Source organism: Solanum stenotomum, chromosome 9 (genome assembly GCF_019186545.1).
Source record: "Solanum stenotomum isolate F172 chromosome 9, ASM1918654v1, whole genome shotgun sequence".
NCBI classification, from domain to species: Eukaryota; Viridiplantae; Streptophyta; class Magnoliopsida; order Solanales; family Solanaceae; genus Solanum; species Solanum stenotomum.
The window spans coordinates 44,315,436-44,387,524 of NC_064290.1; the positions used below are offsets into that span (position 1 = coordinate 44,315,436).

The window sequence follows — 72,089 nt, forward strand, 5'->3', positions numbered from 1 at the left end:
CATATTATGAGCAACTTTTAAACAAGCTAACTTAATGTATCATAATATATAATTTAAATTATAAATGCTAGGTGAGGACATAATAACTATAATATCACAAATCAAAAAAAATATTATTATGTTGTGATTTGAAACATATATTGATTTACTACTTTAGAGATTATGTACATTTCATATATTATGCATGCAACTTTGGGTTTAATTAATCTGTGATTAGTTAGTCAATGTAATGATATTTACATTTTATTCATCAATACAAATGAAATTCTATCAATGTGAAACCAAAAGTAATTACTACAATTTAACTAAATTACTTCATAAATGCAATTTCATATGGTACTGCATATAGTTATATTCAGAAACTAAATTGGATCAAATATGTTAAAGTTTTGTGTGAAAATAAAGCCATTTTTAGCCATATTAAGTAATCTAATGGATTTTTCATAATTTTAAAAAAATGACAAAAATAAGAACAAGTTTATTAGTTGAATATTACCTGAAAAATGAGGGATAATGCTAAGAAAAGCAACTATAAATAGCCAAAATAGAACCCAAAATGTGAGCATATGGTTTTTGGTTTTGCTAAGAGGCTGCCACGTGTCCTTTAAAGTCAAGTTTAATTAACCAAGTTTTAATTTCCAAGCCTTTGTAAAAAGTGAGAAGCATAGCACCAACAATTCCAATTAATGTTCCCAACACTTTTGCTTGTCCTGCCCTTGTCTTCAAATTCAACTTCTCCAACCTAATCAAATAAGTCCAAATCAACTATTTTAGTGAGAATTTGTTTCCATGATACACTTTCCAGTGAGTTAGGTCGATGGTAAATTATGAGTGGAAAAATCATGTTTTTCAAAGTAAAAAAAGCAATTATTTCTATTAGTACCTCCAAAACAACTTGTTATTTCTATTAGTGCATAGCACGTGCATTTTATGCGATTTGGCAAACATTACTAAATTATTATTCAACGAGGGTATAGTTTCATTTAATTACTATGTGTGACTACAGTTTTATAATTTTTGCCATTAATTATGGGACTCACGCTTACCTTGTATACCGAATCAATAAAATTATTCTCGGCATTTCTATATACTTTTATACAAACTCAATTTTATCTCTCCTTTCTCCATTCCTTAATTCTCTCCTAAAATCATTCATGCACTGATGCGCATCCAATTTGAATTTTGAAATTCACTATCCCTCCTAATCGTGATTTCACTTTTGTAGGTAACCGCATAAATCGTGTCTCAACTTTTTTTTCGCTTTTTCATTTGTATATGTCTTATGCTTGTTATTTTTGGGTAATTTTTCTCAAAAATCTCTCATCTTTCCTTTGATTTTTAGTCTTTTTTAAAAAAAAATGGATGATGAAACTCCATCTAAGAGGATTATGAGAGGCATGTCATTGCATTTCCAAGTTGTTGATAATCGACCTTTGTTTTCACTTGAGGAGTCATGTGTCTTGTCCTAACATTCATCTTTGTACTACATATATATATATATATATATATATATATATATATATATATATATATAGTACAAAGGTCGATTATCAACAACTAGATATAAAATGCACGTGCTATGCACGGGCCCAACCTGTATCATTCTGTAAGAACAATTACAACTCTTCTCTTTTATAGTTTGATTATCATAAACAAATATTGTGGATAAACTACAATAATATTGTCAAACTATTTTTATAAATACATAGAAGGTTTTGAAGTATAGATGCCACGATAAATACATCATTACAATTTCTCTCTTATGCTTAATCAATGATGCTCCCTAGTAGAATTTGAGGAATTTGAGATCAAGGAGAGATGAACACTTGCAAGAGAGCGAGCTGCAAATCAAACAGTGATATAAGCTCTATTGTAAAGTCATACTCAACAGTCATAAGATGACATTCATTTTCTGAAATGGCTCATAGATTTCAGTGGTAGTTAGATTTTGTATTAGCTTAGTCCATACTACAAAGGGACATCCTCATAGGAGAGTTTACAAATTCATTGCCAGATGAAAATCAAAATTACTGCTTCAATTTTTCATTTATACTATAATAAAACACATGTACTTTTAAGGCCTATGTGCAGAAGTGTAATAATATTTTGAAAAATAACAGAAAGTTACTGAAAATTTTCAAAATAACTAAAAGTTCAAGAAGCTTTTCAAAATAGAAGTATCTCCATGACCGAAGCAAGAGCTTATGAATGACTTGTTTTCGCGTTAGCTTTTCTAGTTCTTTCTTCCAACTCTTTCCTCTTCAGCTTATAGTCAAAACTATGAATATGTATCATTGTGATACAAGATGCAAGGTATTTCTTTAGCTTAAGCCTCCTCTTATAATTATTTATTATCCTTGCCGCACAAATACATACTCAAGCACAAATTATATATTCAAAGTACACATAAAAAGCTTAACGAAGGTAAAACACTCACCTTGAAGCCTCGTTCGTCTACCTTCTTGTAATTGTAGGCATAATAGAGAAGTTGGCATTTTCTTACCGTCTCCACACTGCAACGACTCTTTGGTAGACAAATCTTCCCAGTTAAGGGAACTTCAATTGGCCAAACAAAATTGTCCTACTCTTCTCCACAGCTAAATGCCTTCACAATCAAATAAAAAGATTTTTAATCAAAATAACGAACACTTCTTGATAACTCAAAATTTTCACTACCATGCATCGCGCTATCACAATTGTTAGTGAGCATTCACTGAATTGTCTTCTTTTTTCAATAAATTTGCCTAAAATTGAAATACCCATAAACAAAAAAACTATACCGGCATTTTAGGTACGACAATCTTAGACCATGAAATAGTAAAAAAAGAAAATTTTAATTAAAATAGCCCTTCCTCTTTAAACTGCTTTGAATTTTTTAATTTTTATTAAGTCGGGGTTCTATCGAAAGCAACCCCTCGACTACAATCTATAGCTTATATTTGGTAGAACTATAGTGCAAGAAAATGGTTGTGATTGTCAAATGTATCAGCAAAAGATGAGGATTACAAAAAAATCATAAGTTCCAAACTATCAAATTATCTTGTATGTCAAATGTTGATCAACGTCATATCTCTTAATTTTTTTAGTTGGCATGATGATAAATTTCACATGAAGTTGGTCCTTCATGCAAGCTGCTACAGAACAAGACATATAAAAGAGTTAGAGATCCAAAGAAGAATTAGAAAAGCTCTGTCAGAGAGTACTTGCAAGTTCCAAATGATGTTTTAAGATAACAAGAAAGAAAATTTATCTCTTGCGGTGGTCACCAATAATGACATGTCCCATGTTCAAACAAACTTTAGATTAAGCTAGCATTTGATAAAAATCTTATCTTCAATTTCATAGGCATAGTTAATAACACAAAACAACATAAAGAGGATGTGTCTACTACGTACCAACTGCTTGCTTGGTACTACCAAGGGATGTATTTACTTCAAGGGATAGCCCCGCTAGTCATTATCAACCTACTTTATTCGTGGTCTTAGACAGGAAATTACTACGTTTGTGAGAATGTATATAAAAAAAATGTCATGTTGAAATAAATAAAAGTATATATAGTTTACCTAGTATTTGATCTATTCAAATAGAAGAAAGTTATTTCAACCACCATATTTCTACCCCCAGATCATAGTCTAAGTATCAGTACTTGGATCTGTACCCCATATCATGAAATTAAGATCATGAAGAATCCGACCTCTAAATACACATCGGTTTTGAACACCCTCACCCAAATCCGAGCAACTTAGGTTGAAAGCAAAAAATTTATGCCCTAATGTATCTTGCAGACTACAGGAAGAACTTTGAATTTCTTTTGAGTTTAAAGTACAGAGTAAACAATACAAAGATGTAAAACATTTGCTATAAAAGCTTTCAAACTTTTTTGAAATCAAAACAGTCCCAGATGACGATATAGGGCTAAACCATTCACCAAAATCATTGAAACTTGAAAGAATATTTTTTCTGAAATAGAAACATAATTCATTTACTACAGATTCTAGGTATTTCCTACAAGTAACAATTCTACACAAGCAACTATAGAAATTAAGAAAAACATATTTTCTTACAAATCTAAAATACTTCAAGTAAATCTCATACATGTGATTATTTTTCCTCGGCAAGGTCAGATGACAAGATCTCAAGCTTCCTTCGACATTAATATGGTCAAAGAGGCAAGTTTTATCCTCTCTGTTAGTATCCTCTTTTTATCTATGTTGCTTGGACTCTTCAAAAATGTCAACGGTATTTTTCAAGTATCCAACACGGGTACGGCAACATTTTTGGAGAGTCCGAGCAACTTAGCTTTTTATCATGTTCTTATATCAGTCAATGATTTTGTGATACATAGATACAATTCTAAGCCAATAGGTAGAACATAGAAATTACAAATAATAGTTTTCAGGTACCTTCCATCTCGACCAACTTACCAAAATAAATAACAAAAAGGATGTGATTCAAGTTGTTAAGAAATTTTTAGGTTTACTCTGGATATGTATCAAGCCATTGACGATAACATGATCCTTTCATTCTCAATTCGCCACGAATAAGGCAGAGATCAAAGATCCACCAGCCAGCCCTAATTCTACTTTAGCCATAACCATATCATTCAAAATATTAATTTTGTAAATGTCTCTAAGTCATGCCAATGAGGGCCTTTGCCCTTCTTCTCTTCAATAAAAAGTGTTTTACTTTGAAAAACATCAAATTCACAAATACATGCCTACTGCTCACAATAAGCTTCTTGTGATTTAGACATCAATGAGACATTACATAGGTTTAATCATTAATGCGTTAGAAATAACATGTAGCAGACTATAACCAAAGGATTAGATTACTTAACTTGTGCAACATGGATATTGGAAGGGCTGCAGTATTGAATCATCCTTGCGAGTTCAATATGACGCTGAAAGAGGTCGTTCCTAAGTATTCTTTGAAAGCTGAAGATGGAGAATTGAAGGGATCCTCTGTTTCGGCTTTGGAGAATTGCCGATGTTTCTAGTTCTATGTTTTTGAAGAAGAAAGGGTGTTTCTAGACAATTTGGAAAAGACAATTCTACCTTTGGTCGTCCTTTTGATGGCATTTCTATACAAGTAGAAAGAAATATATATATATATATATATATATATATAATGTTTGGTTGGCACTTAGCATGAGCCCAATATTTTAAAAGTTGAAATAACGATATAAAATTACCCTTGTTTTAACATTAATAAATTTGCAGGAAGAATGATCAATATATGGTGTATTACACTCGCTGCTACATCAGTGCCATGTCAGAAATTAAAAAAAATTATATTCCTTTTTATTTTTAATTAACTTTTCTTTTCTTAACTATATTTTACACTAATTAATCTCCAATTAATTATTAAAATTCTCTAATAATTATATTTTATTCATAGCAAAATTACAATAAGATGAAAATTTTAACAATGGCCGCCAAGAACACTAATCGAAACATGAAGCTTATTTAAGGAGTGGAAAATTCTCCCGTTTCTCTCAAAAAAGCCCGTCGTAGCTGCAGCGGCTAAGAAACCCCCCAAATTTTATTCCACCAATGACATTAAGAAATCTTTTGTTAACAAACACAAATCAAAACCCACAAAACTTAGATTGATGATAAGTAATTTGCTAAGCAAGCTGAGAAGAAGTCGAATAAGGAAGAAGGAAAAATGTTTGCTTAAAAGAAAGAGGAGAAAAATGTGCTTCCTCAAGAGGGTGGGGTTGAAGAAGAAGGAGAAGTGAGGAGAAGTGAGGAGATGTGAAGAATGGGTGGGGTTTAATTGAATTTTGATTATTTTGTTCTACTTTAATAAATCTGACGTGCCTATTTTAATTTTTTTTAAAAATTATTTTGCCACATCAGTTTTAAGGGGTAATTAAATTCACTTTTAAGTAGTAAAGGTGTGTAATAGGTCGTCATAGTTTAAGCGTGTAACTTACTTTTTGGAACAAGTTTAAGGGGAAATTTATGCCTTTTCCCGACTATAGATAGATAAACAAACAGAAAATAAATATTACCTTTTGGACAAAAAAATGACATATGTCAACAATCCAAATAAGTATTATTATCTAATCGAGCAAAATTCATCGAGCTGAACTAAATCCGAATCAAACAACACGAAAAGTAAGCAAAGTAAATAAAATCAAAAAGGAGAATAATGCTAAGTCTTTAATTAAGGTGCAACAATTATATTAGTTATAATGATAATGTATATAACTAAAACTAAATTCTCGTCATCAAGAAGGTAAGTACTTCTAGACCTTTGAATCAAGATCAATAGATTCCTTGTCCTTTTGAACTTGTTGGCTAGGTAGTTGTTCCATTTCATTCCTAGGATGGAAATTTGGAGCAATTCCAATGACATTGCTAGGAACAATAGGATCTTCTTGGTCATATTCTTCACAGTTTATTGAAGGTGTCAATTTGGAAGTCCTTGTAATTTCTTGTTTCTTCCCCCACAACACCATGTATAATCCACATATTATTATTGCTCCTCCTAACACACTAATATTCCAACGCATATAAACAAAGTTACATTCATTTTTTTAAAAAAAATAAAAATACTATAAATAGTAATGCAAGTAAAAAATATGTAATTTGATGGAAATGGGGCGATTGACGTCAGCTTAGGGAAATATGTCCAAATGAGGGATATTTCTAAATAATTTCATAATAGCAGAGGTATATTTGACCTTAGAGTATAACTAGGCATAAACTTAACTATGAAACGAATGTAGATGAATATCTTTGACCTTTTTCCCTTAATTAAATGATCAAACGTCTGAGCCTCTTAATTTTTCACTCTTTCTACCCATTAGTACCCCTTCCTTACATCCTTTGCTTGCCCTTCTCTCAAATCCTAATCTTTTCATTTTTACTTTAGCTAATAATCATTTTTCAAAAAAATCAAATTCTCTGAAGAATGTGATCATGATTTGCTAATCTGAGCTCAAAAGATGAAATGTGCAGAGAGTGAGAGAGGAGAAAACAAAGGATAAGCGAGAGAGGGAGAGAGAAAGAGACGAAGGAGAAAACAAAGGCTGAGTTAAATAATAACCTATAAGAGGTTATTTGGTATCTAGTAAAGAGACAACTTATGCATATATTAATTTTTGCATAAGTTATACAACATTTGATAGCTAGTTATGAAGTAAGTTATTCATGTATAGAATAAATACGATGCGTATTTGCAATTTATGATACCATTGAATTTGTTTTGAAAGATACTAGTGATATTGATGTCTAATGCAACTAATAATTCAGAGGAAACACCAAGAGTTGGAGTAGATGCATCGATAGCTAGTTATGAAGTAAGTTATTCATGTATAGAATAAATACGACGTGTATTTGCAATTTAAATATGAGTTTTGCTAATGGAGTACCTAAACATTAAACTGTTACCCTACATATAAAAAAATGAAAAAATGAAGATATATACAATATGTAAATAGTGCAAAAAGAATACCTTCCCAAGTGTAATTTCTCATTTAGAAATAAAGAACCGGCAATGGCAACACATACAAGCATCAAAGGGCTGAAAATAGACACGAACAATGGACCTCTCATTCTTACACAAAACATCAAGAAAATGATTGCTAATCCAGAAGTCACTACCCCCTACAAAAAAAGGCATCTTTATAACGTCAAACATTTCTATAACATCATCGTTTGTCTGAATATTATTTGGCCACTATAGCGAAATGTTATTATAGAGAACATATAATATAACATAACATGCAAATGAACAGTTCCAAAGGAATTAGGCGTTAAAGTGAAATGTTATTATAACAAATAAATGTTATAACGTACCGCATAAAGTACTGCAAACAACCTAAGGTTCCATCCTAATTTCCATTGGGTCCAATCTCTTTCAGTAGAAATGGCATAAACTCCAGCTTGAAGTACTCCCATAATGGACATTAAGGCAGTGCTAGAAAAATGACAAGGGTACAACTCACTCATCTTGGCCTAAACATTGAACATTAGCAAAAAAGTGAACAAAATAAGAGGAAATATCAATAGTACTATCAAATGCCCTAGAATGGTCGGGCAATCAATGAAAGAACATGAAACCATTCTGTTTTAATAAAGGTATAAAATTGACTTTAATTTATCTTTAGCGTTAATAAAAGTTGGGCTAAAAATGTCTTATTTCACATAAGACTAATAAGAGTATATTTGGACCTACATACATATATATTAAGGGCATATTTGATCCAACTTAATTTCTAACCATAGTTTTATAATAATTTGTGGAGTTGCACTTGTGAAACAATATAGTTAAAATGTGGTGAATTTTCTCATCAATTTAAGGTGTCATATATGATATAACCACATTATGAGCAACTTTTAAACAAGTTATAATGTATAATTTAAATTATAAATGCTAGGTGAAGACACAATAACTATAATATCATAAATCTAAAAAAAATTATTATATTGTGATTTGAAACATATTTTGGTGTCCTACTTTACATTTCATATTATGTATGCAAATTTGGGTTTAGTTAACCTATGATTAGCTAGTCAATGTAATGTTATTTACATTTTAATCATCAATACATATGAAATTCTATCAATGTGAAATCAAAAGTAATAACTACAATTTAACTAAAATTACTTCATAAATGCAATTTCATATGTTACTGCATAGTTATATTGAAAAACTAAATTGAATCAAATATGCCCTTAATAATTGGTATTCGATTAAATTTTATGTTAAAATAAAGTCATTTTGGCCCAATTGTTTTAATGGTAGGGAAATATTTTTGGCCATATTAGTAATCTAGTGGATTTTGGGTGGCAAAGAGCCGACATCGAAGTGTTAAACCTTTCCATCGATGTGAGCTCATATTTTAAAACAAATAAGGACAAGTAATTAGTTGAATATTACCTGAAAAATGAGAGATAATGCTGAGGAAAAGCAACTACAAATAGCCAAAATAGGACCCAAAATATGAGCATATGGTTTTTGGTTTTGCTGAGAGGCTCCCACGTGTTCTTTAAAATCAAGTTTGATTGACCAAGTTTTAATTTCCATGCCTTTGTAAAAAGTGAGAAGCATAGCCCCACCAATTCCAATTAATGTTCCCAACACTTTTGCTTGTCCTCCCCTTGTCTTCAAATTCAACTTCTCTAACCTAATCAAATAAGTCCAAATCACATAGTGAGATAGTTGTGTCATTTTTTAAATATATATATAATTCAAAGTAGTTGCATTTCATATAGTTAAACTAGAAAATAAATCTTCCATTCTATATATCAGGTAAAAATTTAAAAAGTTAAAAAACGAAAAATATTACTTTTTTTAATTTACTACGGTAAATTTATTAGTGAGATAGTTGTGCATTATCCATTGATTAAGTACTTTTATATATAATAAATTATCCAAAAATTTTAAAAATTAAAATTAAAAATAAAAGATGCATGGGAATCGCACGTGACCCTATCACTTATTCCAATTAATGTTCCCAACACTTTTGTTTGTCCTGCCCTTGTCTTCAAATTCAACTTCTCCAACCTAATCAAATGTGTCCAAAATCACATAATCGGCGCATTCAGAATTTAAATTTTATAGGTTTGATATTTATGTTTGTATGAACTTCAAATTCAACTTCTCCAACCTAACCAAATAAGTCCAAATTACATGGTGAGCACATTCAAAGATAGCGTTTGACCATAAATTTTTAAATATTTTTTGTAAAATTATTTTAGATGTTTGATCAAAAATTTTGAAGAGAAATATTTGACTTTTCAAAAAATATAGTTTTTATACTCATAAATTTTAAAAACTATTAAATATATTCATAAGTTTGTATTATCATTTTATAATAATAGTGTTCCGTGAAAATCCATTATAATGAACATATATAATTAATATGAATTTGAAAAAAGAGAGAAAATAAAAGGAAAATACCATTGATTTGTATATGAAAAACTACAATTACAATTTTATAATTGGAAGTGATCTCGGAGAACAAGCTCAGATAAAAATGGTATAAAATATGCTTATAACAGTATAAATTTTGTATAACGAACTAGGGATGAAATCTAAACTATAAATTATGAGTGTTTTTATAAAATATAAAAACTTGGGATAATTTAAATTTTTAAAAATTCTCATATACTAGAATTTAGCCAAATTCTTGTTTTTTTTAGAACTTGGGATGTTTGCCAAGTATGAAAAATTACATGGCCAAACATTTATCCTCAAATTTTTCCCAAATATATTTGTGGTCAAATGGCTCCAAAATTTAAATTTTATAAGTTCAATATTTATGTTTTTACCGCTAAATTCATAGTACACTTTGAAATTATAGATTCATAGTCTAATATTTATCAACTTCTTACTAATTTTTCACCAAACTTTTATATTCAATATTAAAAAAATGGTGAGTTCAACTAAATCCATTTACATCTACATTTACATGAGAGTTCATAATCACACCCGTCACATAAGTTTTAGGTTTCAAATTCAATTTCGTCCTAGCTAATTATAATTAGTATAATAGTTTACCATATAAAAATCGAATTGGAATAATTGTAACTCTGAAAACTTGATGAGTCAATCCACCTCGACATTAAATTTAATTACCTAAGTTTAGGGATCACAAATTAGTCGTACAACAACACTTATAAGAAGTTTTCTAAGAGAAAAAAAAATATATTTAAAAAGTTATTATTTTCTTAAGAACGTAATGAGTGTTTCGTAAGTGAAACAAGAGATTCTAGAAGAACACCCTAAATTAGTATTTGGAAATTTCTTATTTTTTCAAAACTTCTTCAAGCAAATTTTTTATAAAAAAAAAAAAACGAATAAATAATTTGTTGGGTTTTTAAAAGGTGTGAATGAAAAATGAAGAGTTGTGACTTTTATGAAGAGTTGTGATTTTAATGAAAAGTTACGATTTTTATGAAGAGTTGTGACTTTTAGGAAAGGTTGTGACCTTTCAGAAGGGTTGTAACTTTTCAAAGGGTTGTGACATTTTCGATAAGACACAATAAGCATCTGTTCACACTATCCTTTGTTGTAAATAGAGGGATTTCCTCTCATTTTAAAACAATCAATTTTTTGGACTTCTACTACTACTAAATCTAGTATTCTAAGTGTACTTAATTGTCGTTGTCGTTTAGTGGTTCGCTGACACCTTGGTTTTAGGTACCGATACACCGATCATGTGTAAGATTGTTCTATCCTGGGAGGATATATTTCATTAACCTCAGGTACTTGAGGGAATAATTTCTTTAAGGGGACACTGTGCATTCAGCGGGCTCAATTTTCTTCTTTGAGAAAAATATTTTGTATATTATTTCTAATCTGATTCTATTTCTCTACTGGTTTTAATTTTCTAATTTTGAAAATACTCTTTAAACTTTGTTGTTTCTTATCAAGTTCTTCAAAGTTGGTGTTCTAAGTATGTAAGGAATACAGGATGAACAACATCATTTTCCTCTAGAAATATTTCCGCTTTATCTAGTTCACTTATAAAGTCAAACATAAATTACTATTCTCACTACTAAAAAATCTTTAGTGGCTATTTCGATCGAAACGGTGAGAAAAGAAAAATAATAATAATTTTATGAAAAAATAATAAAATTTTACACTATTTTAGTGAGAATTTGTTTCTATAAAACGTCTTCCAGTGAGTTAGGTCAATGGTAAATTATAAGTGGAAAAATCATGTTTTTCAAAGTAGAAAAAAAACATTTATTTCTATTAGTGCCTCCAAAACAACTTTTCAATATAGCCAAAAGTATACTTTGTGCAAAGGGATGAAATTAATATAGTAAAATTGGAAATATATACCTAAAGAATATGGCTATAATGAAAGTGATGCCAGGTATGAGATTAAGTGTAGCTGTAGCAAAAGTTGTTGAAGTTAGGACTAAACTTGCTGCAAACAAATTTTGTGGCATTGAACCCCTGCATATATAAATATAAATATAAATATATATAATAAATTAAATCAGAAATAAATGCATGGATTAATTAGTTAATGGCAGACATGTACTTAATTGAAAGCACTAGTACCGAAATGAGATTTACAAGAATCTAGTAAATTGCAGAGCTCATAATAAATTACATCCTTTGACAAAAAAAACTTTCAAAATTTAAGAAATTTAAATTCATTTGAAAAAATTAACTTTTAATTTTAATATTTCTAATTTTCTATTATCAAAATCTAATAGAGTATAAAAATAAAACAAATAATTCATTAATCGAATTTTGTTCAGTCGAATAGTGTCACATAAAGTAATATAAAGGACTCCTCCATTTACTATTTTGTTCATTAAGATAAGAGTGTAATAGATATAGATTATGTGTACAAAATAAATATTAGAGGTTGGAAATACTGCTATAAAGATTCTTTTATTTATTCATTTATTTTTACACAAAATAATATTTTTGACTAAGATAAAATATTTTTAACCGTAAAAGCCTGGATCGTTTTGTTAATAATACTCTTAAGATTTTTTTTTTTATGTGTTTGTTTTCTTTCCATAAAAGTGGATTTTTTTTTATTTTAATTTAAAGTTGTGAACTATAAAACCAATTTTGACAATCAGAAAATTTCATACTTTTTATTTATATTAATTTTTATAATAATTTTGAAATATTAACTAAAACATAAATAAAATTAAAGGAATATTTAATACATATAAATACTTTGAATTTAATATTATTTATACAAAAATATCATTTATTAAAGATAATAGACAAATCAGTAATGAATAGGATCCTAACTGGAAAAGTCAAGAATTCTCATAAAAAGATTTAATTTTTTTTGTTTTCATTTAAAAATAGTCAAATTAATATATTTTGTAAATATAGTTTACATAGCACATAGTTAATTGATTGAATGAATGAAGTAAAAATGGAACTTACCCGAAGAGTGCAGAAAGAAACCCAAGCAACATTACCATCCATGTCATTTTTGGCCTACTCTTCCTACATATATTAAACATAACAACCATAAATCGTTCAAATTTTTCACTGAAAAATGTTCAAACGCTATTCAAATATTTTGATTAGATCGGTAAAATATAAAAAAACAATAATGTTTTCACATAGAAAATTTTTCAATATTTATGTGAGAATCTGTTTGTTATCATGTTCACAAAATCTTATTCTATAACACGAATTTACCAGAAGTCTGCGATGGGAAAAACATGTATTTCTAGAAGTGAATTGAAAATTATCAATTATTTGACTCTGAAAAACAGAAACGCGAAAAGTAGATTACCTATCAAAGTAGAGAGCTAAAGGAAGAACGGTAGCGGCAGCAAAGAGGAATCGATAAGCAATTAAAATCCTTAAACTCATTCCATCATTTGATGCTAATTTATACAATAAAGTCATTCCTGCATAACCTATTTGTATAAAAACCATCATTATAATTGGCTTTAAACCATGCACTTTGTCACAAATCTTCCCCATTATTTCAAGATTTGTAGTTTTTTGTTGAAAAAAAACTATTTGTTATATATATATATATATATATATATATATATATATAAGAAATAAGAAGACAAAGAGGTGTGCTTATTAGTTGGATTATTTTGGTTTGGAAAAAAATCATAAATAGGGGAGTTAATTGTTGAAAAGAAAATATGTGCCAGATTACAACAATCCACGTGTGGTCAAGTTGCTAGAGACGTCTAAAAGTATTTTTGCATGTAAATATTAACAAAGAAAAAAGAGATTAAAAGATTTTAATGCATTAATTTTTACTGCACGTCACCGCTTACGCTTTTACTCTAATGACTAAGTTGTCCAGACTCTTCGAAAATGTTATTGTATTCATATCAAATTCCTCAAAAATACACTAGAAGGATCCAACAAGGATCCATCGATATTTTTAAAGAATAAATTCGAGCAACATAGACTATCTACGTAATTTGATTTCTTTGGAACTAATTAAAAACCATTTTCTACATAAATCTCACAACTTCCCTCTTTGGTCCAACACCAAAATTGTATTCTTTGTTACTCAATCATCCAAAAATATCGAATGCATAACGATTTGATGCAAGTAACATGACATTTTGAAAAAAAAAATTAGCAGAATATTACATCAATAGCTTTTTAAATATGCTAATAAATTTTGTTTTATACTTAAGTTATGATGTGTTTTATTTGTAAGCTTCTGAATATATGATTAAATATTTTTATAATACATTGATGAAGTGTACAAAAAACATATTTGAACATATTCAAGTGATCATTACCTAGTCAAGCTTAGGGGAAATATTGGACATGAGTTTTGTTTTTGTTTTGTTATGAGTTTATAACTATTAAAATGGGTAAATTTTATTTATTTATCTTTGCAATAAACTATGAAATATTATCATATCAGACTAAGAATAATTATAAGGAAAAATCACCCAATATATACATTTAAGAGTCAATATTACAGGTTTTAAATCTACTTTTAAAAAATTCTTGCTTATAACAGTTTAATTACGGGTTATAACATATCATTAATTATTTATAAATTAATTAAATTTTACTTTATTAAATAAGTACTTTTTTGTAATTTTATATTATTATTAAATTATTTAAATAAAGAATACCCCATAATTATCTTTTACACAATTATAGAATTTTACATTGATTACACTTCCTTATTTAATGTTATACTCATAACCTCCCATTAGTTAATCCCATCACCCTTCCCCCACACATATTCAACTATACACGCTATTACCCCACTTTCACCTTCTTCTCTCCCATTTTTCTCACCAGCCAACTACACCAACATTCAATCTTTCGTCCAATTTTTTTTCCCAACAAAATATTTTTAAGAAACTCATTGAAACGCCTCAAAAGAGTTTCAGATTGGGTGAAATTGTTGAAAATACGACGAATATTCAAAATCCTGCAACGGATGGTTCATCTAAGTTGAAGGAGCGACAAAGAGAGAAAAAAATGAAGAAAAAAAAAAGGTCACCCCTGCAAATCAAAAGGGGAAGAAGATGAAGGGGAAAATTGTTGAAACCCCTTCTAATTCCGATTTTGATTTTGTTACTGAAATAAAAAAGAAAAAAAAATTTAGAAGTTGGAGCATCTTCAAAACCATTAACAAGAAGAACAACAAAAAGTTATTTTTTTTTTAACTTTTGGACAATTTTTTTGTGTTTAAGTATTTGATGATATATTATATCATATGTTTTCTTTCAGGCAGATATCGTTTACATATGAATTACTGATGGCCTATTATAATTTCAAGATACTATTTTGAAAATATTAGTATGTTTCCAAATTGTACATTTATTGGATGAAATCTATATGAAATCTGATTAATATGTGTATGACTACGCTTAAATGTTTTGATTTTGAAATTTAATGAATTGTGATATAATAATGGTATACAAATGGTATGAATTGCGTTTTAACATTGGTGTGATTGTCTATTAACTGTGTTTATGGTATAAATTATTAAATTGGTATGAAAATGGTATGATTTGTCAAACTACTGATTTTTTCTAAAAAAAATCACATTATGCTTACTTTATATTCTAAACATATTTTTGGATGAAACATGTATGAAATCTGATTAATACGTGTATGCCTATGAGTTTAATATTTTATTGTTGGATATTGTATGAATTGTGATATAATATTGATATACAAATGGTATAAATTGTGTGATTATATGAATTTATCAATTTTTATGCATGTTGTTTGAATAAAACGTGTATGGAATTTTGATTAATATTCATGTAAACTTACATGAAATTAAATACTCAGGATACCATAATTAAATTTTATAATTATCACTAATATTTACACTATCTTATGTATTAAGCTGGAATAAATTTTATTTTTAACATTATGCAATCTGTATGATTAATGAATGAACAATATATAAAGAATAAACGGTATATTAAACACTAAGTTTATAATGCACTTCAAATCAATTATGTTTCATATCAAAACAAAACATTAATCTAAACGACAAAATACAATAAAAATTATATATAGTCTAAACAAATAAACAGTCATTAGTTTTGCACAGGATAATTTGAACATGCTTCATGTTGTGGCCAACTCGATAACATCTACTGCAAGTAACTTTGGACCTTTTGAATTTCACATCAACAACCCTCTTTCATATATAATTCATTTCATTTGAAAATCAACATAATTCTCTGTTTCATTAAAAAAAAAACAATTAGTCTAACATTATACAAATCAATTAGAAGTATGTTAAATAATATTAACTTTTCATTTCAAAGACAATACAAATTTCATCCATAAAAATCATTATAATAACAACAAAATTATACACACTCGTCATTATTTTTTCATACAAATATCATTCAGGCAGTACATTACAAAACATAATATTTCACATTTAGTATTCACTTAATACACATTTCATACAACAATCATCATTCATGCCAAATTTATACATTTTCATACTCATTTAATACACATTTTATACAAAACGATTATTCATTCAAACTATATACATTTCTCGTCCTAAATAATTAATTACTGTCAACCAACTTTATACAGAAATAACAAAACTAATATAAACTCAACAATTTCACATTTAATACCAATTTAAAACACTTGTAATACACTTCGTCAAGAATTCCAAAAAAAATTTACATATTTCTTAACACACTTTTCATACATAATTCATTCGACTTATACTATCAAATTCATTATCAAATAAAATAAATTTTCATAAATTCGTCAACATTATAATTAAATTATTTTTACAGAATAATTAGCACACTTTCCTACAAATTTAATTTCATTTAATTTATTCTATCAAATTTATTCATAAAATCACATTAAATTTATAATTTCACAAAACAATAACCGTATACAAAATAAACAAATAAACAAAAAAAACACTAACTTTTTTACATTTCACAATAGTAAACATTATGATATCAACAGTTAACAAAATATGACTCCACCTTCAATTAATCGACAGTTTGATCATTTTTGTTTCATTTCGCTATCATTCTAAAACAAACGTTAAACAATAATAAATACTAACCCGAAGGATCCCATCTTTCACCACGTTTGATTAAAACTGATACGTAGTTGTCCATCACAACAAAATCAAGAATTTTCAAAGATGAAAAAAACTTCAATTACTCGAATGTGGAATTTTTTTTGGTTGAAAATTGAAGAGAGAAACGTTGAATTTTTTTTGTTGCAAATTGAAGAGAGAGAGAAACGTTGAAAAAAGAAGAAGATAAAATTTGAATTTTTATTTGATTTTAACTGATTTGAGTGAATTAAGGATATTAAATAATCTTAATTAGTTTAAATCCCTTAATTCGTGCTATTTATTAATTATCTACAAAAGTATGATATGATCTGATTTTTTAATTTATCTTAACTGATTTTGAGTGAATTACAGATAAAAAATATTGTTAACTTGTTTGAATCCCTTATTTCATGCTAATCATTAATTATCTACAATAAATTCAAATTAATTGTCTATAATTCCATTTTTTTTTTAATTTTCGTTTTTTTTTTTACTTTTTTTAAATTAATAAAAACATTTCTTTTATTTGTGAATTTGTTATAACCTGAAATTTTTAATGTTATAGCTTGAAAGTCTAAATCTACTGCTATAACCTGAAAATAGTACTATAATATATGTCATATATGAAATTTACACTATAGGGCACAAAAGAAACCCAACCACCTTCCAGGTAGGGTGGTAGTCTCTCATGCCTTCAATACAAAACAATTAGTTATACATCAATACCAATTCCTTTCTTACATCCTACGTATTGTATTAATAAAATTTACATTTATTTGCTTTTTTTGTACAATTTTGATGGTTTATTTTTTGAAAAATTACGTAAGTTGGTAAATATTACTAGTATATTATGTAATAAAGCTATTGTTTCATTTAATTATGAATTACTGTTACAAAATTTAATGAAATTTGCTATTAAAATCAGGTCTTACTAAAATTATTTGCATCCGGAATAAAAATATATCTCTCCTAATTTGTATATCAAAATATACAAATTACAATTTATCTCTTCTCTCTCCATTCACTATTTTGCTCCTAAAATTTCTCAACAATTTCATGTTTCAATCATTTTTTTTATTTTGTGTTTTTATATGTTTATAATTTTTAAATAGATTCATAAAATTTCATCTATTTCATCTTTTATCTTCAATTTATAGTTAATTCAGTAGTTATTCACAAATAATAGATGTTCAAACTCTATCAAGAGAATCGGTCGAGGTATTCAATTACATGGCAAAAATATTGATGATCCTCCATCTTTTTCTTTAGGTCTAACACAAAATTTGGAAGACATTGCAGGGTTAATTGTAAAATCTAGAGTTGTTGATGAGATCAAATCAAATGAAAAAAGTATACCAAGCATAGAAACGACCCAATAAGAATGCAACAAATTATTAATTGGGCAAAGATAAAAGGCATCATAATAGTTGAGAGGGGAAACAAAGCTGATCTAGAAAAAGAGAAACGTAAAGGAAATTACTTCTAATAACAATGAGTCCAAAACAAATGATGATATCGTTTCTTGTTCAATGAAACAAATGAATATGAAGAATCCTAGGTATTTATATAAACCCAATTAGTATGTATTAATTTGCATATCTTTTTGTATAAATTATAAAAATATACTACTTAAGACTTTTATTAACAATATATACACATACTTTTATTTAATTACAAACGTAGTTTATAAATTACCTACATAGAAGATTAATTAATTTTTTATTTTAATTTAATTATTTAATTGCAATTTTCTTCTCTCCTCTTTTTGGGATTATGTGTCTTACTTGTCTCCCCAATTAGAGTTCTTAATATAAACGTTTCTATCGTTTCAAATATTGTTTTATTTTCTTCCTTTTTTATTCAATCAATGTAAAGTAAAAACTTTTTATGTTTCCAATAATTCACTTTTTTCTAAATTTTCATTGAGAGAAATTTCAGTCATTGTTCTTCTCTCTTCTGTTCATATTTATCGGTTAATCACTTGCACCATTTTTTTTATTTCCGCTTAAGTTCATAATTCAAGATTATATTTTCATAGTTCGGTTAAAATTTGAGGAGGAAGCCCAGAAAAAGTTCTAGGCTTAACAAATCAATTATAGTTCTTGGTTGAAGATCCAATGACAATTGTTGATGAATCAATGTAGGTATATTCCATTTAGTATAAATTATAAAAATATACTACTTAAGACTTTTATTAACAATATATACACATACTTTTATTTAATTACAAACATAGTTTATAAATTACCTACATAGAAGATTAATTAATTTTTTATTTTAATTTAATTATTTAATTGCAATTTTCTTCTCTCCTCTTTTTGGGATTATGTGTCTTACTTGTCTCCCCAATTAGAGTTCTTAATATAAATGTTTCTATCGTTTCAAATATTTTTTTATTTTCTTCCTTTTTTATTCAATCAATGTAAAGTAAAAACTTTTTATGTTTCCAATAATTCAATTTTTTCTAAATTTTCATTGAGAGAAATTTCAGTCATTGTTCTTCTCTCTTCTGTTCATATTCATCGGTTAATCACTTGCACCATTTTTTTTATTTCCGCTTAAGTTCATCATTCAAGATTATATTTTCATAGTTCGGTTAAAATTTGAGGAGGAAGCCCAGAAAAAGTTCTAGGCTTAACAAATCAATTATAGTTCTTGGTTGAAGATCCAATGACAATTGTTGATGAATCAATGTAGGTATATTCCATTTAGTATAAATTATAAAAATATACTACTTAAGACTTTTATTAACAATATATACACATACTTTTATTTAATTACAAACGTAGTTTATAAATTACCTACATAGAAGATTAATTAATTTTTTAATTTAATTTAATTATTTAATTGCAATTTTCTTCTCTCATCTTTTTGGGATTATGTGTCTTACGTATCTCCCCAATTAGAGTTCTTAATATAAATGTTTCTATCGTTTCAAATATTGTTTTATTTTCTTCCTTTTTTATTCAATCAATGTAAAGTAAAAACTTTTTATGTTTCCAATAATTCACTTTTTTCTAAATTTTCATTGAGAGAAATTTCAGTCATTGTTCTTCTCTCTTCTGTTCATATTCATCGGTTAATCACTTGCACCATTTTTTTATTTCCGCTTAAGTTCATCATTCAAGATTATATTTTCATAGTTCGGTTAAAATTTGAGGAGGAAGCCCAGAAAAAGTTCTAGGATTAACAAATCAATTATAGTTCTTGGTTGAAGATCCAATGACAATTGTTGATGAATCAATGTAGGTATATTGTATTTATTTAATAGTTTGGTACTATAAAATGTTTGGATTCTAATTATTGCTCTATTTTTTTTTATAATGATTGTGGTTTGAATACTTGTGCTTTCACAGAGTTTATTTGTTGAGGAGATATGAATATTTCAACGTCAATTTTTTATGCTGCAGATTGTCATTGGAGATATGAAGCATTACTTTGGATCTACGAAAAGAGGAAGATTGGCACTGATACTGTTAGTGAAAGTGAATCAACTGAAAGTGGCGGTCAGTTGATTCGGAAAGGGAGGGATTGAAAAGACCATGTTATGTTAAGAAAGAATTTTATAAAATATGGTTATTGAATTGTTGTTCTTTGTAAAATGTTATTATTACACTTTTGGATATCAGCTTAATTACTATTTTCAATCAATTTTGGTGTTTATTTTGTGTTGAATTAACTCACAAATACTTTAATTGGTATTTTCCATCAGCTTTTGGTGCTTTTTTTGTATTTCGATATGTTTTGGTTCTTAGTTGTTTGTGTATATATTGTCAAGTTTAATAGTTCATTGTGTGAGGTTAGTATATTATATCAACAATTCAGCCATTAATATAATAGGCAGAACAATAATGTATTTTCGATCAATTTTGGTACCTATATTGTGTTTAATTAACTAAAAGATACTTTAATTGGCATGTTCAGTCATTCTCTTGATTAGTTTTAGTGTTTTATGTATTTTGATCAGTTTAGATTCTTAATTGTTTGTGTATATGGTTTCAAGATATTCTGTTCATTGTTGTGTCAAACCACCTCTTTTAAGTTAATTAGTTGTATAGATATCATTGTATGAGGTTGGTATATTATACCAACAATTCAGCCATTAATATACTACCGCTTACATTTTACACTAATATTACGAAGAATATTTCAATTTGTTACTTATATTGTGGTTAATTAACTGACAGGTACATACAATTTTGTTTATGTATATATTGTCAAAATGTGTCATTGGGCTGTCAAAATATTTTGTTTAAGCTAATTAGTTGTTTTACATATTCATCATGTGAGGTTGATATATAATAACAACAATTTAGGCATTATATATCACCAATTAATTTAAATATTAGTATATATGTCACCAAGAAAATAACAATGTATTAAACCAATATACTATTACCAATGTTACAATAGTAATTACACCAATATTATGAACTGAGCCTTTGAACTAGCCAATCTATTTTAAATATTACATTAATATTACGTAAATCATACAAATAATAGTTTGCGCAACAACTTTTTCACTAAAAAAAATTTATACAAACAAGTAAACACCAACGATCAATACACCAATAATATGAATTAGCCAATCAACATTAACCAATATTGTTTAAACTGCAATTAACATTCATTAAAAACATCTATATTTCAACAAAAATCCAAAAGATTCAAATGTATACTTGTTTAAACAAAAAAAAACACCAATGTTAATTTTGAATCGCAAATTTGGGGCAAATTTTTTTGTTATACCCTGATGTATCACATTTATTATGAGTGACTTTACACCTTTTGAATTTTCTTTCGTTGAATCTCTTCTTACGATCGTTATTTGATGGTTTGCCTGGTTGTTTTCTTGGAATATTCAAAGTGCTTTTGCAAGGCAATTGTTCAAATAAGATTGCATAAGTATCTTGATAATTCTTATTACTATAATAGGTTGAACAGTAATCTTCACGATGTTGTTTCTAGTAGCAACTGCATGACTACAAGAAATCTCATCATGTTGAAATCTTTCACAACTACACATTCGAGTATTTAGACATACAGTAAATCTTTTTGCACCATTTATAACTCTACGAAGATATTCTGTTGATGCGCATACCTTCATTTGAAACCATGCTAAATTAGTAATTATAAAAATTTAACATTCTATATTAATTACACCAAAAAGTAGATATATATAAACACCATAAAAGTTGATGTTTATGTATTTCAATTAAACAAGAAAATACACTATCTAAGAGACAAATACATGAACTCAAAAACTAACACGTTAGTTGGTGTTTATACAACAAATCACATACACCATATAAAATAACAATAGATGAACCACATAATTAACAAGTTAGTTTGTGTTTACATACATCACTTACACCAGAAAAATACACTATCAATTACACCAAAATTACATCCACTGTCTATTACATCAGAAAAATAAACTATCAACCACATCAAATCACACACTATCTAATATACCAATATATGGACCAAAAAATGAATACATTAGTTGGTGTTTACATACATCAATTACACCAGAAAATACACTATCTAATATATCAATAGATGAACCAAAAGAATAACACGTTATTTGGTTATTATATACGTCATAAAATATATCAATAGATGAACCAAAAAAATAACACGTTATTTGGTTATTATATACGTCATAAAATATATAAATACATCAGATTATAAACCAAAAAATAATAACGAAATGTGGTGTTGATTAACAGTCTATACACACTATCAATTGCATCAAATCAGCTACAACAAATACAATATCAATTACACCTAATCATCTACTAAAAAAGTACTCACGAAATTTTGGCATTAATACACCAATTTCGTCAATACACCAACAACAAATATAATATCAATTTTACCAATTAATACACAAAAATAAAATCACGAATTTCATTTTATAATCAATTAATACCATCACAATACACCAAAACAAATACAAACAGATTATAACAACGTAACTTACAATATCAATACACAATCATATACAATTATAATTTGGGAATTGGGACCCGACTATAATTATTGACAAAGTAACTAAACCTTCTAATCAACCCAAATCTAATCACACAAATTTGTTTTGTTCAGTGACATAAAATACACCATCATATACAATATTAATAGGTTTAGATTGCAGACTAAAATCCATTCATGATTTATTGCAGATACCTGACGCGTCCCATCGTTCGTTGTGTTGAATTAGAATCGAAACATTATTGGTATTCATAATTGTACATTCTTTCAAAATAGGGAGGTAGAGAGTTTTGTTTTGATTTAAAAACATTTTTTTTTTTAATTTGAGAGAATTGTGTAACCAATTTGAGTAAATCATGGAATGTAAAAGATTGGGAGAAAATCAGGGAGGTTGAGAATATCGTGGCTCATTAATACCATGATTTCTGTTTTTTTATTTATTGATTTTTTAATTAATATTATTTCCTATTTTTGAAGAAAAACTATTGCTATGTTGGTGAAAATTAAAACTATTGTTATGTAGTGGTACTTAATGTACTATATTTGTATAGTTCAGTTTTTTGCCCTTTTTGTATTTCGTTTTTATTTTGTATTTATCTATACATATTTGTGTACATACAAAATTTCATTATTGTTGTTTGGTTATATATATATTTTTTTTGTATATTTGTTTCTTGTATATAATTACCACCCACAATACCTTATACGAATTCATGGTATAACTTTCAACATTTATATACAACTGCTTATTTATCCATTGTAATAATTTATATACATATACAAGTAATTGTATATACTAATATGTTTGTTTATTTATAGAAATTTCGAAATTAACAATATATGTTAACGATGTTTGTTTAGAAGTGAAGTTATTTTTGAATATGTTTATTTAGGGTGTTAGATTTCTACTCAAAGAAGCACTATGCAGTTTTATCTCTTAGCCATTTATGAAATATTTTCTTTATTTTTCTCCTTCACCTCCTTCTATATCTGTGATATTACCATTCACCTTCACCATTAAGCTCTGAGTAGCTTTCAATTTATGCCCTTTCAAGACTACTAAAAAAATTGAATTTAGCGACGAACAAATTTTGTAGCTAAACATCAAAATATGTCGCAAATCCTACTTGATGATGAATTAGCAACAAATTTTTGTTAGCTACGAGCAAAATAACGACAGACCCACAACAAAGTTCGTAGCTAATTTCAGTATTTTTTAGTAGCGTGTGATAGATCCTTGTACCCCAAATGGTTGTGGCTAGCTCCTTATAAAACTTCTTCCAACTCCTCCTTTTATACCATCTAAGTGTGTTTGATTACCAAGTTCAGCAGAGGGATACTTGACCACCTTTGTAGGGCCTATTTTATATTATTGATCCAATTATCATATTCCACAAACAGATGTTATAATATCTCCAGTTGATCAGCAACACATAGACCATACTTATCATCCTTAATTAGTAATCATATTCATTCTTTGTAGTGTTGCCTTAGTTAAGAGTCTACCCTTAAAAGCCAGTCACACAAGGAAAATGTCTCTAGCTAGGCATCATGATAAAGTTCCAAACCAAATTTGTCTCCTGAAATCTCAGTTGTCTACCAAGTACAATAAAACCTCACTAAATTAATATAGATGGACCGTGAAATATTATTATTTTATAGAGTATTATTTAATTGATAAATTAATATTTATTAATTTAAAGTGTGTTTTGAAATTTAATGAAAGTTAATTTTGATTACATCAAAATCATTGTATCTTACTAATTTATGTATCATATTTATTGAATTCATATAAAAAATATTATTATACATAAGTACAATGAATACATAAAAATCATACATTTTTAGAGATCCAGAGCTTAGAAGAAATTGTGGATATCATCGAAAAAAACAATGTTGATGATAAAGTTGAAGATGATACAACTCTTTTGGAACTCTTCACAATTTTATGGTGCAGTTCAAAAAAACAACACCAAAACTTTTGGATGTAATAAGAAAAGTTAGAGATATTAAGCTTCAACTAGATTTAAATTTTAACAAAAAAATAAAACACAATAGAATCATATATCACTAAATTATCTTAGATATATTTGTGTTTTTGAAGAATTATTAATTTATAATATTAATGGGACCATATATATTTATATAGGGGCCTTTTAAAAATATATTATCTTATCGAAATTAGTAATTTTTTCCATTGGCCTAAGTTTGAACCGAAGGAAAATATTATCTTAGAGATTATTAATTTATCGAATATTAATTTAGTGAGGTTTTACTGCATAGTAATTTTGTGAAACTAAATAAGCTTTCATTTCTTGTCAACCTATAAACTCCATTGGTGTACCAACTGCAATCCGTTAGTGGCATATGATTTCTACATACTATCTCTCTAAATTGATACAAGAAATAAATAATTATTCACATGTACTAAATTTTGTTTATTCAATAGTTTAATTTAGCTTTTGTTATTATTTCTTTTAATGTTCGATTGACACCAATTTTCATTCAGACACCTCACGTAAGCCTGGTCTATTTTAAGTACTCGTAGTAGGGTCAGGGAAGGAGCTACAGCCCAGTAAGGGTGGTCAGCTGACCACCCTTCGCCGGAAAATCAGACGTAAATAGGCAAAATATTCTTTATTATTTGAATATGTAGATAAATGAACACAGCGAAGGGTGTTGGTCTAGTGGTAATGTCGCTCAGCTGAGTGTTTAATGACCCAAGTTCGATTCTTGCTTAGAACACAATCTTTTTTTTCCAAAAAAGAAAGAAGAAAGGAACAAAAATAGTTGCTCTATCTTTCTATTTCTAGCCTTGAATTAATAGTACTAAAAAATTACATTTAAAGATATACTTAAAGGTCACTTTCCACTTTTATTCTTTTGATTATTTCTAAATTATTTTTAAAAATAGTTAAGAATCTCGATAAAAGAAAAGGTAACTATAGAAAAAAAGGTCTCAACAATTCTCTTGAACTACAAAAAATTCATGAAAAAACTCCTAACAATTCATTTGATATCAACCTAAGGGAGTCTATTCAATTAGAAGCTAAAAATGTTTTTCTTAGTTTTTCTCCGTTAGTTTTGATTTATATCATTGATAGTTTTATAATTTAAGTGTTTGTATGATTTAGTTAAATGATATCTAATTTAATTTAAATTTGGATGCACCCACTCATTAGTAAAACCATATTTTGTGCACCCACTTCCCTAAAAAAAAAATCCACTCTTTTAAAGTTTGAACACTCTTGACGAAATTTCTGACTCCGCCACTGAGTAGGGTCTTATCATTTTGACACTTTTTTCACCTCTATGTTGCCTCTCCCAAGAGATTTTTTTTCCTAGACTTTTTAATACATCTCCCTCAGGTGTCTCATCATCCAATTTGTTTCTTGTAACCTAACAAAGCAAAAGTAGCATTGAGCTTTAACTCTTTACATTGAGAAAAATTAGTCTCTAGTATATTATATGAGGGGAATATAAAGACTTTTAGTTACATACATTTACTATACCAAATTCATCTAGAGAGGAGATTTATTTCCTTTCTTTGAGTATTCAAATATTTGTATTTCTACTATTTTCTACATGTTTAACACTTAGCTACTTAACTCCCTTGATTTTTCATATTGCTTTAATTTGGCAGTAGATATTAGAAGTCATAAACTTTATATTAAGTTATTCTAAAATTGGAAACTTTAATAAATATGGAGAAAGTGAAAATGACTATACCTCTACCAACTTGCAGATATATATACTCAACATACACCAGAACTATCAAAAGACATCATACCATTACTTTCTTGGTGCAATGAGGGCAGAAGCGAGTTTTCCATTGTGTTTTGCTTTTCTTCTAATCAACGATTTAGCTGTGGTAAAGAGACCAAAATTAAGAAATTAAACAAAAAAAATATTGAGAACAGTTTTACACCATAAAAAATCAAGTCACTACACAAAAAAGGATCTTTAGTAGCAATTAATTATTGACAATAATTTAAAGCCGCTAAATATGTATCTTTAGAGACAATTAGCACTCTTAAATGTCCCTAAGCCTATACCAATATTAAATCTAATGACAATTAACTAATGTTGATAAAGACTTTAGCATTCTTTATTATTGTTATGTATTTAATGTCGCTAAAAGCCACTACTAAAAAATGCTTGAAAAACGACGGCCAAAAGCAACGGACAGCATTGTTATTTTGAACGAATTGACAGAAAAGCGATGCAGTCACTTTTGTCACTTTGTGAAAAGCAACGGTCAACATCACTTTGGAACGACAGATTTCATCATTTATTATTTTACTTTTCAAAATCTTTCTTTTTGGTCTAAACGACAAATGGTGTCACTTTTTTTTTAAGAAGCGACGGTCAAAAGGACCATGTCCGGGCGGGCAGTGAAGGCTCATTTAGTAGACAGCGAGCGAGCTGCAAGCACCTACTCCTACGACCTGTAAATAAATTGTTACATATTCATTCCAAACAATAAGCATATGCACACAACATAATAACAAACTTCATCAAACATCCATAAACACTAAAATCATAATATAAAAACATAAAAATCTTTTAAAAAAATTGCTACAAGAAGTATAAAATGATCACAAAAGAGATGCTAAGAGGCGGAGGCTATGTATTCGGCATTATCTTCACTCGAGGGTCCTCTTGAAGAACGAGACATACTACGCCGACGAGCGAGGTTATACACTTATTCATTGATTTTCTCAACGGCTTTGCTCATTCTTTCATTTTCAGCAACTCGTTGAACCTCGGACACTGCCAATGCACAAGTAAGCTACGCAATTTGTTGTGACATAGCAGCTATTTGAACACCATCAAGTATCTCGACTTGGCATGACGATCCAAAACCTTCTACGTAGATTCTGCTCTTATGTGTCCCTCTACCACTTTTTCCTTTCAAAATTGAGAGCCTTAGCTTGTTCAAGCGTGAGCTGGATCAAATCGCCCAGAAATTCTTGAATTTGGTCCATCTCAAGCAAGTGTCGTTCACACACTATGCATATTAAAAACAAAACTCAACATCAAAATATATATACATAATAGATGCACTATTTTTTATCTTAACATTTCATCTTGTCTAGCTGGCTTAAGTGCACCAAACAAGGTAGTACTAACACAGAGCTAATGCATGCGTTAATTTTGCTAATACACTCTACCAAACGCCCCCTTAGTTTAGAAGATACTCATATTAGAGCCACAAACTTTCTTGTCTTGTTTTTTAATTAAAGAAAACTGAAAAAACTTTCTTGTCTTTAATTAGTACAGTAATATAGTTCCTACAGATGATGAAAAAGGTAAAAGTTGGCAAAAAAAAACACCTTCACTTGTTCATGGAGGAATTTTATGCATCTCATATTTACTTCAAGGAGAACAGAAGCTGTATTTGTCTGCAAATACAACATATATCAGGATCATCCATATGGCAAAAAAATATAAGATGAACAAGAATAGAGTGAGAGCTTATTTAATTTTAGCAAGTGCAGGAAAAAAATCTCAAGGATATTCCACCATTTGGTACCTCAAAGACCATGTCCTAAAATAAAAACAAAAAAACTTTGCCACAACTTCTCTATACTCATAAATATTCTTATCCACAAGCTACAAACGACATAAGATAAGAAGTTCATGAAAAATATATCTATATTTATAAACATCTGACCAACAATAACAGCATTGCAGCAAAAAGGAAGTAGGAGAAACCTTGGAGGAAATGGTAACATCGGCCTTTAGACGTTTTGGTGTACGAGATGTGAGGCTAGTGCTATGCTCTAGGCAAATTGGGCTTCTTTTGTGTTGCATCATATTTCCTTCTATTGCTTCAATTTGCAATAGAAACAAACATATTCCTTTTCTATCCAAATTCACCAAACAATACAAGCAGGGACTATTTTCCAGATTTTCCTCTCAGGCATGACCCAACTGAGCCCAAAATCTGAAACGAACATATTCCAAATTTCTATAGCAACTGAGCAGTGTAGTAGAGATGACTGCTGGTTTCTATACATTGTTTGCACAAGTAGCATCTGTTGACAATGTGCATTTTTCTTCTGTTGAGATTATCTTCAGTCAAAACATGCTTCGTATGGTGCTTTCCAACTGAAGCAAATCACCTTTGGTTGTAATTTTGTTTTCCAAATTAGTTTCCACGGCCAGCTTTCCACCATCTCATTCTGTGCACAAAGGGTTGAGTAGCCTGCTTTGACAGAGTATAAGCCATCAGCTTTGTTTCTTGCCAGTAAAGTTGCACGGTCATACTGCCTGGCATGATGAAGATTTTTTCAGTAAGGAAATTAACTATGGCAAAATATGCTACAACACTATACTTGTGATTTATACGGTCTGTAAAAGTAATTGTTTGCAAATGTGACAAGCTTCCATTTCACATTATTGACTACCAAGATTCTTTAGTGGCTGACCAGGAAACATACCATTGTCACTTATAAGTTAAAGAAAGAGTATGGAAGTACACCAAGAATAACGAATGCAACACTAACAGAAAAAAAGTGAAAAAAACTGCGCAAATCACAAGGTTTGAAAACTGCCCGTGAGGAGAGGGAATGGAGGAAGTGGGAGCAGTAGGTTCTAAAGTCTTCTTCTATACTACAAATTTGATACACATTCAAACAAAAACCTGCCGTAAATCAAACTTCAAACTGCCCCATTTTTTCTAATGTCCTATCTTTCCATTAAAGTTAAAATCAAATTTACACTTCTTTTCTGCCACTTGGCTAAACTATTTCACACTGTCTAACCAAACAATGAAAAACATTTCCAAGGAAAATATTTTCAAGAAATCATTTTGAAAAAAAATTATATTCTGGAAATAACCTGTGTCATACCCCACACACCCTCGATCTCTTCTTTTAAAGCATATATTTTTCGAGGTAAAGCTAAGTAGAATGCTAGCAACCTGTATTAATAAACCACGTTTAAGTTGCAACAAGGAGATAACATGGCATGGTATACAGAACAAAGTTAAGTGGAGAACAAATCAAGAAAATTAATGGAAGAAGAAACCATGACTTGAGTACGCAGTAGTAAGTATACTTGTATATTCATTGGAGAATAAGCTGAGAGCCTGAGACTTACCAGTGAGCCATGATGTGAAGCTAACTAACAAATCTTGCTTGAACTCTCAGATTTCTCTGACACGCCTATTCACCGAGAGCTCTCCCTTGCTGAAACTTTCACAATTGGAGATATGCATATATCATCCTTGCTGACTTGTTGAATTTTACTGGTATTGGAGCTTCCCCAACTTCAATGCGGAATCTTTTCAATCTAGTCATCCATGTGTGGTCTCCATTGAGAATTGATGAAGTATCCAATTTAATAAAAAGGCAGTTTGGAGCTTGACGCGGTAGTCTTTAGAAGCTCATTGTTCAAATTCTTCACCAAAGTAGTCTTTCCCACTCCTCCCATAATGATCCCCACCTGAAAGGATTAAAAAGGCCCAAAAAATAATTTATCCACAAGTGAAAATGTAACAATGGCTATATAAAGAAATTTAGCAAAACTAGTGAGAAGGAATTGGAAGCTTTAATCATTCACTCATAATCTCAACTTTTTCAGCTTAGCAAGTACCAAATCCTAATTATTTTAGGATTACTAGTCTTGGTTTAATTCCAATAATACCTCATCATCTTCTAATAGTTGTAGGATTTTGTTGAGATTCCTTGTTGCTGCTGACTGGCCTTCTATTGATGGTCCTGAGATGAACTCAACTTTTTTTCATCGGGTAATATTCTACCATCAAATTGGATTCAAAGCTTTCTCCAATATCTATAAGCTTACAAGTTGATCTCACGGGTTTTGTGCTTGAGTGGAGACTTCCAACTGAAGGCAGCAATTTGGACAGCATTTTTATGCAAGCTTCTTCGTCATTGCAATGCTTTCTTGAATAGACTCCCATTCATTCTCCAGCTTCTGAACATCCTTGAGCTTAAGGACATCCGGTTTTGGTTTATAGCCTTCTCTCTCAACTCCTTCCACCTTCTCCTTGATAGCATCTCCTTAAGACCTTGAGCCACTTCAAAACATCTGGTTTTGGTTTATAGCCTTCTCTCTCAGCTCCATCCACCTTCTCCTTCATAGCATCTCTGAACTTTGTTAGCTTCTCCATGTCCTTCCTATAATTTCAACATTTGACGAGAAACGAACTATATTTTCAATCTTAGGATAGAAGCATTTAAACACAAACTTCCCCACCTCAACAGCAAAGTTAGATACAACAGAAAGAGTATGTTCATTGAATATATTACTCTTGAGGTAAATAAAGAAAAATGTTTTATGAGAATGCTAATGATGCTCTCATAGATGATCAAATGAAGTTAAGCTGATTGTTTTTACTTTGTTTAAGGCACTACTTACAGAAAATAAATTATTCGATTTTAAATTGTTGTTGTGGAGCCTCTTCAATCTAGCTCATATGGGAGAAGAATGATTCCTTTTATTTTAAGAACTAGACAACCGTTCTTTTCTACTATAATCTTAAAAATATTTGTTGATCCATTCACTTCTACCCAGGATATTGGATTCGACTCCTTGAATGGAGAAACTCCTGGAAGAAAACACTATGATATTGGAAAAATTACGCTAAAAAGAAGAATTATTTAACCAGTCATGAAGTTGCAAGATAAATACTTAGCACAATATCTCTATATTTATTTTTTTTTTTTGATTTGCACCGGGTGTCCGAGTCTCTTTGAGCCCCGACTAATCCCGGGGGTGCACAGGCCCTCGGCAAGGAGTTTCCCGCAAGTGCACCACGGTTAATTCAGGTTTTACCCACAATATCTCTATATTTTACTACTACATTTTCCTTCTTCATAAAGTAGAATTCCAGAAAAACCTTTAATAAGTTTTATATAGTTGTTGTGTAGCCTCTTCATTCTTTTGCATAGATGGGAGAAGAATGATTCCTTTTATATTAACAAGTACTTTGGACCTTTCTTTTCCCTACTATTTAACAACAAAGCAAACATATAGGAAAGAAAAGAAAGAAACAAATGTTGCCAGCAAGAGAGTATCAGCTGTTGCATTTCCTTTATTCTTGAGAAAAGAGTGCAGCAGAGGCTTCTCTTATTTTTCTGCTGCGAAAATGCTTGTATTTTTTTCTCTTCTGTTTTGATTATTTCAAACCCTTACTTGACCCATTCTAAACTTTTTGAATAGAATTATGTCATTATGTTTTTCTTCTGTAGAACACAAATTGTACTATCCTATAAGATTGATCTTAGTTTTGGTGCTAAGAATCTTAAAGGTTGAACCCATCAAACTTAAAGATTGAACCCATTTCTGACTTGAATTAATGCAAGGTAGCATAAAGTTATCCACAATAGATCACTCTCTGTTGTCACTGATTAAGTCCTTTTTAGTTTGTCACTGCCTCTAAGTTTATCCCAACTTTTGTTGTCAATTTCAACTCTTTCCGTATGTAAACTATTGATGGAAGAAGGCAGTGTGGTACCAGTTTCACTCAGATTCAGAACTATTAGGGATGGAAATGCAAAAATAAGTTCATGCGGAATTTTCACAAGAGGATAATTGTCTTGCAAAAGTAAAGATGTTGTCTTTGGGCATTCCATGAAGCAATCAGGTAGATTATTAATTCTAAAACCTACAAAAGATATTCTCTTGAGAGAAGCAGACATTTTAATATGTGATATCTCAGCCAACTCAAATCCAACCTGAATAAGAGAATTGTGTGCATACCCAAAGGAATTAGCTATCCATGTACCCAACATCTTGAACAACGTCATGCATCTTCACAGAATCAAACTCATACATTTCAAGCAAGCAGGCATCTTTTAGACTCTCAATCATTGTGATTCCCGTATTGTAGGCTTCATGTGTTACGTTCACCAAGTAACCCATCTGCCCATCGGCATGTGTATGAGATCATCTGTTGGAATAGTCATCGGATATAAGGAGCAATACAAGAAACAACTTTGAATGTCACCTCTCTTTTTGACATATTTGTTATGAGGTTTGGACATTCCAAGTGATTCTAAAGATTCTTTCCACAACTCGACCCTCTTCTTCCCTCACAGATGCTCCAATAACAACAATTGCTAAAGGTAAACCATTGCACTCTCTTGCAATTGCCTTTGCAAATGGTTGAATATGCTCCAAAGAGGCATTATCTTCTGCTTTTTTGACAAACAGTTGCCAAGATTCATCCTCATTCATAGTGAACACCTTTGTTTCGGTGTATGTTTTCATTTGCCTACAAAGATCCAAAAACAAGAAGTTAATAATTACTTTGCTTCTTGCGAGATTTTCAAGTTGGGGTACACCTACATAATCCAAACTTATAGCTTACCAAGCATGATCCAGTATAAGAACTGAGTTCATTTCTTGCGTGAGTCTTTGATGAATTTTATTGGCAACGTCTTGTACTCTTTTGTTGACATCAACCTTTACGTCTATTCTATTGGCAATTTTTGTTTGAACCTTGTTTATGTCTATTGGCGGTTTGGGAACTGTAACCCATACCACAAGACCAAAAGACAGTTTAGACCCTGACGCAATAGTCTTTATGAGTTCATTATTCAAATTCTTCACCAAAGTATTCTTTCCAACTCTTCCCATACCACATACACCAATGATGGAAACCTGAAAGTATTGAAATATCACAAAAAGTAACTTACCCACAAGTAAAAGATACACAATGACTAGGTAAAAAGTTTGAACAAACTAGAAAATGAGCGAGGTATAGGCATTTACTCATATTCTTTTGATCCTAATTCAAGCTTCACTTAACTTCGCTAATAAAAGATATAGTAGCACCCGTATTTATAATAATATTTCTACTTTGACTAAAAACCACTTTGTAAAACTAATTAGACATGAATTGATGAAATTAACAACTATCAAATCAAAAACAAACTAGGATTTTAGTAATCTTGATTTAATTCCAAAGTTAATTTCTCAAAAGGCAAAAGGTCAAATCTACCATTGAACTAGGTAGAATGGTATAAATTTACCCTCCCATTATAGTTGGAGTCAAATGTTCCCTTGTTGTTATCCAACTGAGCTAGATAACCCCTTATTTTTCAAATGTTGGAAGCTTAACACCCAATGATGCCACGTCTACCACAATTAAGTCATATTTTTTTCAACGGAGCACAAATCTACATCTTTCACATAGCTCAAGGGCAAATTTGATCTTTCTCCTTGCTTTTAGTTTTTTTTCTCATTACTCTTTCACTCTCTACTACTATCCCCACCACTAATCACCCTTCCTTCCTGATTCTCTCATTGCCACCACAACCGCCACCACTGTCTTCCCTTCCTCTTCCCCTTCCCCCCTCCTCTATCTCTGTACCCCTACCTCCTCCTCTAACCCTTCATCACCTGATCCACCCTTCCATGCAACTTTTCACCAACACTCTCTCTTTCTTTGTCACACTTACCTCTTCTTATCACACGAGAACAAGCCTTATGGCCATGCCACAAGCTAGAACAACTTTCACAAATGAAATTTGGTATTCTCAGATAATAAGTTTAATTATCAAAAGATGCATTTTGACTGAGAGATCAAAGAGGCTGTCTGTCTCAGAAAGCTTCTCTATTTTGCCAAAATCATTTCTTTATTTTATACAATAAATCATGAAACACACACATCCTAACTCTTTACTAGATGACGAAAAAAAAGAAAAAAAACTATTTTTTGCTACAAAAGAAACACACATATCCTGATCCCTTCTTCTTCCCAAACAAACCCAGCAACCTAGATGGAAAATGCCTAAGCAATCGGTGGAAACTTTAAAAAAAATAATGATGTCAGAAAAGAAAAAACACCAACCGTCAGTTTTAAAATTTCAATTTTCCATGAAAGAAGATCAACATCAACAGCAACCGCAGCAGCCATGATTTCAAGCAAACCAGCAGCTTGCTCACAGAGTCACAGTGTTACAAACTATGGTTAGCGTTCTCTAGGTAAAGCCGTCGTTTGGGCTCATTGGACCGGTTTTTGATACGATTGGGCCACAAATTTTAGAGCTGGAAACTAAGCAAATAAAGTAAAATAATTATAAATACATATTCCTTTATATTCATACTCTATTAAATAATTTCAACTAATTTTGATTAACTAATACTAAATTACTATCCTATATTCAGAGGCGGAGCCAAGATTTCACGTCAGTGGGTTCTAAATTTTTAAAAAGAACAATGATCTTAACCTAAAGTAACAATCATCAAATTAACGAACAAATACAAGTTCACTAAAAACAAATAAGGAAAAAAATGTAAAGGGAGAGACAAGAGTACACATCGGAGGCCAGATATTGGATAACATCAATTAGATCAACAATAAAAGTTAGAACCCTAACTTTTGGAGAAAAAAAATTGAGTTGAACTTTTTGAATGTGAGTAGAAATCAATAGTCATATATTGCAGTTTCAGAGTACGATACAAATACTATTTTCCTGCTTTTTTAAAAAAAAAAAAAATTACGACACAAATACTATTTCATTACCGATATTCTATTTTTTTATTTTTTTATATAAACATGCGTTTAGAAATTAATCCCAAAAAACAATGTGCCTACCGAGATTTGAACCCACATTCCGCAGGGGGTGAACGATCTCATTGGGTGCAGAGTGATCACTGGGTCAAACGCTTCAATGTGCTTATGGGTTCACAAGAAATATATATATGCATTGTACTTCATATTTTAATACAAATATAGGGTCTACGGAAAAGTCAGTGGGTTCAGTCGAACCCCCTTCCGCTACAGTAGCTCTGCCCCTGCCTATATTGTATTGATAATTAAGACTGATAATTTCACTTATATATATACTAATTTAGTATTAATTAAACGAAATTATCAACCTTAATGATATCAATACAATGTATGATATTTATTTAGTATCAATTAAGCGAAAATTATCAGTCTTAATGAATAGAGGTATGGACTGTAAATTATTTCTTTTAGAGAATGGGTATTTCTTGAATTAATTTGGATTGGGGTATGAACATGTAACTATTTTGAGTTTTATGGCCCATTTATGTAGTTTCTTCATTTTAGAATGTGATTTTTAAGTCCGACCTGGATAAATGAGGGTTAAGCGAGGTTGTGCTTATGTTTAGATTGGCTTATTACTTTTGATTTATAAGTCAAAAGTTATAATTTAGCATTTTTAATTTATTTTTATTATTAGTATTTTTAATTTTATATCAACATTTTATAAGTGCTGAAAAATTATTTTAACTTTAAAGCACTTAAAATAAATCAATTCGAAATTTTGTCAGTTCATGGATTAAATTAAAAATAAATAGAAATTATATAAATAAAGTATTAAAAACAATAAGAGTAGTTCAAACTCTAAATTTATTTATAAATGGATAGAGTGATATCAATCCTTTTTTTGTAATTATTGTGAAATTGGGACAAAGCTAAGTTAATATTTTTAATTAATTAATTGTATTGTTACTCATTAACTGTTTAATTTTCTTTAAAATAGTTTTGAATGATGTCAAGTATTAATATGTTAACAATGTCAATAGTTATTCAATTTTTTTAAAAAATTAGGTCCAAAAAAATTATTTTCTTATAGGGTTGTATCCAACATATTTTCATAAAATGATAGAGATTTCAAATTGAATTAAAAACAAACAAATTTGTTTCAAGACCATCAAATCAGTAAAAAGAATCATATACAACTTAAATTATTCTGAAACAACCAAATCAAAATGCAAATTCTCTACGTAATGCCCATTATTAACAAAAAAATTGATAACTAATAATTAATAAATATCATGAGAATTATTTTATTTATGGATCCAAGACTTGGTTATTTAGTAGCAACAACATATAATATAATATTTTTTCCGACAACTAGCTTTTCATAAACCACCAAAATTGTTCTTTAAATTTCATAGCATGCTACATCCCAACACTGCTAAAACAGAATAACACAAAGTTAGTGTTAAAAATGAAACTATGAACTAGCATACGTATTTTAGGAGGAGCTTTCACACAGCTAGCAATTAGCATATATAATCTATCTAGCTATAGCTTTCCAAGATCAACTTTGTTTCTCAAATATCCTCAGATTTCTTTCATTCCATATCCCATTTGTGAGTTCTGCATACATCATCTATTCATCTTATAAATATTTATGCATAGATTAGCTCCTATTTCCACAAATACATCATATGTACCAAATTTCATTTATATTTTATGGCTCGAGTGAGAATAACTTGCCAATTGATAAATCAATTTGTCAATCTCAACCTTGACAAATAAGTCATCCACAAATTTTATGTCGTCGATTTGAGAATGAAGGAAAAAATTTATAGTTACTTCAGATGATGAGGAACCACGAAATATAAATGAAACTCTTACATGCCCAGCAAAAAATGATTTCAAACAATAAAAGAAGAGATTGAGTCAATGAAATTTAACCAAGTATGCAAATTGGTTGATCTACCTATAGACCGAAAAGTTATTAGAAATAAGTGGATTCTTAAAATCAAGCGTAAGACAGATAGTTGTATCGAGAGATTCAAAGCTCGCCTGGTAGCTAAGAGTTACACACAATAGGAAGGAATTGATTATGAATAAACTTTTTCACCAGTTGTACATTTTACTTCAATAAGAGTAATTTTATCTATAGTGGGTAAGTTGGATCTTGATTTGTATCAAATGAATGTGAAAATTGCATTCCTCAATGGAGACTAGAAAAAGAAATCTATATGGAATACCCTATAGGTTTTGTTAATAAAGGCGAAAAAATAAGGTTTATCAACTTCAAAGGTCGATTTGCGGCCTTAAACAATCTTCTAGACGATGGTATTTACTTTTTCATAATGCGATCATATTGTCTGAATTTTTTATGATTCATGAAGATCACTGTGTATACATCAAAAGATTCAAAGATAAGTTTGTGATCTTATCATTATATGTAGACGATATACTAATAGTTGTAAGTGACGTTAATTTTGTAAAAGAAACAAAATAGTGGTTATCATCTACTTTTGAGATGACAAATATGGGTGAAGCAACATACATTCTTGGAGTTAAGATTTTCAGAGATTGTTATTTCTTATACAAGAATCTTACATTATGAAAATTCTTGAACGCTTCAATATTCAAACCCATAAACACTTCAGTATCTAAAAGTGAAGTTTGAATCGAACGATATGCCCTCAGACTTCACATAAGAAGGAACAAATGAGAAAAACTTTTTACGCCAATGTAGTCGTAAGTTTTATGTATGCTATGAAGTGTACTAGATCGGATATTTGTTATGCTTTTGGGTTAGTTAGTATATATCAATTCAATCTAGGACTGCAACACTGAAAAATCAACTATTGAGGTATCTCAAAGGCACAATCAACTATTCTTCATGTTATCAAGGAAATAATCTGCTACTCAAAGGCTATACAAATACTGAGTGGGGAGGAGATCTAAATGAGAGAAAATTCACCTTTGGATATGCATTCTTACTTATGATGGTGCCATATTATGGAATAACAAGAAATAGTCATGTATAGTCTTATCTACAATAAAAGCTGAATTCGTAACACTTTCATCTGCTATGCAAGAAGTTGTTTGACTTAAACATTTTCTAGTTCACTTGGGTGTGAATAACAATGTTGTTGAACCTGTCATAATCAATTGTGATAGTCAGACTGCAATAGCCTATACAAAGGATCCAAAGTACCATGGAAAGGTGAATCATATTGAAATAAAAATATAATTTTGTAAGAGACATGGTAGTACAAAAGGAAGTGAACATGAAATATATATATATATATCTATGTATTAAATGATAGTAGATCCCTTAACAAAATTCATAGCATGTGATGCTTACGAGAGACATGTGAAGTTATTGGATTTACATAGATGCTGATGTATTTATATTTTATTTTTCCAAACATGTTTATGTAAATTCACGTTATTGAAGTTAATGTTGGTTTATGCATATTTCTCCATTCTTGTTGGTTCATATGCATATATCATTTTTTTTTTATGTACTGTACATAAAATTTTGAGATATAAAATATGTCAAACAAACGAAGAAATTGGCTTATTCGCACAGGCAATCGTCTTATTGTCTAAGTGACAAGTGGAGATAAGACAATTATAAACTAACCATTGTCAGAAGTGATGATAATAGAGAGCTGAAAGTTTATAATCAAAATGTCGTTTGTTAGTTTGTGCTCAATCATTTGTGATTAAAATGAGTTAATATGTTTCTAATGCAGATGTGAGTTCTAAAGAATAAAATGATAAGTAGATTTGTGAACTCAAAGTTAGGCATATGCACATTATTTAACTAATAAAAGACATACGCTATTGTGATACATGTTTCATACCATATATGCATATAGTGATCCATATGGGCGATACAAGTTTAGTCTCTACTTGCTATCATGTGAAGCCTTGAAAGTTATATGTAATTTTCATGTTGTACCCTCATGCCTTTATTTAATTTCTTGAGATCCAATTTGGTGTTTGCTATCTTAGAGATTCATTGGATATTATCACATTAATTGTGTTCATTGAAGTCCTTATGTTTGCCTATGAGACAAGTACATAATGATGAACTCAAAAATAAGAAAAAGAGATAATGAGAAATATGAATGTGATAAATGATCTAGGGTACTACATACTATAATCTACTCTAAGTTTCATTGATCGAGATGTTATTCCTAACGGATGTATAGCAACGAAGATTCCGAAGTATAAACTAATTACACGGTCTAGTTGTTAATTAGTATGAAGCTACAAAATAGGAATGAGAGTTGATCCACTATGCGTGAGTGAGAGATGAAGGAAATTGGATCAGGTCATCCATGTGGATCAACCCGAATCCATATTAATAAATAAATAATATATAATTGTTATATATTATATTTATTAATAAAAGGAAAGAGACCCAACTATTTGAAAAATTGTGTCCCTCTAAGATTATAAAAGGTTTCTCTGAGAGAAATAACGTATCTTTCTCAAAATAGGAGAAAGAGAAGACGCGTCCTCCTCCTTCTTCTTCTTCTTCTTCTTCTTCTTCTTTCTTCTCCAATTCCAATAAAGTTTGTGTGAAGATTCCTTGAAGATTTCTTTTCCAAAAAGTGTTGGAACGAACCCATAACAAGGTACGATTTTAGACTGTGGCTATTTCGGTGTAGTTTATGTTTGTGTACATGTGATTGCACTAATTGACTAGTGAAACAATATTCAATCATCCTGTAAATTAAGTGTTTGATTAGATTTTTAAATGTCAATCACATCTCACCTCAATTCGAAGGCGTGATAGATAGGACATCTCTAAAGATCATGTTATCAATATTGTAATCCATTGATGGTAATTCTACTCAACACTTGAAAGTACATTTTTTTTAAGTTCACCAAAGGAATTTAAGTCGAAAAAGGGACCAAGAAGCTAGATATATATATATATATCCCTCTTTGATCGACACGTTGATTTTAGTTAATCATTTGATTTCGAAATAAGGTTGAGGAATCTTCTCTTTGGATTGCGACTATTTGATTAATTTCCATGACAATTATGTGAAATTTCAAGAATAATTATCTTTTAGAGAGACAAATGGAATCTAAATTAAGAGGAATATCTAAGTCACAATTATAGTATAATGACATGATACTTCTAATGATGAATGCATGAGACATAAGCCACATATGAGATTTCACATTCACAAATGTTATAAAGTCGAGCCAAAACATCTAAGAGTGTGATTTAGTGGTCATTTAGTAGGACTTTTTAGTCTTTAGCAGCCGATAATTGTCACCACAAAAAAGTGGCATTTCTTGTAGTGGTAATAAGGTCGAGCCCCCAAGAATAATGGTGTGTCGCTGTCAAAATAAAATAAAATAAATATTGTGCTATTTGGGGTTCGAACCCAAGACTCCTTCATTCAAATGGACATCATCTATTACTGTGCCAAAAACATAACTTTTATCGAGGGTGTCCAACTTTAAATATATATCCTTTAAATTTAGAATTTGATATATATATATATATACAACGTAACTTTCCGACACCCTGGAATTGCTGTGGCTACGCCACTGGTCGAGCCAAACATAAAGAGTACTGTGATTTAGTGATCAATGGATTAGCTTATAACTAGGTTGGGACTCACGAGATCTCATATTCAAATTCCAATAAAGATATAAAAAAAGTATTAGATATTTTTTTCACATCATGTAAATTAATAACAAAAGATTAGCAATGTTAATACATTTCAGTTCGCGTCTATAATTTGCTGTCTTGATTATATTTGTGACTGGTCATCATTTGGCCCTTCCTATCCTAAAAACCAAGAAAATATTACTCCCTCTATTTCAAAAAGAATAATCTATTTTCTGTTTTAGTCTGTTTAAAAAAAATGACATTTTTTCTTTTTTGGTAACATTTTAATTTCAGTTTTCCACGTAACATGTTTAAGACCACAAGATTAAAGGACAGTTTTGTACATTTGACATAACTTTAATTTAGGACCACAAGATTCATAAGTCTTCTGTATTTTCTTAAACTCTGTGTCAAATCAAACTAGGTCACTCTTTGTTAAACGGAGGAAGTAATAGAAACGAAATACAAAATAAGTTTTAATACTTTAATTATCTAATAATTAAGAATACATGTGATATTCATATACATATGCTTCGATAATCTCATCTCACCTTTCGTTGTCATTCTAGAGATCAATTGTACCTTACTTAGGCACATAAAAAGAAAACAATAAAAAAGTATTACTGAAAATTTAATTAGGAATTCTCTCATTTTATCAAAAAGATACATGTAGTGTCAAGCTATGTTGTGTATTTTCTTGAATAATTGAATAATGCTTTCATGATATACAAATAGTTTTAGGGGTACGCGTGGACATCGAAATTTTATAGGATTTTACAAAATGAGTTATGTTTCATGGAGGCTACTTTACCCTAAATCTTAGCTAATGCCTAAATAAAAAGCAATATATTTTCTTGAAAAGACATCTTGTAAATTCCATAAATTCATGGGATTATAAAGAGATCAAGATTTGGCTTCCTAAGTTGGAGAAATACGTCATTAGCGACCCTCGAATTATGGAGAAAATTCAAAGAGAAGAATCTAGGAACAAACAAAATTGTACCCATACCATTTTATTAATAATATTCTTATTTTTTCAGATTTTATGTATAGTTAGTTTATATTCCATATATTAAAATTTATTGCAAACAATACCCAAACTCCTTATCTTTGTAAATTAAATTATTCAAAAGATATGTGTTCCTCGATTTCTATGCAAGTTTTTTCTAATCCATCAACTTACCAGTAGTGGAGAACTCAATATTTTAAAGTCATGTGCCCACCATGACAAATTAACATATGTATAAGGTCATTATTTTAAGCTTATTAATTTTGCCCTTTTTTTAGAAAACTAAGCAATTACCCCATAGAAGTAAAATAATTGTAAATATATATTTCTTTATATTCATATCCCACTAAATAATTACACTATATATCCTCACCTAATTTTATTTAACTGATACTAAATTAGTATCATATACTGTATTGGTATCATTATGATTGATAATTTCGCTTAACTGATACTAAATCAATATACACATACTCTCTTTTATAGTATCATTGACTAATGAGTAATTTATGAATAAAAAACCTTAATGATACCACAACAATATACATATACTCTTATAATATCATTGACTAATGAGTAATTTCTGAACAAGAAACCTTAATGATACCACAACAATATACATATATTAATCTTATAGTATCATTGACTAATGGGTAATAGTCAATGATACTATAAGTGTATATATATATATTCTTATAGTATCATTGACTAATGAGTAATTTTGAACAAGAAACCTTAGTGATACCATAATCATTGACTTATGAGTAATTTCTGAACAAGAAAATTTAATGATACCACAATAATATACATATACTCTTATAGTATCATTGACTAATGAATAATTCTGAACAAGAAAAAAACTTAATGATACCACAACAATATTGTTATACTCTTACAATATCATTGACTAATGAGTAATTTCTGAGCAAGAAACCTTAATGATACCAATACAATATATATATATATATATACTGATTTACTCTCAGTCAAACAAAATTATCAGCCTTAATGATATCAATACAATATATAATATTGATTTAGTATTAGTTAAGCGAAAATTATCATCCTTAATGAATGGGGGTATGGGTTGTAATTGAGAGAATGAATATTTCTTGAATTACTTTGGATTGATGTATGAACATGTAATTATTTTGATTTTTTATGACTCATTTATGTAGTTTCCCTTTTTTTGGGAAAAATTACTAGGATAAACAAATATATACAAGTTAATTAGTTAACATAACTACATTTTGCCTTATTATAATTCACGAACTACTTTTAGCTATAATTACAGGATTCCATTTTTTAATTTTGTACAATTCACACGTTTGTATAATTCAGAATTTGTATAACTGTTTAAAATTCAGATGTTTGTGTTTATGTAAATTCGTTATTTTGAGTTTATAAAAAAATTAGTTATATTATACAAACGTACCTGTGAATTATACAAACCCATGAATTATACCAACAAAATAACTTAAACTGTAGCTACAACCCGTAAATATGCAAACTATAGTTATGAACATAATTAAATTTATTATAGTGTTCGAAAGTTTCACTTTTTTAAGCCACTAGGAACTATTGCATTGAAAGTTTTTTTAAAAAAGCCAATGTTGAAAGTGAAATGAAAAGTCACAACTTATTAGGAGGATTTTAATTTGTGTGATATACACGTTTGAATTGGTAATAAGACCTTTTTTTAGAATTTCTTTTGAATGAACACTAATTGCAAAATATGAGAACTTTTATTAAATCTATCTATTTCATAATAAAGAAAAAGTTTGTGCAACTTGCCAAGTTGACACGGATTACAAAGAGAGTCTATTCTATAACAACAAGATGGATATATATACATGTATATATATATTTGGGCATCAAATATATTATATTTATGAATATTTATTTGTTACGTATATACTAAAGGCATCAAATATATTGTATGAATAACTAGTTTATAACATATAGTACATTTTATTATATATATATATATATATATTACAATATAAAATATATTGTGTATACATTTATATTACAACACAATATATATTTATGTGGACATCCATTTTACAACCACCAAACATTTTCTTGTTAATCGAACTATGTACAACCCTATTTGCAAGTATCAACCCAACCCCCTAATCATTTTGAGCACTATTGCAGACAATCAAAATGCTCATAAACACGTACGGTATAAAAAATAATGTTCCCTTATGTGTCACATTTTGAATTTGAGATTTAAATAAGTCTATTTTTTATTATAAATTGCTCATATATCTTTTAAATATTTTGCATTGTCAATTATTGTGACTTATAGTACTTTTTAGTTTACAAATATATAAATTTCATTTTTAAAAAATTGAAGATTCCATGAGCAAATTCTCTGTCAAACTTAAACGGTCTGACTCTAGAAAAATGAAATGTGTCACATATATTATGACAGACGGAGTAATGAAATTTCATGATTTCAAGAAAATATCACTTACAAGGCAAGAACGAGTGTTGAGTCAAATGATTCATCATCAGCAGGATGAAAAACACTTCTTCTTCATGCACACGTAACACCTACTTAATATTCTTTTAGCCTAAACAAAATATTCCTATTAATTCATTTTAACTAAAATACCTAATTAGCAAGATATAATTAACAACATATAGTCATATAGAAATCATTAAGTGCTCGATAATTATGTCTCAGTGTTTTCGTCTGTAATGAATTAAATATTGTACTTCATTTTCAGTTCGTTTGCTGGTAAACACAAGACACTACAAGAAAATACGAAATTGACGATGAAAAATATTTCATAACTAAACAATAAAAGCTTCATGTTAATTCCATTTAGCTATGGATTAGCAAAGAATGATACAAAAATTCAATGACGAGCTATATATTTAGCCACGAATTAGTTAGAAATTATCTATAAATTCCGTAGCTAATTTCATGTTTTTTGGTAGTAAGAACTAATGAATAATAAACTTATCCCACACTACAAGAAAGGTATATATACGCAATGCATGTTGGTCACATGATTGCACAGTACTAATTTGGTTTATTAGACATATTAAGCCTATAAATATCATCAATAATAATAATAATACTCAAATTAAGAGAGTACATCTATTAAATCTTTCTCTCATTGAAAACGTTGAGGTTTAGTAGAAATCCCATGAAGTTAGTTATTTTGCTGGTTTTAGTAATCTATTGTAGTTTGGAGAATGCAACATGCAATGCTAGGTCACAAGAATCAAATATTGAGAATTTTTATGTCTTTAATGTCTTAGATTATGGTGCTAAAGGTGATGGAATCACATATGACACCAAAGTAAGATATCATGCTCTCTAATACTCCCTCCGTTCCTTTTTCGTTGTCCAATTTTAACTTTTTACTTGTTATTTTTGACAAATCAAGAAACGATAATATTTTTCACCCATTATACCTTCAATCTATTTAGATATATAGTTAATGTTTTTGAAAAAGGTAGAACCTCTTTGATAAGTAAATTGATTTTGAAATTCTATCAATTAATAAGGGTAAAATGATAAAAACTCACTATATCAATTACTCCCTCTATCCCAATTTATGTGACATTTCGTTTTTCGAGAGTCAAACAATTTAAGTTTGACAGTGAGTTTACTCATGAAATCTTCAAAAAAAATTTAAATGAAATTTATATATTTGTTAACTACATAAATGTACTATAAGTCACAATAATTGACAATTCAAATATTTAAAATGTATGAAAATTTTATGGTCACAGATAGACTTATTTGAATCTAAAAATTCAAAATGTGTCACATAATTAAAATGAAAAAAATATTATTTTTTTAATAAGTGTCTCAAGTCAAAATTGAACAAATAAATAAGAACAGAAGAAGTATATAGAGTACTACTATTTCACAATATTTTAGTCATGTGTTAGCATACTTACTCTTAGAATTAGTATTCAATATATATTCCTTAACATGTTACTCACGTGTGACCAGGGGCGGATCTATTAAGTCCCGTGGGGGTGCCACGCCACCCATGAGTTTCGACGGAAACACTATTTGTATAGGTATATATATACACCATATGTATAAATAATAAACGTGCCACCCAGTGAACAAAAGTGATCTCTGGTGCCAGTGGTAGGTGATCAGATTTTTGTGTCTAAGTTCGCGGGATCGAACCCCACTAACAGCTTTTTGTTTTGATTTTTTTTTCAACTGCAGGCAGCCTTTTTTATTTTTTTTTTAACTGCAGGCATCATTTCTTTACTACAAGGCACATTCTCTTTTGTTTTTTTTGAATTTTTTTTACTTCTTAACTTATTATTATTAAGTATTAATCAATAATTATTTTTTAACTAATTTAATTTAACTTTTTGACTTTTCTTTTATTTGATTAAACGTAAAGAATTTTTTTTTTCTCTTCACCATTGAAACCCTCGTTGTTCCTTTAAACTTTTCAACAACAAAAATCTGTCATTAATCAAAGCTTCAGCCTTCAGCCTTCAGCCTTCAGCCTTCAGCCTTCAACCTTCAGTCTTTAGTCCATCACCCAATCCCGCTCACCCATCCGTCCATAAGACGAATAATTCTATTTGAATCTAAAGTTGATTTAATCTGAGTCTTCTGGGCATTAGAGGCGAATCCAAAATTTGAAGATTTTGGTGCATCAATACTATCTTAATTTAGGTAGTTAGCGAAACTTTTACTACAATTAACGGATAATGTAGTATTTGCTTGGTCACTAATGACTCAAATATGAGCTCTAATCTAAACTTAAAATAAAAAAATAATGAAATAGGCTTCTAGTTAGATTTAAATTGTATTCTCGCGAGTGATTCCTCTGGCTTGTACCAACTACACAAGGGCACCCCTACACTTCTTATAGGTGCACTGTTGATTATACGTTTCTCAAGCACATTTTTTCGAAGTTAACGGGTGCACCCCTATCAAATCATGTGGATCCGCCTCTGCTTGGCATCCAGTGACTCGAAATCCTAGATCCGCCTCTGCGTGTGACTTATTGACTCTAATTCTTACACCAATCACATGAAAGTATTTTGTTATAATAGGTAGTAGCGAGAATACGAGACTTATTACTACTCTGATCCATACTAAAGTATGCAATTATGTTATATCTGAAAGTTTAACCTAGAGAGAATATGTATGTTTGGTATGAAGGAGTATTTTTCTAGAAAAACAAATTAACTTTTTACTTATTTTTTATTGTTCGGTTAGTAAGAAAAAAAATATTATCTCAATAACATTTATATATAATATATAAAAAACTTATAGAGGAGCGAGGGGTGGGTGTGGGACTCGGGGTGATGGGGGATGGGGATGGGGTGATCAAGGTGTAAGGGTTGGGGGTTGGTGGGTGGGGGAACTAATAAATATTGAAGGCCACTTATAGAACTTGTTTTTCATACTTCTATTAAGAAAGTCATTTTCCTCATCTTCAAGGAACTTATTTTTCTAGCTAGTAAAAATGATTTCCAAAAATTCCAACCAAACATGAGAAAATAAAAAAATATTTTCCTTCGTACCAAATACACCCTACATTTCGATTTCAACACACAATAATTAATTTTATTAGATTCTTGAAAATACTAAAAGCCTAAAATAAATTGGGCCATATTTTTATTTTTATGCATTTACTATGAAAAACCTCGCCATAAAAGTGGAAGGTTATTTATGTGAGCATGGTGAAGTTATGTGACTCTCATCCTTCCAATTTATTTTACTTGTTATATTTATTTTAAATAAAATATTAACTTAAATGATAATTTGATTAAATTATCCTTATTTATTTTTTTATCTCAATTTTCTAGTAGACTCTCTTTTCACCACATTAATCTTTACACATTTTCTAAAATAATTAATTATATCATAATTTTTTTCAAATAATAATAATATTTTTTTATTAAGCACGATAATTAAAATAGACCGAAGGGAGTAACATTTTCTTTCTAATCATGCCACATATTCCATAATTGTTTTCAAGTTAACCCTAACCCTAATCCCAATTTCACCAGAAGACCATGTCTGTTGCAACTTTGTCATTGTCTTGGCAGGCATTTGAGGCAACATGGATAGAAGCTTGCAAAGTTGAAGGATCAATTATGATGGTTCCATCAGACTATGATTTCCTAGTTGGTCCTATCTCTTTTTCAGGGTCACATTGTGAAAAAAACATTGTTTTCCAGGTATATAAATTCAGTCCACTAATATTTTATAAGTTTAATTGAAGGGGTAACTAACATAAGTTTCACTAGTTTAGAAGCTAATTACTTAGATACATTCTAGTTTGCAATATTACAAATTTTATAAGATTTTGGTGTGCTCAGATACTTCCAGATATAATTTTCTCTAGATACACTATATCCAAATGGATTTGCATATATTTGAATTACATAGACAAATCTCATTCACCTCCCTCCCATCTCGCTCGCCACTCTCCTATGTATCTGATATCCCAGATACATGTGAATCATACCATATACATACAAATACATGTCTCTAGTGCATATCTACTGTGATTCGTATTCGCATGTATCTAGTGTGATTCACATGTATCTGAAGTACATAGACAAACCTCGCTTACCTCTCTCCCTATTTCAATGTATTTGATAGCAAAAAATTTGTATGTAGGTGTATAAAACACGTATCTAGGTATATCTGCTATGAAATTATTAATTAGTGATATAGAATGTAACTAATTCAAACTATAAGGAGAATAAGTAAATATGATAGGAATGTTTGTGTAATTAGGTAGTTTCTCCTTAATTCAACCACTCTTGCAAATTACTTCCTTCGTTCACTCTTACTCGGCTACCATACTAAAAATATATTTTTTTATTTTTACTTTTCCATTTTAGCGTATCCAAGGAAAAGTGTTTTTCTTCTCTTATCTTTAACATTGACTACTCATTCCCCAAATCATTTTTCAAAATCTTTTGAAATGCTAATAGTCATGAGAATTATGATAAAATATATATGCACTTCATCTCTCTTTATTTTTTTGAATAGTTGGATGGGAGAATTATAGCACCAACAAACACTAAAGTGTGGGGTGTATTACAATGGCTTGAATTCTCAAAGCTAAATGGAATATGTGTTAAGGGAAAAGGCATTATTGATGGCCAAGGATCAGTCTGGTGGAAAATTGCTCCTTTTTTGTTAATAGAAGAATATGAAAGTGATTATTCAGAGGAGCAAGATGATTATGCTCCAAAAATTGCTTTGGTAATAATTACTTATCCATCTATCTACTCATCATACTTTGCCTATCCCATTCCTTTCTTTCTTGGAGTTTGAAACATTACATAAATATACAACTTAAGATATCATAATTCTAAAATTCTCTATCATTTAAAAAAGAAATTACAAAAATCCCTCTCGAATACATCCCTATCCCCTCTCGGATACATCTCTTCCAGTAAGTAATGTATTGGATAGCCAAAGGATATATCCTAGAGCAATGAAAAATCTGAATTTTTTGTAATTGGAAAACTTCCAAAAATAGGATATAATTAGCCCCAAAATATATGAGATTTCTGTACTTAATACTTGTGTATTATAGTTTGGCTAATAGTCAGGTGTATTATAGTAAAACATGCATTTTGTTTATTACTTATTTTCTTAAAGAACGTATAAAGTTCACTATAAACAAGTAAAAATGAACGAAAGGAGTATCTTCTAAGACCCTTTACCTTGTTCAAATAGCAATTTTCTTTATTTATTCCACGTACAAACAAGTCTCATTTATACCTATTCATAAAACAGTTAATTAAATTGTTCTACAAGTTAATCTTTGATGCTAGTACATTAACACCCTATTTTCATATCAACCCAATATTAATTCTGACTAATAGTAATTGTTATTATTCATTGCTTGACTGTTTCTATTGGTGCCTGGACAGATAAGTAGCACATCAAAAGGAAAAATGCCCAGAACCAGACCAGCAGTGAGTACTATTTATTAAATTATCACTATTAAAAAATCACTATTTTTCCATTGAAAAATGTTCGATGTTTATTCCCATAGATATTTTGATTGAATCGGTGGAAAAAGAAAAAATAGTAATGTTTTCGTAAGTAAACATTAGGAAGTTTCTCACTACTTCAGTGAAAATCTGCTTCCCACTATACATTTTCCCAGTGAGCTGGTTCGCCGAAAAATGAATGGAAAAATCATGTTTTATAACACAATTACCTACCTTATGCCAAATGAAATCCCCTATTCATTAAGTGGATTTTATTCTTATTTTATAATTTTGTGGCAGGCACTGAAGTTTTATGGAAGTTCCAATGTAGTTGTAACAGGCATAACAATCCAAAACAGTCCCAAAGCACATCTCAAGTTTGATAATTGTGTGGCTGTTCAAGTTTCTGGGATCACAGTTTCATCCCCTGGAGATAGCCCAAATACTGATGGAATTCACCTTCAGAACTCACAAAATGTTGTTATTAACAGCAGTCATATTGCTTGTGGTAATAATTTGATCAATTACTCTTTGAAAGATATATAGCATAATCTATATTTCTATAGCAATCACGACAATAGTGGCTTAGCTCTCTACGCTATAGAGAGTCAAGGGGTAGGGGGGGCATGGAAGATTCGTTATGGAGAAAATTCTCTAGACTTTTCTTTTGGTGATTTTGAAGTGAAAACTAAAACACATTATGCAGGAGATGACTGTATATCTATACAAACAGGAAGTTCAGCTGTGTTCATTCATGATGTGCATTGTGGACCTGGACATGGATTCAGCATAGGAGGGCTGGGAAAAGACAACACGAAAGCCTGCGTCTCTAACATAACAGTTCAGGATTCAACACTACAGAACACTATGACTGGTGTAAGAATCAAAACATGGCAGGTATAAACTAATGAAACATAAGTTCCAATAGGTTCAGTAGTAAGAACCTTGAATATTGACATCCATCGATTGAGATCCCTTGACTTTCACAGTATGTTTCTATTTTCAGGGAGGCTCGGGGTCAGTTCAGGGAATCATGTTCTCAAATATCCATGTTTCAGATGTGAAAATACCAATAATGATAGATCAATTCTATTGTGACAAAAGAAAATGTGGTAACCACACATCAGCAGTAACAATATCAGGAGTTTCATATCAATCCATAAAAGGAACTTATTCATATAAACCAGTTCATTTTGCATGTAGCGACTCTGTGCCATGCACAGGTGTTTCCCTTGCAGACATAGAGCTTAAACCTTCATCAGAAAAGAAGCACTTTTATGGACCGTATTGTTGGGAAACTTATGGAGAATTGAGAACAAACACAACCCCTCCTATTGATTGTATTCAACCTGATAAAAGAATCCCTAGTTATGATTCTTGTTGATTAAATCGAAATTAAGGATTGTACTCTCATTCAGTTGTATAAATTGTCCTGGACTGGATGTATCTTTCAGACTAGTTTTCTGTCTATATATAGTTTTGCAAGACCTTCATATCTACCTCCTCGAGGTAGTAGTAAGGTCTGCATACACTCTACCCTCCCCAGACAGGATTTCACTAGGTATGTTGTTGTCCTTGTTGCAAGACCTTCATATTGAAAAGCTTTTATGAAATAGCTACTTTTATGTATATCATTCTCCAGAAGATCACAGAATAAGAGGTCAATTAATTGCATATCAACCTATAATCTCGACACCCTCTCTTTTTCTGCTGTGCAATAACAGTATCAACTTTGTAGTATACCATAACAGAAAGAGAAACAGTATACCATTCAAAAAAATGAATCTTTGTAAACGGCTTAATGTACACACCTATTTGCTACCTCATTTCTGAATCCAAGTACTTCAATATCCCACAAGATGGGGAAGTCATCGACTGCAGCTCCTTAATTGTTTTCTAAACATCACAGTCATCCGAGTAACGTAACCAACGATCCCATTCCCAAGCAAGATATTGATAATTCAGTTCACAACGAGTCGCTTGAGGTAGTGGACCTAGCACACTCCCAATTTAGGACAGCCAGCTGCAAGAGGCAAGTCCAAGTTCTCTACAGTCCTGAAGGTTCTAGGAAACATCTTGTCAACATAAATAGTTCCATCTAGGTGGTCATATTTGTGCTGCAAAATGCGAGCCTGCCATCCTGAAGCATCTACTTTGATTGCTTTGCCATTTCGATCCAAACCAGTAACCTCTACCTGTAGGTGTCTTTCCACAACCGCTCTGAACCCATCAACACTGCAAACAGAAGATTAAGCAAAGAATTCATTTATATCCGTGGCTATTAACCTGATAGGACATCTAAGCAGTTTTGATCACATAATGTATCATTATGTAGGCTAGGAATAGCCTGTCAACGAGAAATTCAGATTCTTGTGAAAAATTGAACTTCCACATAACAACGCCAGTAAAACTATTCTTATACTCCCTCCGTTTCACAAAGAATGACCTCCTTTCCTTTTTAGTCAGTTTCAAAAAAATGACCTCTTTCCTTTTTTGGTAACATTTTACTTTTTGCTTTCCACGTGGCATGTTTAAGACCACAAGATTAAGGACAATTTTGTACATTTAACATAACTTTAATTTAGGACCACAAGATTCAAAAGTCTTTTTTAATTTCTTAAACTTCGTGCCAAGTCAAACCAGACCAATCTTTTTGAAACGGAGGGAGTAACTTATTTGGTCAAGCTTCTGGGAAGCCATAAATGCCTATTTTCCGAATTAGCATTTTTGGAACATTGGCAACCACAAAGTACTACTCTAATATCGGCAAAAGCAATTTTCAAATCGATTTGCCAAACACAAACTGCCACTCTGTAAAATTACTTTTCTGAAAAACACTTCTGAGTTCTGATAACAATTATTTTTCAAAACAAGCAGAGATTTTGGAAGCTTGATAAACAGGCTATTAATTTGCTAGGTAATTTTCTATTAAACAATTAACTTAAACAAATGCTAAAAAGAAAAACAGCTATTTCCTGTTCACTATTCAGAAACACGTAATGAAAGTCAAAACAATGTACAAATCAATAAAGCTCCTCCTCCTTCTCAGACTATCTCCTCAATAGACAGAGTGACATCTTCACCAACTCAACACACATTCAATTGCACAATAACATAGCTCGTCTTTACAAAGATAGGCCATTGTGAATATCTGAAGTGATTATCAGAACATACAAGTTAAGGGCAACTTGATGGCTGTGACCATCGAAAACAAGAGCTCATCCTGATAATTGTTGAAAACATATGGCCTCTTGTACCTTTTTTTAATAAAAGAATTCATAAACCTTTTGACACAGCTTTGAGGTGATGATAAATTTTGCTACTTTACAAAAGATAAACAAACAACTATCTTCCACACACATGCTATTAATGCTATTCACTTTCTAAATATTTCTTTGCATAAAATGATACTAATGGAGCAAATAGCTGCCTTTTTCCCGAAGTGCCTGAGGCTTAGGATCTTCTACCAAAAAGCATGTTTCTATTCCTGAGCCCCGATGTGCTCTTAAACAAATATACTACTGCATTTTGATAGTTCAATATGCAAAAAATTTCAAGTTAGGCTTAGTTGTTTCTGTGTTACCTCAAGCACCCCTCGAAAAACAATGCAGTTTTATTGCCTTTCTTTTTAAGCTTTGGATTTATAATAACCTGCAAGAATAGAAGAAAACTGAATGTATTGCCACAAAATTTGGACCTCATATTTATCAAGATGACACATAAAAAACTTCACACACACCAGGAGATCAAATGGACGTCTGTCCTGTGCTTTGGTTTCATCTTTAGGAGCATAGCTTATATACTCATTTGTGTCTTCCAGCACAATTATCTGTCACTTGCAATACAAACAAACTCAGTGAGGCAAAAAATAAGTTGGACAAACTAAATGTTTTCTTTAACAAACCTTCAAAGGAATACCAATTTGAGGAGCGGCAAGACCAACACCGGGTGCATTTCTCATAACCTTCACCATCTCATCTATAATCTTTTGGATTCGTTCTGACCCAATCTCCTCAAGAGGAACGTCCTGAGATGGTTCATGGAGAACAGGGTCACCGGCTTTCACAATGTCAGGCATGACTTGCTTTTTTTTCTCTCCTAAACCCAGAAACCAACCTGCTTGAGCAGTGGTAGAACTGTAATTTCTCTTGGATACTGAGTCAGTGCATACAGAAGGTCTTCCCTGCAGATTCCATTGTATGAATACTGGTCTCTGGGAGCCACGGAGTTGCATTAAGTGGGAGGTCAGAGGATTCGTTTTCTTACAAGATTTCAAGTATTTTGGAGTGAATGGCACAGAAAGAATGCGCTGTGCTAACCGCGGAAATCTCTCCATCACCAATCTCAGATGACACCACACCCGTAACACTAGTTAGAGCATCCCAGAGTATGCATGGGCCTGCTGCACAGTTTTGTTCAAGAAAATCAGAGGGATTCACAGTAATTTACTAATTTCATATCAATAGCATAATGGTGCATACTGCCAGAACACAATACCAAGAAGAAAAACTCAATTGAAATAGAAGTTGAACTTCTGGTCACAGAACAATTTATCGATCTTTAACAGCTCAAATATGACCCATGGAACTAGTATCTCCTCAGATTTTCGTGCATCCAGCTAGCAATCAAACAGATCAGGGAGTATGATGAAAACTAGTTAGTTAAACCATAATTGCTTGATGTGTATAAGTGACTTAGCTTTAGAAAGATGATGCAGCATTGTAAAATGATAAGAGGGATTTGTAGTAATTTCATATCACCAGTATAATGGTCATACTACCAGAACACAATACAAGAAGCAAAACTCAATTGAAATAAAAGTTGAAACTTCAAGTCCATTTAAAAATTTCTTATTCAAATTATAACTTTTTTCTTTGTTGGTAGAAATCCACTGATTGTCCAGTTCATTAGGGAATGATTTTTGGAGTGACTATATGGGTATCCTGGACAAACAAAATCCAATGAGGATTTGGTTCATCCTACACATACATCATGGACATCTCGCCTTTCTATGTTCTATATACATGTATGCAACTATTGAGAGAGAAGATATTCCACATAATGTCGATCATAGAACAATCAGCTGAAATATGACACCTTGAAACTACAATCCCCTCAGATTCTTGTGAATCCAGCAAGCGATCAAATAGATCAAGGAGAACGATGAAAACTAGTTATTTTGATCATAATTGCTTGATGTGTGCAAGTGCCTCAGCTTTAGAAAGATGCAACATTTTATGAAAAAGTTCCCGAATTTTCCTGGTAAACCACATATTTTCATTCAAACAATCAGAAGATGCAGAATCCAAAGTGAAATTTGGACTTGTGGCAGTTCTTATTCACTTGGATTGTATAAAAGGCAAAGATATTTGACAGAATAAAAAAATCCCAAGTTTAAGGCATGATTCAAGAAACAATATAATCCATGACTGCAGTGTCGCGATTCTCTTCAATGGCATTGGCATACAAAACACGATAAAATAATTGATACCCCTTTTCCAACAAGCACATTTATCTGTGTAGGATCCTTCTAGTAGCCCCTCTAGCTCACATCACATTGATGTTTAGTAATGATGATCTTTGGATTCTAGATTCAAGAACAAAAAATCATATAACACCAAATAAGCACTTCTTTCTAACATTACTCTTGCACTTGTTTATCTCATTAATCTTACTTCTACTGGTTCTTTGACTTAAACTGCAAATTATGTTGCATAATGTGAAACTAGTTCCTTTTATTTCAATCTAATTTCTTCGCATTCAGCTACTTAGTCAATTAAATTGTTTTTCTATCCTTATCAAAAGCAATTAGTAATTGGTAAAGCTGCAACTGGACTCTACACTCTCCATCCTAAAGTCTCACATCACATTGGTAACTTACAATGCTTCTATCAATTCCTGCAATGCCATTAACGAATGGATCACACACCTTCTCATAGATTGAATCCAATGTCACCAACCATTTCACATAAGCCCTTATATATTTTTTTGAATACAACGAATAATTAAATAACAGATAATGTAAAAATTAACTAGCCCAAGTCTCTAATTCTGCACTTTTTTTTATCATGGGGCTGCATAGACTTGCTCCTCCATATTAACAATGCCTCCACTAGCAGCAGACCTAGGCCCTTTTGTGACTATTGTAAGAGGCCAGGGCACACTAGGGACAAATGCTTCAAGATACATGGATTCCCCACTAGTGGACAGAACTCCAATCACAATAGATACAACAATCAGAGAATGTCAGCCAATTATCATTGCCACAATCAAAATCAGAGGTCTGCTAAGAGAAAAGGGATAGCAGCTAATGTCTATGGAGACACAGGAGTTACTGATCAACCTCCATCTCCAACAACACCAGGTGCTAATTAGTCACATTCTACAAAAAGATTGTGCAAAAATTAAACACAACATAACAAAGAAATTTTACAAAAAATTAAATTGGGAAACATAACAACTAAAACACAGAGAAGATACCTAAAGGATAGCAACAGTCACTCCTTGAAGAAGGGATAAAGCAAAGAGAAAATGGCAAATGAAAAGCAGATGAATAGATGGATGGAGAAGATGATGTTGGGCTGGGCTTAAGCAACATATACAATTGAGCCCACTAGTATTATTTAGAACAACTTTAAATAGGGAATCATTTTCAAGTATAAAATGAGATAAAGTGTCAAAAACACGTTAAACTATCTTCTTTTTTTTTAGTTTCATATCTAAACAGTTAAGAGTGTGAGTTTCATATTTAAACTATCACTTATTAGTTTGAGAAACAATCTCAATGATATTTATTTGCAAAAACCTTGCCACATGGCATTCCATATAGATACAATATTCCACCTTGACGAAAATTAAATAAACTATTAATAATATTTAAAAACTAAAGATTAAAGTATTACTATAAAAAAATAATTATTTTTAATTATTTTTTTAAAAAAAAATTAAAATATTTTTCTCACCTCACNCCCCCCCCCCCCCCCCCCCGACAATCCCCTGTCCTTTTATTTTTTAAAATTCTTGTATAAAATATTTTCTAAAAATTCAGACCTCACCCCTCCTCCACTCATTCCTAAAAATTATTTTGATATTATTTTTTTAAAAAATAAAATAAAATTCTATCCCACCTGTCTAACCCCTGCTCCTAATTTATTATTATTATTTTTTTTTACAATTTTTTCATTTTGTGTTAGATATGTACATATATTCTTAGGAAAATATTTTTTTATACTTGTGTGCCGAATATAAAAAAATAAAATTTTATTATAAAAAAAATCTTGCGGCAAGTAAAAAAATATTTTTTAAAAAAATATATACATATATCTAATACAAAACGAGAAAAAAAGTTGATAGCAGACGATTATGTGGGGTGGGGTAGAAAAAAAGAAAAAAAGTTAAAATAATATCTAAATTATTATTTGAAGGGATTGGGGGGGAGGGGGGATGGAGTAAGAAATTTTTTAAGAACTTATATAAAAAAAAAATTAAAAAAAAAACTAAAAATCTGGGTTTGGGGGGGGGGGGTAGGTACGGTGAGAGGAAGGGGTGGAGTGAGGTAAAAAAATATTTTACATTTTATTTTTAAATTTCTTTTGGATAATAATAATTAATACTTTAATCTTTAATTTAACTGATACTAATAATTTATGTAATTTTTGTCAAGGTGGAATATTTTGTTCATGTGGAGTGTGATTTGACAATTATTTAGACAAAAGAGAGAGTGTGTTACACACACCATGATGAGAGTGTAATAAATGAGAGGGGTGTGTTTCTCAAAATAATAAGTGATAGTTTAGGTATGAAACTGACACTCTTAATAATTTAGATATGAAACTAAGAAAAAAGTTAGTGTCAGTGTGTTTTTGACTCTTATCTCAAATTAATGCTAATCATATTAAAGATAATGTAGTCTTGAAATTTATTGATCTAAGACTGAAAATTGTTGGATATGATTCACTACTTTAGAGATGAAAATTGAGAACCAAACATGTATGTATAATAAACTAAGATTAAGTGATCATAATCAATGTTTGATAACAAAACTATGTGGCAACTTTGGTTAAGTGTGAATAAGAGAGATAACAACCAAGTTTGTAATATTTGAAAGAAAAAAACACATTTTTTTTTTATCTTTAATGATAACTTATGTACCATATGACCTTCTATGAACCCAAAATAAAAAACTCAAAATATGATTCATGTGTTGAGAAATGAAAATGTTGGATTCCTTCTAACTACAGTGAATTTCATTTACTTCTTTTTTTCTTTCAGAAAAGGTGAAATTTAGATAAAAGAGCATTCAACACACCTTGTTTATCAACAAGAAAGTAAATTATTGAACAAAGTATTCATTAAGAACAAGAAGAATGAACAAAATCTGAAAAATAAAGTAAATAACTTGCAAGGTTAACACACATGAACTAATAATCTGAATAGTAAAGTGAATAACTTACAAAAATAAGTTAAATTATACTTATTAGAACATAAATTCTCATTGAAAAATAAATTCCTAATTTTTTATTTTTTGTAGATTTCAAAAATTGAAAAAAAAACTATACTATTTAAGTTCTTTCTTAAAACAAATAAAAAAATGGTTCTCAATTTTCCAATTCCACATTGCTTTTTGGCTGAGCCCTTTTTCTTGTGCTTGACCTCATTATTTTGATTAAATCATATACTTCAATTATTTATTTAGTATGATAAAATACTAATTTTAAATAATAATTATATATTAATTAATTTTTAACTAATAAAATTGGATTTTTGGCATTTTTTTGTGAATCTCCTTCTTCATATGTTCAATGCACTCGGTAAAAATTCTAGGTCCGTCACTAATGAACCTCCAACAAACAAAAAAGAGAATACAGAGATTGAAAAAAAAACAAATTGAAAACTAACCTAAAAACACATATAATGATTGAGTGATTGAGAACTTAGAGAGAAAAGTTTACGGAAAGAGGATAATAAAAACATATAATGAATTGAGAGCTTACTAAAAATTATCAAACAACTTGATTTATGAGAGAATATTGAGAGCTTATTGGGAATTTATCCATTAATCAAATTGCAATCTCTTTCATTGTGCGATTGATTTGACAAAATTAAGAGTTTAATAGAGAGATTTTAAAGAATGAAAAGCGACTGATTAAGGAAAAAAGAGAATGAAATAAGGAGGGAAAACAATTAAAAACGGCCTGATTAATTTGAGTAAAATGATTTTTTAAAATGTAATCAAGGAAAGTAAAGAATGAAATAATGGCAAAAAAGATTAAATTAAGGAAAAGAGAGATTGATGTAATAAATACTAAATAGCTACTAAATTTGTTGGCAAAATTCAAATATGATAAATGTGTATATTGTGTATAATATACATTCTTGGTTGATACATTTCATATTAAAAAATAATAATCAAAAAGCATATGTTTTGGTCTAGAGGTCATTTGCATACTTGCCCCATTTTCTCATATATATGTCCCATTTGTTATAACAATTTATTATCTCTATTTTTTAAAAAACAAAATTCATTCTTATTTAATTGGTCATACACGATATGAATTCAACTTGTCACACTTTTCCCAGCCCCAACCCCCAATGTGAATACTGTCATCAAATAAAAAAGAATAAAGTATATTTTCTTTAAGTGACATAAATATTCAAGCTCCTTTAGTATCAAATAACATATAAATTCGTGTTTAAATGATAAAACTTGGAGAATTAATCGACACTTTTATTTATTTTTTGTATATTATATGATTTAAACATGTTAGTTTTTGGAATAATTTTTTTAAGGATATTATAGTCTTTAAAACATTTTACAAGATCACGTTACTATGAAATGCTATCTTTTCTACTTTATTATTTAGACTTTATAAAATGATAAGTACATAAAACCTAAGCTCAAATCCCCCNCCCCCCCCCCCCTTTAGTCTAATGATGATGTCTACTCTAATTTCTTCCATATAATTTCTCACGATATTTTTCCATTTGAAAATTTGAGTTTTTAAAAATTATTTAGATTAATATAATCAAGTAATTTTAATAAATCTTAATTTATATAAATTAAATAAATGTTATACATTTTTTTTATTTGTCTCTTATGCCAAAAGTAAAATTTTCGTTTTACTTTTTTTTTGTTGAACTTTTTTTTCTTCTGATTTATTCTTTTTTTTTCAAAGACATCCTTTTATTCCAAATGAACAAAAATAGTCCACAAAGCCCAATTCGAATAAGCCCATATCCATCCGGATTAGGAAACGAAACAAATAAAAAGAAAATAAAATGATAAAGAACACCAAAAGGGAAAAGTTGCGCCCAAATGTTGAACCATCCCTCAGCTCCATTAGATCTTCATGAGCAAGCCAATCTTTGCGCAAAACTGGAGTTTCTACCATGAAATGATTGTTCAATGACCAAGATCCCTCATGTGTTGGGTCGGTTTCACTTTATACATCAAAAGCTCTCGATGGTGTTGTGTAATTGCTTCCATCAAAGACTTCTTCGACATGATGCTGGTAATAAATTATCTCTCAATCTTCCATAGATATAACCTTAGTAACAACTAGGATGACGACTATAAAGAATGTTGATGACCAATTCACTATTTTCTCTATTCAATAAATTGAGCCAAAAAAGCTAATAGCACTGTTAGAAAGAAGGTTCATATTAGATTCATCATCAAGACATTCCAAGTACAAACCATCAAATTTTCCTCTCGATAGATTTAAATTTTGAACCCAAACCTGAAACATAAGACAGTTGTTCATTGATATTTATGATTAGATTGTATTAATGTAGCTAGTTGTTGTAGTATCTTTAATGCCATTTTGACATTTTTGTATTCTGATGTTTGAAATCTGACTTTTATCAAAGAGTAGAATATTCTTTCCTTTTACTGGCAACTCTTATAGATTATGAAAGATTAATGTACCAACAAAATATACAACTAAGTTAGTTAAATAGTATGCTCACATATTGCCCTTTCTATAAACATGCTCCACATAGATACATCCCTTCCCCATTTAACTTTTTATGTACTAGATCTCCAAGGAAATATTCCAAGTAACTCCTAAACTCCATGCAGTACCTTCTTCATAATTAATGAATCAATTTCTACCATCACTTGAGTCTTCCCATTATTGAAGCAAAATTTGTACCTGCTTTAATTACTCGTGCTCAAGCTATTAAACTTGTGTCTTTAGTAAATTTCCTAGCTTCAACATACCTCAAATTGCCTTCCTAATTTCTTATACAGAAACCAATTGCACTAAGCCCTGAGTTCTTGTAACGACCTATCCCACCGTTATTCAAAATTCAACTCGTGCGGGATCTCAATTTTTTTTAAATACATTGCCAATTTAAAATTGAGGTAACATGATGACAATTTTTAGAATTTGAATTTGATCTAGGCTAACGTCAACTCGCCCTAGCAGGAAGACTCACACTATGACACAACTGCTATAACGCCAACATGGATTCTATATCGAGGCTGACAGAATCAGACCCTAAAAAACATGATTTCTTTTATCTTCCTCCCACTTTTCGTCGGTAAACTAGATGAAGGTTACTCCAAAAACCCTCCTAAGACACTCTAAGCTTGGGAACAATGGAGAGGAGGGATTTCAGCATAATAAGGGTCAAAACTCATGAAATTTTGGCTTACGTTCATTAGAATTTTCCCCTACGGTGCCAAAAGTTCATGTTCAGAGTTCTTCAACAGTTGCTAGGCGTTCAAGTAGGCTAGGTTTTCAACAGAGTGGTTAGACCTATCTTATTTGCATAATACCTTGTAAATTGTTGGGAAATTACACGTATAAGCCTTCATACACGGAGTCTGAATGGTTGAATATGTAGTTAGTTGTTATTTAGGGTGATAATGGGATTGATTAGTTAATACTGATCTTATGATGGTTGTTGGGTGTTATCTTGGGAAAGGTGATTGTGGGTGATCAGATTATGAGCAAGGAACATTCTAGAAATTAAGAACCAATTTAGAGTACGTGATGGTTGTTTGCTTCCTATTTATGTTGTATGTGATTGATAACTACTATTAAGATTTCATGCATCGAGTATTGCTATTCATTGTGAATGTGATTGTGATGTGTGATTGTTGGTTGGCTCGGGTATCACGTCTGGTACATACTAATGGTTGGCTCAAGTACCACGTCTGGTACGTGATATATATATATATATATATATATATATGTTTGACTCAAGTACCATGTTGGTACAAATTACCAATAGTTGGCTTGGGTACCACACTTGTTACATTGATTATTTGTTTGTGGGTTCCATGAGAGAACCGAGTTTACTTCTTTGTGACTCGATTGTTACATGTTGGTCCATCAATAGTTGGGATTTGTTTTTAGATGTTGGGATGGTTCTCGTGTAGATCGACACTACATGTTAAACAGTGTACATGATGTCTTAGGGATATTTGGTGGTCTGGGGTACTTGAAAGGTGTGATGAATTAGGTATGGATGATTGCTATGTTTTTGAACATGTTTCGGGTGGTTATTAAGTTGGGATGTTGACTGAAAGTTTTGCTTATGCACTACCTTGCACTATTTTGTCGGTCTAGGTGGTCTGAGAGATATTTGATAAAAGGAGTATTTATGTCAAGTAGGTTTAGTAAAGAGTGTTGCCTGTGGTTTACTAAATTAGATCAGGCCAGGGTGTTGACCTACGAGCTTGAGGGAGAGTAGTAAGCCGGTTAACAGAGTTAATAGTGGACTTGGATTTAGGAATGGAAATAGTAAAACAATTCTGGTGTTGGTAGAATGACTGGTTTGGAAAGTCTTTATGTTATAGAAGGGTTAGGATATGGATGGGGAATGGTATAAATGGTGGAGATGGAAGCGGAAAGAGGTGAGGTGACTTGAGATAGAGCGTATGAGTTCATGGGTTGTATTACATGGTAGAAATGGTGGTTATTGAAGGATATGGGTGTTAATTATATCTCTAACGTACATTTTCTTTGATTGTTTACATGATATTATGTGATAGATTTGTGCCGACCGATGATGTCTACCAGTATGTGTGGTTGTAGTGATACTACTCTTGCTACGCCATTTGACATAGTGTGGTTGCATGATCAGTTATGTTTCTTAGGTGAAGACAAAGATGATCTATGGTAGCTTCTACCCCTCTTTCTTCATGGTGGGAGCTATGTCTATCTAATTTAAAACCATGTATTCTCTTAGAAACTCTTGTACCTGTATAGACTTGTTCCTTGAGAGGGATTAATATGTTTCTCAAAAGTACTTGTTTTAAAATATTTGGGAGTATTTATGTATTGAATAGAGTTTTTAGCTTATATTTTGTTCAATCCCACATTTCATGTTCCAGTTTGGGGGTAAACGTTATCCTATCTAGGCATTAGAGTAGGTGGTTGCACAACTCGATGGTTTGGATTGTGACAATTTGGTATTTGAGCCCAGGTTACCGGTCTTCTTGTACAAGAGCAAATGTAGAATAAAGTACTAAGGATTGGTGTGTTGACGTCCACATTAAATGTTCAGGGGGCTATAAAGCATTCTAGAAAGTCGTCTCACTTCTTCACTCCTTTCGTGTGATTTGTAGCTTGTTGTATGGGTTGAGTTTGATTGGTATCTCTGAATCCTAATTGATATCACAACAAAGTAAACTAGATGCCTTTATCTTGGTTGAAGGAACACAAGAAAAGAAAGATTGGAACCGGAAAGGTTCCAATTGGTATTTTGCGTTAAGGGTCATATAAGTGCATGAATGGTCAGTTAGTGATCATTCATGATGTGAGTAGAATTTAATGGACCTAATTTGATTTAGTGATACAGTTTGATGATTGTTATTATATGTGTCTGGTATTGCCTGAACAAATGAAAATGTGTGAAGTATACTTTCTTGTATGACCGCGAAATTGTAGTCCAAACCATATTGAGGATAGGATATTAACTTAGAAATAATTTGCTCAATGATTAGTTGAGTTGTGATTCTTTGAAAAAGTTTCTAATGAGTTACTTATGTGGTTGATGTTTATATGATGCAAAGTTCGTATTGTATATGGCTGGGAACGATATTAGGGTTATTTTGAGACTGTGGCAATTCCAGGACTAGTATTGATAATGGGTATTGGTAATGAGGGAACCTTGTAGAAAATTTCAAATTTCTGGGGTGACCTCATCAGGGCCACCTTAGAGGGATTGACCCGCTATAGTTCTCTTGTTATGGCGGGAATATTCCAGTTATAGCAGCAGTCACAATAGCTAGGAGGGCGGTATAGAATGCTTGCCTTTTTCCCCTTTTATTCCTTTCATTCCTAGGATATTTAAAATCTCTAAAGTATGTGTAAATCAATACAAAAATATTAGAAATGGATTAAAACAACCATAGCATTTATATATGGTGATTAAAATTAGAACCAAGCATCCATGTGCTATCAAAAACAAGAAAGCAAAGATGTCCAGTACATGCCCAAAAGAGGGAAACAACCCAACACAAGTCTAAATATAACAAGTAGGGGGGTCTTAGCTGGATGTCTCGACACCATCTGGGTTGGGATCCTCGGAAGGGGAACTCGTTAAAGTCCTTCTGTGTAAGCTGGGGGATCTCCTGCTCAGGAGCGACACAACAAAACATGAACTTAATGGTCTTCCACATCCTAGCAAGTAACCAGTCCCGGGTGTGGTTCTTCATCTCCGTATCTAGCTTCTCGAGTTGAGGGAAGTGGAGTTGTAGCTTCGGCAGTAGAGGCTCCCATAAACCTTCGGATGGAGGCAAAATTATCCTTCAAGCAACTACTGGAGAGTGGATGTTGGGTCTGGGAAGGAGGGGCATCATTCTCAGCATCACTCTCATCGACTTCGCCTAAACCTGCAGAGGTCTGGTTGCTCTACGCCTCGCCTATCTTCCTTTTCTTCCTATCTCTGGAGGACCATTTCCTCACCAATAGGGGGTTGAGCGGGTCATCATTCTCCACCTCCAAATATATGTTATTCTCAAGTACTTTTGCCCATCTGCAAAGGGAAGAAACTAGACCAGAAAAGAATATGGCTTTTTTGCTACCTCTGTAGAAATCTTTCTACTCAACCACTACCCCATATTGAGTTGGATCCCCTTAATAGAATAGACAACCAATATAACCCATGAATAAGTGATATAAGTAAGATTGCCTGATGAATGAATCCTCTCGACTAATATAGCCACCTCTGGGCGTCAGGCAAGAAATACTGGCCGGTGATGCCCTCTGTGGTAGAAAATAGACCTCACCCCTAAAATCCTCAACAACTAATGAGTCCCGAAGCCACCTCATGTCCATACCCTTCATCTTGGCCTCATAAGCATCGTTCGGAACCTCTAACACTCTCATTACCACATTAATAGTCGGGCATCCAAGGAGACCCCCACCCTTCGGATGCGGTTGGTTGGTTGGGAAATCTTAAGGAACAGTCGGGAGTATGACATAAAACTCATGTACCTAGCCAAAACGAGAAGAAGGGGCTCTACTAATGGGCCCCAATTAAACTCATGTAGCCAATTATAGACGGTACTATCTTTCTCTAATACTCTCCTCATGTTCAAAGCCCGATCAAGACAAAAGTCTGTCCTCCGAATGTCTTGGAACATCTGCCAACTAACATTATCGAGAAATATTTTGTAAGGTAGTTTTATCCCTGATTCACAACCATTAGATTGTTGAACCTGCAAATTATGTGAATTGGTGGATTAGAACTTATAAAAGTGCATAGAAAGATCGATTCAGAGAAAAATACATCCCTTCGTAGGGAGGCTATTATCTGCAGCCTTTTGCGATAGCGTCCTAGTGGTTTGGGTTGTGACAGTTCCCTTTTGATAGTCCATCACAATTGCATTTGAAGGTGCCTCTTTATTTTTCACCAAACTACAATCTTGTGGATGATAAAAGGTATATACTCTTCTAGAAATTGCACTATCTGGGGCCATTGCTTAGGTAGATACTTCAACCACGGATACCTTGTTCTAGCTAATAAATACACACTCCTGTTTATTTCAAAAATCATATTGGTAATAGTTCTACTCTCTTTGTGACTTATAACATTTCTTCTTCTCCAAACATGCCACGAAATGAAAGCAAGAATAGCATTGTGCAGTGGTTTTAGCTTAGTTGGGCCATCCACTTCCCCATTATTTTTTAATTGTCACTTGAAGTTATAGCAATGGACCTAATTCCTAATAGCAACATTAAGTGTTTTACACACCCTCATAGTGGTAGGACAACTTAAAAACAAGTGTTGGAATGTTTCATGTGCATTTTTAGTGCAACAACAACACCTCACATCATCTACTACTCCCGTTTTGATCACCTCTTCTCGAATAGGTAGTCTCTTTTTTAACCATCTCCATAATGAAAAAGAGTCCTTAAATGGAACCCCTTCGAACCAAGTTTTATTAAATATTTCCTTCTTTTCCTTTGTTCTTCTCAAAATCTCCCAAGCACTCTTTACAAAAGAAACTTACCAGACCCATTGAGCATCCACTAAGGCTTATCCCAAGTATTAGTCAGGTCTAGACACTGTATTTCATTATGAATATGAGTACTAATACTTTGTGGTAGAAACTGCCGCATCTTCTCAATCTCCCAACCACCTTAATTAATTAAGTTGTTAACTTCATCTATGAACCAGTTTATCTAGAAATTTGGAGGAATCACAATATAGCCCCTAACCTTGTTCAGTTATCACACCAAGCATTGGAATGACCATGTCTTATTTACCACCAGATTTGTTGATCAATAGAATCCTTAGCTTCCAACATTTGTTTCCATAATTGTGAACCCTCTTTCCACTGCACCTCTTGAGAAAAAAACTTTTTGTTTACAATATTTATTCCATATGAAGTTAGTTTAGAGGGACTTCTGAGTTCTGAAAATTCATCATAACTTAGAAAACAAAGTTTTTGAAATATCAAACAGGATCTATACATAAACCTCCCTCATCCTCGGAAAAATTTTTTTTGGACCATGAAACATATACCTTCATCACTATTGATCCATAAGAATCTAGCAAAAAGCTTATGAATATTGTGTATCTACTTCACTCCTTGCAGGTTCTATTTTATTAATAGTAAGTAATTTGTTTTTCTAAAACCACATGTTACTTTTGATCTTATACTTATCGCACATAAACATACAAAATTTTAACCAAACTCAAAAAACTCTCTTAAGAAAGGACAAAATCTTAACACATGAATTGCATAGTTTTCTACTCTAGTTTATTTTATAAAAATGTGGACTTTATTTTGCTGAGATTTTGACGCTTTCAACATCACCAGTGGAGCGTTTAAAATCATTTTCCTTTTGCCTCTCATCTTCCTTCCTTTGTGCCTCCTATTCCTCTCTCCGCTTCACCTCTACCTCTCCATGCTTAACCTCTTCCTCTCTTGCGTCCTTTTCTATCAAATACAACTCATTAATCTCTGTTAAATTCTTATGCTATGATGTGAAATCATCATGATTAACCGAAGATGAAGAGGAGTCACACATCCAGAAGTTTGACGATTGACGCTACACTCCAATCCAAGGCCACAACCTCTCCCCTTATTCACACCACCCAACAGCCTTAAGCCTTTCCATGCTCTCTTACTAAGATGGTTGGATAGGCCTACCATGATCGGACATCAACGTCTCTAAATGAACACTGCACAATATTGTTGGTAATTATTCTACACAATTTATATTAAATAGAATAAAAAAGGTAACTTTAAATATTACATAGGTTCTCTCAGCCTGCGGGTTGATGCATGTCTTCATTCCTTCCTTCAACATCTTCTTGTGGGATTCCTTGAATACCCCATCTTGAGAAAATATCTTTTCCTGCAAATTAAATAATAGTCTCTCTATTAGCTAATTGTTGCATGATAGATCTATAATAAATTTTTTAAAATATATACCAAACATGTTACAAATATTTTTCGATGAGTTCCCATACTGATTTAACCCTGTGTGTGTATGAACTCATCCATTTTAGATGTTCGGGCTTCCTTCTCCCGTATGCACTTTTTTGCAACTCCGAAGAGGCACAATACTCATTTAGCTTAGGCCATATATCCTCACTAATCCAAGATGGCCTATTAGTGAGGATATATGGCCTAAACTAAATGAGTATTGTGCCTCTCCGGAGTTGCAAAAAAGTGCATACTAGAAAAGGAAGCTCGAGCATCTAAAATGGATGAGTTCATGCACACATAGGGTTCAATCAGTATGTGATTTCATCGAAGAATATTGGCAATATGTTTAATATAAATATATTTAAAATTTTTAAATATTTATCTATCATGCAACAATTTTATAATAGAGGGACTATTTTTTAATTTGCATGAAAAGGCCAGTTTCTCAAGATAAGGTATTCAAGGAATTCCACATGAAGATGCTGAAGGATGGAACAAGGACTTGGATCAAGTAGCAGGTTGAGAGAACCTATGTAAGATTTAAAGTTACCCTATTAATTCTATTTAATAAAGGTTGTTCAGAATAATTATCAACAATATCATGAGGGGTTCATTTAGAATTTTTCGATGTAAAATCATGATAGGCATAGCCAACCATCTTAGGTTGAGAGCATGGAAAGGCTTAAGGCAGCTGGTGATGTGCATAAAGGGAGATTGTACGACCTTGGATTGGAGTGTAATGTCGGTCATCAAACTTTTAGATTTTGGGGTGCCTCTTCTTCATCTCCGGTTAATAATGACGAGTTTGTGTTATTGCATAAGAAGTTAGCAGAGATCAATGAGTTGTATTTGAATGAAAAGGATTCAAGGGAGGAAGAGGTTAAGTGTATAGAGGAAGAAAAGAAGCAGAGGGAGGAATAAGAGATTTAAATGAAGGAAGAGGGAAGATGAAACGACCCCAAAAATGCCCGAAATTGTGCTTCGGAAACACCTATAATTGTAATTTCCATATATCTCAAAATCTGTGCATGATTTCGGAAATTTGACTTCATATTCTTATTCATGGGGTCAAATTGAGTGGTAAATGGGTCTAACCCAAATTTTAGAGCAACCGTATCAAAATTCGAAAATTGCAAAAAATGCGATTTGGAGGGTCAACTTTAAAGGGGCATATCTCTTAGCACACAAGGAACTGGAAGGGCGACAACCTATTAAATTAAAGCTCTTTGAGTTAGCTTTCCAACGCACTTGGTTTCACCTCATTCCGAGTTAGGATGACGGAGTTATAACCATTTTTGTAAAACCTGTCTGTGCAGATTTGCAATTTCCAGTGAGCTATTTTTTTTAGGCGGGTTGGGGACGTTTTTTATAAAAAGGGGATATGTCCCATACTTAGTCATTTTTTTTAACTTCAAAAACACTCTCTAAGCCCTCTCCAAAATTCCACCAAGATCCTCAACCAAATTCAAACATCTCAAGCTCTAATTCCGGATTCAAGACTCAATCTCAAGCTTTAATACTCCATTCCAATCTTCATCAAGGATTCTCCAAAGTTGAGGTATGTGGGTTTGATTGTGGAAACCTTCCTTTCCACAAGTTCAACCATTTATCCTCTATTACTACTTCAGGTTTATGGATCCTTATGGTTATTTATGAACTCTTGAAGTATGGAATTACTACTACACACCCTATTATGGTCTATTTTGCATATTATCATGAAATGGAATTATTATGTGATGTTTATGGTTTTCATGCTTCCATGATCAAATTATGAAGGTTAATTTATATATATGTATGTTGTTGGTGGGCTGATTTATATGGATTTTGGAATTGGTTGGACTTAGTACTCTTGAAATACATGATTTTATTTACATGAACAGTAGCCCACCATGTGTTTGATAAAATGCCCACTTTTAGAATTCTTAGGAAATGGAAGGTTCAATGTACGTCCTATGAGTCGGATGGTCATATAATCATTGAAATGATGATGAAATAGATACATGTATATGATTTTCTCTATATAAGTGTTGTGAGTCGACCAAGCCTAGCTCGGGGGATTGTAGGCCCGGTTAACCGTATCGAGGGGTTGGTACATTGGTTGCCTAGTACGGGGGTAGTAGGCCCGTATAACCATATCAAGGGGTTTGTACCTTGGTCCCTAGCTCGGGGGTGGTAGGCCCGGGTAACCACATTAAGGGGTTTGTACCTCTTTCGCCTTTCCAAGGGGGTGGTAGGCCTTGGAAATACTATATTGATGGTCACTCGCCACACATGTACTACGCCCCACTAAATATGATTTTTATGTAAGAATCATTATACATATCATTTCATTAACATACTATCTTATCGGGTATGATTATGCATTTTGCCTATGATGTCCATCTATTGTAGCATTGCATTGCATCCCATATACTTAGTACATTCAAACGTACTAATGCATACTCTATGCCTACATGATGTCACCATGTAGGGACCAGAGCACCGCTTGACCATCCTCCTCCGCGTGGCTAATACGATTTTCTATCGAGGTTATTGGTGAGTCCTCCATTCCGGGGACGTTGCTATGATCTCTTGCTATGTATAAGACTTTTCCTTTTTTGTTATGTATTGACTATGAGGGTGAGCCCGGTAGTTTGTCTTGGCCCCCGCTAAGTACCCATGTTTAGAGGTGGTGTTGGACAAGTTGTGTATTATGCTTGAGCTTGACTCATCTATGGTATTTATGTATCATTCCCTTTTTTTGTCTTGCTCCCTTAGTCCCGATTTCACCTTGATTATGCTTATAGCTTATGGTCATTTTAATTGCTTCTGCGACCAAGGATGTGTAATGATACTCTATGAGCCTTGTTTGGTGTTCCATCGGGTTCCCCATTCGCCGGTCACGTCTAGGCCCTAGGCTTGGGTCGTGACAGAAGACAAAAGGACTATGAGTTTAAACGTGCCACTTGTGATGTTAAAGCCTTAAACTTTAGTAAAAAATACAAATTCTTACAAATAAAATAGAGTTTAAAACAATCCAATTCACATGTTAAGACTCTCCCATTATGCACACCACCATTTGCTTTAAGCCTTTCGGTGCTCTCCTCATGAGATGGTTGGATAGGCCTACCATGAACGTACATCAACTGACTCTATGAACCCCTCACAATATTGTTGATAATTATACTAAACAATCTATATTAAATAAAATGTAGAAGGTAAATTCAAATCTTTCATAGGTTCTCTTAGCCTGAGGCTTGATCCATGTCTTTGTTCCTTCCTTAGAAGGATATGAATGATGCACAATAACTAGACATGCTAAAGCTGAAATGCTATACTGAATAACATGAACTGATGCAATGACCAAGTAAGAATATCATGGAACTGAAAAGTACTGAACAAAAATAACTGAATAAAAGCCGATCTGAGCTAATGTCTATAAAAGACTAAGGAGTCTGGTTTGGCAGGTGTCCCTTAAAATCCTACGGTGGCATGTATATCTAGAACTTATGAATTGCTACTAAAAGTCTCAGTGCTCAATTGACGGATGCACCTTTATCCCTAGGTTAGCTTGCTGCTAAGTAAAACTCCCAACAGAAATATGTTGATTAATTGATGAAGCAATTTGACTACAATATACTAAATTAAACTTGAAAACTGATAACAACTGAGTAGCTAATGAATTCTGATAAAAACTGATCATATCTGAGAGACACTTTATCTAAAAGTATCTTAAATTTTGAAAACTAATAATCTGAGATATTATGTTCTTGAAATAACCATAAAAAATACTGATTTAATTACATGGAAACACATAATTTAAACTATTCGCGAGTAAGATAAATAGAATAATAAAGAATCAAGCTTTTCGTAAAACCCTAGCTACTATAAAATCATGGACTGTAAAGATAGATTTTCTTTGGGACTCAGTGGGTGAAAGAATGTCCATTGATGAAATCCCACATACCTGGAAAGAAAACGCTAGCTTGAATCTTGAGCTGGAGCTTGAAGATGAAGAACAATAATTCTTGTTTGAAAATGCTAGCTTGAATCTTGAGCCCAAGATTGAAGATAAAGAACACTAATTCTTGTTTGAGA

The 72,089-nt window shown here is 31.2% G+C and overlaps 4 protein-coding genes across 10 annotated transcripts; 1 reads left to right on the top strand and 3 right to left on the bottom strand.

Moving 5' to 3' along the window:
* Nucleotides 1–6,188: 6,188 nt before the first annotated feature.
* On the bottom strand, nucleotides 6,189–13,437 carry LOC125876599 (WAT1-related protein At1g25270-like). The gene is made up of 7 exons (XM_049557819.1): nucleotides 13,244–13,437; nucleotides 12,886–12,948; nucleotides 11,806–11,922; nucleotides 8,893–9,139; nucleotides 7,809–7,967; nucleotides 7,465–7,616; nucleotides 6,189–6,503 (listed from the first exon to the last, which is right to left on the bottom strand). Exons 1-7 carry the CDS (start codon nucleotides 13,435–13,437, stop codon nucleotides 6,254–6,256), a joined length of 1,182 nt encoding a protein of 393 aa, XP_049413776.1. The 3' UTR covers nucleotides 6,189–6,253.
* A 16,677-nt stretch (nucleotides 13,438–30,114) lies between these two features.
* Nucleotides 30,115–34,982, bottom strand: LOC125875469 (disease resistance protein At4g27190-like). Of its 4 annotated transcripts, none has more exons than XM_049556420.1 (6): nucleotides 34,836–34,982; nucleotides 33,351–33,643; nucleotides 32,716–33,254; nucleotides 31,047–31,155; nucleotides 30,662–30,961; nucleotides 30,115–30,460 (listed from the first exon to the last, which is right to left on the bottom strand). In XM_049556420.1, the coding sequence occupies exons 1-3, from the start codon at nucleotides 34,899–34,901 to the stop codon at nucleotides 33,008–33,010; spliced, it is 606 nt and encodes a 201-aa protein (XP_049412377.1). In that variant the 5' UTR covers nucleotides 34,902–34,982; the 3' UTR covers nucleotides 30,115–30,460; nucleotides 30,662–30,961; nucleotides 31,047–31,155; nucleotides 32,716–33,007. The 4 variants fall into 4 exon arrangements, with proteins under 4 accessions (XP_049412377.1, XP_049412376.1, XP_049412375.1 ...); XM_049556419.1 differs by having other exon boundaries at nucleotides 30,361–30,460; nucleotides 32,741–33,254; XM_049556418.1 differs by having other exon boundaries at nucleotides 30,361–30,460; nucleotides 30,662–31,018; nucleotides 31,107–31,155.
* A 10,267-nt stretch (nucleotides 34,983–45,249) lies between these two features.
* LOC125875465 (polygalacturonase At1g48100-like) lies at nucleotides 45,250–51,666 on the top strand. The gene is made up of 7 exons (XM_049556407.1): nucleotides 45,250–45,462; nucleotides 48,203–48,334; nucleotides 49,158–49,373; nucleotides 50,051–50,095; nucleotides 50,414–50,621; nucleotides 50,820–51,010; nucleotides 51,120–51,666. Exons 1-7 carry the CDS (start codon nucleotides 45,307–45,309, stop codon nucleotides 51,495–51,497), a joined length of 1,326 nt encoding a protein of 441 aa, XP_049412364.1. The 5' UTR covers nucleotides 45,250–45,306; the 3' UTR covers nucleotides 51,498–51,666.
* A 116-nt stretch (nucleotides 51,667–51,782) lies between these two features.
* Nucleotides 51,783–56,708, bottom strand: LOC125875468 (peptide deformylase 1A, chloroplastic). Of its 4 annotated transcripts, none has more exons than XM_049556416.1 (5): nucleotides 56,594–56,708; nucleotides 54,018–54,512; nucleotides 53,853–53,942; nucleotides 53,697–53,764; nucleotides 51,783–52,348 (listed from the first exon to the last, which is right to left on the bottom strand). In XM_049556416.1, exons 2-5 carry the CDS (start codon nucleotides 54,447–54,449, stop codon nucleotides 52,108–52,110), a joined length of 831 nt encoding a protein of 276 aa, XP_049412373.1. In that variant the 5' UTR covers nucleotides 54,450–54,512; nucleotides 56,594–56,708; the 3' UTR covers nucleotides 51,783–52,107. The 4 variants fall into 4 exon arrangements, with proteins under 4 accessions (XP_049412373.1, XP_049412372.1, XP_049412371.1 ...); XM_049556415.1 differs by having other exon boundaries at nucleotides 54,018–54,515; XM_049556414.1 differs by lacking the exon at nucleotides 56,594–56,708 and adding an exon at nucleotides 54,611–54,731.
* Nucleotides 56,709–72,089: the final 15,381 nt, after the last annotated feature.

What these genes read in the sequence shown, in the direction of transcription:
- LOC125876599 (XM_049557819.1), bottom strand. Translation starts at nt 13,437, where the DNA reads ATGGGGAAGATTTGTGACAAAGTGCATGGTTTAAAGCCAATTATAATG. An exon ending in ATTATAGCCATATTCTTTAG is followed by an intron (nt 9,140 to 11,805) that starts GTATATATTTCC and finishes TTATTTGATTAG; the next exon opens with GTTAGAGAAGTTGAATTTGA. An exon ending in TGTTTGCAGTACTTTATGCG is followed by an intron (nt 7,617 to 7,808) that starts GTACGTTATAAC and finishes CTTTTTTTGTAG; the next exon opens with GGGGTAGTGACTTCTGGATT.
- LOC125875468 (XM_049556416.1), bottom strand. Translation starts at nt 54,449, where the DNA reads ATGGAGAGATTTCCGCGGTTAGCACAGCGCATTCTTTCTGTGCCATTC. An exon ending in GACGTCCATTTGATCTCCTG is followed by an intron (nt 53,765 to 53,852) that starts GTGTGTGTGAAG and finishes CTATTCTTGCAG; the next exon opens with GTTATTATAAATCCAAAGCT. An exon ending in TTTTTCGAGGGGTGCTTGAG is followed by an intron (nt 52,349 to 53,696) that starts GTAACACAGAAA and finishes TTCTGTTTGCAG; the next exon opens with TGTTGATGGGTTCAGAGCGG.
- LOC125875465 (XM_049556407.1), top strand. Translation starts at nt 45,307, where the DNA reads ATGAAGTTAGTTATTTTGCTGGTTTTAGTAATCTATTGTAGTTTGGAG. An exon ending in ATGCTCCAAAAATTGCTTTG is followed by an intron (nt 49,374 to 50,050) that starts GTAATAATTACT and finishes GTGCCTGGACAG; the next exon opens with ATAAGTAGCACATCAAAAGG. An exon ending in CAGCAGTCATATTGCTTGTG is followed by an intron (nt 50,622 to 50,819) that starts GTAATAATTTGA and finishes CACATTATGCAG; the next exon opens with GAGATGACTGTATATCTATA.
- LOC125875469 (XM_049556420.1), bottom strand. Translation starts at nt 34,901, where the DNA reads ATGGCTGCTGCGGTTGCTGTTGATGTTGATCTTCTTTCATGGAAAATT. An exon ending in TTGAAATTTTAAAACTGACG is followed by an intron (nt 33,644 to 34,835) that starts GTTGGTGTTTTT and finishes CAATACTTTCAG; the next exon opens with GTTTCCATCATTGGTGTATG. An exon ending in CTTATACTGGATCATGCTTG is followed by an intron (nt 33,255 to 33,350) that starts GTAAGCTATAAG and finishes GGATCTTTGTAG; the next exon opens with GCAAATGAAAACATACACCG.